We start from the raw sequence: 72,089 nt of genomic DNA, 5'->3' as shown, positions 1-72,089 counted from the left end.
TTGGCCTAATTTTCACCAATCTTCAAGGCGATGATGATGAGGTTTGCTTTTTCAGATCACACATCTGCATATGAAAAGCCTTGAGGGCGTAAAAATGATAGACAGCTTGAATTTAAGCAGCAACAACAAAAAAAGACAAAACATGGACAAAACATTTAAGTAGAAGCTGTCAGAAGTTAGTGACAAGAATTTTTGTGACAGAATACTTTGGCAGAACACTTATTTTCCAGATTTCCCAATAATGTATAGTCAGTGCATGCAATATCACTACTGGCCACTTTATTAGAAACACCTAGCTTGTCCTTTCACTCACTGGACACTTTATCAGAAACACATAGCTATTACTTTCACTCACTGGCCAGTTTATCAGAAACACAAAACTTCTTCTTCCACTTATTGGCAAATTTATCAGAAACACCTGAACACCTGGCTAAAGAAGCTAAGGTTCTTATTTGCTTTACTGCTGGATGTGCTTTCTGGGAATGCGGGTGTGGTTGGCTGAACATTAGTGGAACAAAGGGACATTGCATGCCATAGCAACTGCATAGTAGCAGTTTAGCAACCACCTGCAATTCCTAATCGTAGCCACCAAGCAACACCAAGCAACGTACCTAATACATGGTGCTAGCTACCTTGCAACACCTTAGCAACCACTTTGGATAAAATAGCAACCACCTGAATCACAACACCATTACCTTGGGTACCTTACAATACTCTATCAACAACTTAACAATACCATAGGAACCACCTAAAAGCCTAGAAATGCTCTAGAAACCAAACCAATTGGAATACCATTGCAACTGCACTACAAATCCATAGCAAATATCTGAAATATCATAGCAAAAGCCTAGCAACATCATTGCAATCACTTGAAATATATCAACTTCTTAGCAACACACTAGCAACCATCTTAGATGCAATAGCAACTGACTACCAATAACCTAGCAACCCTTGTCCACCTGGAACTCCATGTCTATCACCTAGCAACTGCTGGAGATACCACAGCAACAACCACCTAGCAACACCTTAGCAACCACTTTGGATAAAATAGTAACCACCTAAAACACTACAGCAATGACTTTGGGTGCCTTAGCAGCTGCTTAGCAACACCCTCATAACCACTGAAAATACCATATCAAAAACTTATCAATACCCTAGCAGCCACCTAATAGCCTAGCAACGCCCTAGCAATCAGTTGGAATTCCATAGAGTTGCATTGCAGCTCTACAGCAAATACCATAGCAGCAACCTAGCAACACAGTAGCAATCACCTGAAATCTCATATCAACTACTTAGCAACCCTCGCGACTGCCTAAGATACAATAGCAACTGACTACCAATACCTTAACAACCACCTGCAACACCATATCTATCACTTAGCAACTGCCTGAGATGCCGTAACAACAATCATGCCCTAGCAACTATCTGCAACACCATAGCAACTGCTTAGCAACAACTACCCATGAAAATTAACTAGCAACACCTGGATTACCATAGCAACTACTATCAACCATTCAGCTCCTCAGAAAAACGGAGCTGTCTACAGCTGCATTCATTTTAATGATGCGTTATGCATGAAGGAAAACACGAAACATCCAAACAGAAAACAGGAAAACATCCATTATGTTTTTTCATATTTTGTCATTTTCTGACATTGAAAAGAAATAACACAATGTCAGAGGTGTAGATTCACCTGTTAATACAGAATGTGTACAGAATGTGAATGCAATTCATTCCATAACCCACTAATTAAATATGTATATAAATAATATAAATAATAGCATAATTCCATTGTAGCAGAACCAAAGTAACTCTAAGGACTCCATGAGGAGCATCTCTACCTCAGCCTGCATCTCTGTGCTACTGTATATTTGGAACTGTACAGTAATGTTGTTTGTGATAATCCTGGAAGTCAATATAACCTGTTATTGACCCTGGCTGCCTTCTTCTAGCGGGCGAATTGTGTTGTGCTGCAGTCGAACATCATTGCTTTAGCACACAGTGAGAGGTCTCTGGGGAGGCAGCTGATTTGCTCCTGATCAATCAACCAACCATCTTCCACCTTCTCCGTACAGTGCAATCAATAGACAAATCGACCCAGGCACCTGGGACAGAAGTGCTCAGACACACATGTGCAGCGTGTGTGGCGCAGTAGACAGAGACAGGGGTTGGCTGGTCAAGCGTACCTGGCCGGTCTTCTTTGTGGACAAACAGTATAGATCCTGTCTGGTGCCAAAAACAGTGTTTCTCCATTGACTTCCTTTGAAAAAGACCTTTTTCTGGTGTGTCATGTTTTATTGGCTTTCTGGACAAAACCTTTCATCCCCTGGGGTTAAATGTGATCAACACAGCCACAACAACACAGCCACAACAACACAGCCACAACAACACAGCCACTTTCTTATACTGAAAAATCACATCTCTGTCCTTCATCAGTTTCACTGATTTGCTACTCACCTTGCATTAAAGGGGGATTCAAATGATGTTAGAAAATTTCTGCATCTCCATTATGGCAACGTTTTACTTTCCTTACCTTGTAATGGAGGTCTATGTAATACAACTTTACTCCACTAATTTTGAACCATTTCTATTGGTCAGTTCATTGTGAAATGTAAACACAATGCAAAGGGTAACGAGTTTTCCAATAATGCGAAAAAGAAAAAAATGCTGAAAGTGGAGATTCAAGGTCTTTGCGTGACAGCGACTATATGCAATATTGGTAAGAGTAAAATAGTGATAAATCTCTGCGTGACATTATGTGTTTATTAACATAAGCTATATTACAATATACTGTTCTAAGTATATCATGGCCATCATCAGTGATTCTACAACACTGAACGAGTACATGTATACCCTAGCAACGAGGGGTGAAAGAGGAGGGGTGAGAACTAAGGGCTAAGTGGTAGGGGCAAGGGGTGAAATGGGACTCGGCCTTAATCTGATAACAGAATTACAGGGAAAATGTTTTTATTTAGTTATTTTACTTAAACATTCGATTACACATTTGAGTCCATTTCCATTCTGCCAGCAGAGTGGCCACTAAGGGGCCTATGTATCATGATATTAGATTGCCATTGGCTCAAATTTGGGTGTTCCCACAAAGCAAATGCGGTGCAGGACACCTGCATGCACCGCTGAGCAAATCCCATTGAAATGAAAAGGTGCTAATGCTAATAACTCTTTAGGTCCTTTAATACCATCACGGCAGAGACCATCAAGGCAAATGTTCCTATAATTGTGCACTTGGACCAGGTTATTTTGCTCTTACATCTCCCACACCACACGTAAAAAGTGTTGGTAGAGCCATTTAGCAACCTCTCCAGTGAAGTCCAGTTAGGCCTTCTTTATAAAGTGCACATTTTACTCTCAATGTTTTGCCTTAATCTATAATGGTACTATTTTTCCACCCCCTTCAAATGGATCTGGATCATTTTGTCACCCCATGATGTTAACCTCAGTGCACACATGCCATTAGAAGGGCTCAGCACTGCACTTCTTTTTTTAATCTGTAATGACTCTTCTTGGCTTGTGGCTTTAGCTGCTCATTAGCGGAGGCCTCTTGAAGCCCAGGAGGAGTTCATCAGAACTGCGCTCATGGACAGATTTAGAATTTGGATAAATTGCCACACATGGATGGATTCAGAGTGCCTTTTAAGAAGTCGACCCATTAGAGTTTTGTCTATTTCAACAAAAGGAACCTATAATTAAATCATAATTAAAGCCTGATATTTGTGATAAATCTCCATTAGGTGAGTCAGGTGTGGTGTCATGAGTGGAGCTCAACCCATCAAACTCTATTAGAGAAAGAACAAAGTTACAGCTTTGAAACCCTTTCCATGGTACACAGTTTGAAAAAGCTTAATTGTTAACACTGAAAGTCCATTTATACCTGCATGAGTCTCATCTCATTTAGGAAAAGTCTGGCTGAACAATCAGCCGCTTCCATTATTCAAGTGTTTTCATGCGTTCCCACTCCTGGGCTGCTTCCATCGTCTGTGTTAACCTTACGGCATCCATTACCATCCACCCTGCAACCACAATTGCACATTAGTTCCCTTTGAATAATTGCCAGTTAATTGCAGTCTTTAGAGTGCCGTGCTGTTGGGATGATGGCGTCTGAAAAGATGGAGCCTCCGACTGGCCTCTTCATGCCTGGGCTGAATTTATGAGTGCAGGTTTCATTACAGCCCTTTCATCAAGCTCCTTGATGAGCTGCTAGTGGCAAGGGCATTGAGGCAGCCTTTGCGTGTGAACCGGCTCTCAAACATGATTGGAAAAGGCTCTCGGATGGCTTGCAGATGTGTATTGCAGGTTTGTAATCAGTTAGCATTGAGCTAGGAGTGTCGCTAACTGTAATGCAAAAGAAAGAGTGAAGTCAGAGTACATCTCAATCACCGGAACAAGGGATACAAATGCAAATCGGGAACTGGAGAAGGTGCAAAACTTAGAGGAGCAAGCAGCAAGCGAAGGTCTAGCTGAGTTCAATTCAATTCAATTAATTCATTGTGTATATGTATTGCTAATCAAAAGTTTGGGTGAAACTTGCCTTCTTTATGCATTTTTCAAGAAATGTTTCATTTTCACTGTTACCTTTTAACTGTACAAGGAAAGCGGTACCTACAAACAGCCATGTGCTAAGTGCATGGTATGAAGTGCATGGTCCTTGGTAGGAAGAAAAGGTTGTCCCCAAATATATGTACAAATGTAAATAAAACCAAATTCAATGATGTGCCAATTATTCAAACCCTATATTTCATTGAAAATAGTGCACAGACAAGGAATCAATTGTTGAAACTGAGAATTTTTTTGTTTTTTGAAAAAAATATGCCCATTTTGAATTTGATGCCAACAACATGTTCCAAAAAATTGTGACAGGGGTATGTGTACCACTGTGTTTCATCATCTCTTCTTTTAACAGCACTCTGTATGTGTTTGGGAACTGAGGAGAAGCTGTAGTTTTGAAAGTGAAATGGTTTCCCATTTTTGTTTAACACAGGATTTTAGCGGCTCAATATTTATGGCATTTGGCTGACGCTCTTAGAGCAACTTACAATTTAATCATTTTACACAGGTGGGTGAAGGTGGTGTTAGGAGTCTTGCCCAAGGCCTCTTATTGGTATAGTGCAGGGTGCTTGTCCAGGCAGGGGATTGAACCCCAGTCTACAGTGTAGAAGGCAGAGGTGTTACCCATTTCACTAACCAACCAGTCAACAGGCAGGCCAATTTAGCATCCAGACTCTTTTAATATAGAGTAATGCTCTTGTACTACATGCAGAATGTGGTTTGGCGTTGTCTTGCTGAAATAATCAAGGCCTTCCCTGAAAAAGACGTTATATGTTGCCAAAACCTGTTTATATACATGTTTATATAGGCCTTCAGCCCAGAGGACACAGTGTCCATGATTTCCAAAAAGAATTTCAAATGTTCACTCGTCAGACCACTTTTCCACTTCCCCTCAGTCCATTTTAAATGAGCTTGGGCCCAGAGAAGGTGGCAGCATTCTGAATCTGTTTATTTTGACATCATTGAATTTTGTTATTATTTACATTTTTCACAGCGTCCCAAGACTGTAGTCCATCTGTTTATATACATATTTTGTTAACCTCCTTGTACTCTATTTGAGGGGTGGATCATTCTCAGCACTGCAATGACACTGATGAGGAGGTAGTGTATTAGAGTGTGTTGGGCTGGAGTGGATCAGGCACCTCAGTGCTGCTGGAGGTTTTGAACACCTTAGAGCCACTGCTGGACTGAGAACAGTCCACCAACCAACAACATCTAGCCAACAGCGTCCTGCGGGCAGTGTCCTGTGATCATTGATGAAGGACTAGAAGATGACCAACACAAACTGTGCAGCAGCAGATGAGCTGTCGTCTCTGACTTTACATCTACAAAGTGGACCAACATGGCAGGTGTGTCTAATAGAGTGGACAGTGAGTGGACAGCGTGTTTTTAAAAAGTCCTGTACAATAGATTTGGTTGTTCAGCCATTTCATGTTTGCTTATTGTTAGATCCTAATGTCAGTGCATACTGATCAATGCACAACCCTGGGTTCATGACTATATCATGACCTATGGGGTTCAGCCCTATAGTACGCATAAGGCTTGCGTCATACAGAGGCCTCAACTTATGCTCGTGCGTTCATATGATTAGTTGTAACTCATAGTGACAACAATAGCCGATTAGCAATGTTCTAACACTATCTGTTGTTTAGGCTCCATGTACCCGGACATCATAAACGTCCTTGGGAGCCTTTCTCTCTTTATTATACTTTCTCTCTCTATTGTCTAATCGCATGATTACGTTATGCTTGTGCCATTTTTATGTATGCCTCGCCTTTTTTCTTAGTGTATACATGCTCTGCTGTTCTGATCAATAAACGGGAAAAACCTTCTGAGTACAGACCTGGTCTCGGTGGTCGTCTGAGTTCCCCCAGCTGGCTGGACTCTTAGTTTTACTGTCTGTTAATCTCGCTGTTGTATGACAGACTGTAATCTATAAAAACAGATAAAAGCACATCATAAACAAGATCCATTTATCTATAGAATAGTCTATCACACGGTGTCAAAAACCACATGAGCAAGTCTATTTGACACCACCTCAGTGTGGTTTGAGGCAAGTGTGGGGTGATTTAGCAAGCATTGTGCAAAATGCTAATGTGCACTTCTTAGCTGCATTAGCTTTGTAGCTCTAGTGTAAAAGTACAGAGGTAAACCTCTGAAACATGTCTTGGCTGATCGAATACATTCGAGGTGAAGAAAACTGGTGAACTGTGATGTTTTTTGGCATTTCTTTAGAACCTCCAGCCCTCACCACTGCTTTTCACACGGCTTTTGCATATTTAAGACTAACAAGCCGAGCACTATTTATGCACACAGAGCAGCAGGTAGCAGGCAGTTCAAAGGCAGTTAGAACCTGGGGATCCACCTCCGCTTACTCATTTTCACCCCCTGCTGGTTAGGAGTATCTGGCAAGCTCAGTGTATGAGTCATCAAAGGGCTCTGGGGTCAGTGCAGGCCTCTCAGCACGGCAGGTTTGTGAGGCTGCAGTGAGTGTGTGAGTGTTTGGAGTTTCTCTCCAGCTTCAGGATCTGACTGACGACAAGTCTGAGGTGCATTTGGAGATGCAATTCCCATTTTGCCTCATTATCTCCACAGCATGAATATTCTCTGTTTCATTATCTACGGTAGAGTAAGTGCGAAATTCCCCACCCTACACCAGAAGTCCCACTCCCCCAAAATGCAGCATTTGCTCTGTCTTCATTCCTTGACGTTTTGTTTGTTGGTTTGTTCGTTTGTTTACTGCAAGAACAAAATAAAAACAAGCAATGGTGAGCAATGTGTTTTACTTGTTTACATACTCAACATCCAATTAAGCACAACCAGCATGCAGCAATTACTTTATATGGATAGCCAGTGTAAATGCTTTGCAGATGCTTTGCTTGTCATAAAACAGGGGTGGGTAGTATATATTCACATTTACATTTATTTAAGCAAAATATTGAGGGATTTGTACTTTTATGAGTATTTTCAAGTTGTAATACTTTTCCTTCTACTCAAGTATATACGTGAGTAAAGGAATCTACTTTTTACTCTGTTACATTTTAGCTACTCTTATTTACATACCAGTTCTTTTTTTGTGTTTAATCTTATCTGTTTTGTTGTTGACAGCATCTGAACTGCTTTTTTGACCGGTCACATCTCTGACTTCGGAGCCTTAACCTGTCATTTTATATATAATAATCCAAAAGTAAGAAAAATAGAGCCATATGAACTTCAGTGCCTATGCTGACTCATGCTGGATTTACTACGAAGTTCCAACGCAGTTCAAATCAAATCAAATCAAATCCTGTTTATCGTCATGTTTATTATCACCTACAGGAAAACTGTCAGGTTTTTTCCCTTGTGGTATCTATGCAGATACAACCAAGCTATCCCATTGGTGAGGCCTTCAGGAGCTGGACAGAAGACAGCAGCATAAATGTGAAGTGATGATGGAGTCATTGTTTAGATTAAGGTGACACCAATTTTGTGAGTAAAAAGTCACTCTAGGCCTTCTGGAAGTAGAGAAAAACTGGTTGTCCTTTATATTACGTCAAATTTCATGATCCAATGAATGTTAAAAATGTTTTTCCTTCTCCTGTGAAGTTGTTTTTTTAACAATATGAGATTTTGCTCTGATAGCGATGCTACATGGAACAATACATTGTTAAATATGTGTATGTATGATCGTTTTGCCCAGTAAACTACCAAAGGCACAAGAAAACCCCTAAAACTTAAAACTGCAACTATGCAACTATGTAAACACGTCCTTGACTCCTGGTTTCCAAATCCGGCCCCCCTTAAATCCTCTTCCCTGCACAACGGCTTTCTTTCTAAATATTTTGGAGTGTAACCAATGATATAAATTCTTCTTCTGCACGTTGCATGCATTTACATATTTACGCCAGAGAGGTCTCCAAATCATTATATACTATTTTATTATATACAAGATATACTATTTTGATCAAAGAATGATGTGGAATGATGTATTAACTTCATGTTGCAAATTACAACAAAAAAACAAAACAGCTGTTAATGAGGAACACAAGCCAATATAATTATATAGCGTATTTGACCTCAGCAAAGCACTACAGAGAGCCTAATTAACTTTGGTGACTGTTAGATTTTAGAGTTGAATTTTTAAAATCAACCCAATGATTGAATGATCCAGAAATGAATTATACAGAATGTATAATGTACTATAAAGTAAACATAAATCTACAAGGAAACATAAATGTGTGATATTACAAATATGTTCTGTCATTAAATGAACAGACAGACAAAAAAAATTAAATTACAACATATCAGAAAGTTGGAAATGGTAGAGTTTATCAGTCTATTTGTTCTTGGATGCAAACACTGGCAGCTGATTATGTCTCTGCAGGACTCATCCAGTTCTTTCTGTCTTATGTAAAGCAGTAGGAGGAAACCAATTAAGCACTGAATATTAACATGAAACATCATGAATTATGTATTATGCTAACTGGGCACAAACAAAAGGCCTAACAAATAGCAACTGATCGATTGATTAGGGAAGCTGCATGTCAGCCTGTTATTGATAATCCTCTGAGATTGTCTGCATTCAGCTACAGCTCCAGTTCCACTCTCTCCCGACTGCACCCAGCAGACTCACTGGGTGCGTTAATGTCCTCTTCAGCACCGCACGCATACTATACTATATCTCTGTACTATATCTTTTAAACAAACCTCATCAAAATCTGACAAATTTAATTTTGTATTGAACAAATTTGACATTTCTCATCATATTTTAACATATTTTTTCATTTTTATGTTTTATGTTTTACTTTTTCCAAATACATTAATTTCAGCAAACAGTAATCAAGCATTAAAATGTGCAGGGTCTCTGTAGAGGGTGTGATCATTTATTTTCACTTAGAAAATCACCAGAACATGTCATTTTACCAGAGCACCTGAACTTTTCTATACGACTGTGTAATGCATTACTCTGAACATACTACAGTAAACTGTATTACCCCATTCATGACACCTTACGCTGCAGTAACAAGCATTCAGACCCTTTTTTGTTTTTGTCATTATCGATATGTTTCCACTGTCCAAAAATATCCACTTCAAATGTGCTGTCTCTGGATTTAGTGCTATAAATATGGACAGAAAAGTGTGTATTCATTGGCATAAACAAAGATATGTTCAAAAACAACATTGATCTGATTGGGAAACACCACAAATGAATATCATTAGTTCTTTGTTGCAAAGCTGTTTTGGGAATTACAGCTTAGAGATGCCTACAGTAAGAAGTAATTAGCTTTTTGCAGCATTATGATCATTTCCTCTTGGCAAACTGTGTTCAATTCCTCACAGTTATGAGGGTCCCTCCTGCAATTTCAAAATCCTCCTTAAATTTTTTAGGAGATTCGTGTCAGGAGATTGGCCGGGCCAGGCAAGCCTTGAGTTATTTTGGCTGTACGTCTGAGGTCTTTGTCTTGTTTCAAAATGCGTCTTCTCCCCAGATTCAGTTTCTTGGCCAATGAAATTAAATTCTCCCTTAATATGTCCTGGTACATCACTCCATCCATGTTTCCTTCATTGTTGTGTATTGCAGCATATCATGATGCTGCCACCTTCATGCTTCACTGGGCGTGTTCTTGGGGTCGTGGCACATACGGAACTATGCTTAAACAAATCAAAACCATCCAATAATTCTTTAAAGAAACAGTTTTATTCCAAGTATTTTGGGATATTTTTACTGGTACGTTTGTCATTTTCCAAAATTTCTGCATAATTCAGTCGCTGAGATGTAAATAAACACACATAAAACTGTTCACTAATGTTATATGGACAAATACTATGAAATAATGTTAGAGAAAACAACTAAACAGCAGGTAAAGTAGCTAACATTAGCTAGGTTGTGGGTTAGCAAACTATCGCTACAGTTGCTGCTGTGAATCTAACCAGTTGCCATCATAAACATTAGCAAACAGGACAAAACAATTCTGCCCAATTGGTTCTGTGAAACAGCAAGAATAAATGATTATTGTCCACCTGTCAAGCACAAACAGAAACAACCTCCTCATCCCTTTTCATGCCATTTAACTCTCTATGATGGTGAAGTCACCTTCTTTTACGCCAACTTCTTGTTCAAATTTTCCCATTTTCTTATCCTCAAGGTGGAACAGGATAATTTGAACAAAAAGCTGGCGAATAGGAAGCCACCTTCAGTCTTCTCAACTCTTGCAGGTCTCTTTACTGTTAAAACGCCTCACCAACGTTAGCACAGCTCTTTGCCCTTAGCTGATCTAAGAACTACTTTCTCAATCTTTGTTCTTCAGATGTTCTCCATTTCGGCTGTTTCTTGGCCATCTTTCCTTCTTGACGATGCATGAGTTCAGCACATAGCCTGTGCCAGATATACAGCCTCTATTAACACCTACTGTTGCTGATTGTCGAGAATAGTGTTGTGTTGTTTAGTCCTAACCACCAAACCGCTTTGTTTGATTTACATAGCTAGGGCTGTGTATGAGAGCAAACAGCTAGCGGATCGTGAATAAATATTAGCTGAATTTGACAAAGAATGTACTGGATTAACATCACTTACAGCCCCGTTAATCCCAAAACAACCAGATGGCATATTTATAACCATTTCATGTAACTTTCTGTGAGGGAGCTTTTTAGAAGCTTTTTAGACGTCTGGTTCCTATCACCACCACTATAAACAATTCTGACTCTAACAGCGCACTTCTCATAAAACCTCTCTGAGTAACTTTGCTTACATGTTAACTATTTAATTATGCAGAAATGTTTAAAAAGTAATGGAATTCTGCTGTAAGTATAAGCCTGTACATGAAAATGTCTTTAAGCTGATGAAAAGCATATGTTAAAATCAGGTGGTACAGTGTGTATCCTGTGACTGAAGCGCTCTTTGATTCCTCCGAGTGCTCAGAGCGCTGTATTATGCATGCAGCCGTGACGGGTGTGTGGAGATAGTGTGCATTATCGAGCCTGAGACTCTACACATCTCTAGGGCTTCTATTATGAAGGCCTCTTGGCTACTGCTGCACTGCTTTTCATGAAAAAAGATCCTTTCACTGAGCATCAGTGCCTGTCATGAAGTACTAAGATACGGCCAAATAGCGGACATTTGTGAGGCAAATGACGTTTTCCAAGAAAGTCTTTTCTGTCCTGTATCAGGGTAAAACCTGAGCGTTACCCACACACCATCAATCAGACCGTGAGTGGCGCTGTGTGAGTTCTGACTGATCCCTCTCTCTGCTCCCTCTATGACCGTTCTCCTGCAGCTCCTCTTTAAAGGCCTCCTCTGACAGTGATTTGAATGACGTGCTGCTGTTTGATGGATTGCTGATGTTGACTGGTCGCTTGTTGGGATTTGATATGCTTTATTGAATCGCCGTGTTTGAAAATGATGCCAACTGCTGTGTGTGCGTCCCAGCAAAGAGGAGCCAGCACACACTCCACCAACAGCACATACACACACACACACAAACTCACAAACACACAAATTCTACACACATACAGATACACACACAGCTACCATATGGAAAGAGATTCACACAAGTTCACACCCACACATACGTACAAACACACATACACACACACACACACACACACACACAGATACGTACAAATACAAACTCATACACACACATATGAACACAAACTTATACACATACATGTACAAACTTATATACACACACATAAGAACACAAACATATACACACACAAACACAGGCATATATATAAAAACACAAACTCACACACACGCACACACACACGTACACACACACAAACACACACACACGTACACACACACACACACACACACACACACACACTCTACCTGAAGAAGGCACACTAAGCATGTGCTCAGATCAAACACTTCCCCGCACCACCACACTCCCCAAGACCACAGTGCGAGGAGCCGCTGAGGGGCCGCAGCTGATTAGATCAGGGATCAGACTCTCATTCACTCTGGCAGCTTTCCCTCCACCACATGTGCAGGTGGTGCTAAAATGAAGTGTTGTGTTTTCAACCTTTTCAAACTGAAGTGCTGTGTTTTCTGTCAAATGATGACAGAGAGAGAAATGAGACGCATCAGTCTGAGCACCGTAGATGTGACTGATTGATGGTTTGTGTAATAGACCCTCCTCAGGTGAGTCTGAGTTTTTGTACCCTGACACACTAAAAGTGCCAGAAAGGCAACGAAGAATCTTAAAACCCTTTGAAATGAGTGGAGTCCATTCAGTAACGGGCTCTTATGGAAACAACAGGCCTATGTTGAGGCACCTAAACTTTCCGTCTCAAGGGGCTAAAGCGCATTGTTGGTGGTGAACTGAGGGTGGTGAACTGACGTGGTGGTGGTGTGTTAGTGTGTGTTGTGCTGGTCTGAGTGGATCAGACACAGCGGTGCTGCTGGAGTTTTTAAACACCTCAGTGTCACTGCTGGACTGAGAATAGTCCACCAACCAAAAATATCCACTCAACAGCGTCCTGTGACCACTGATGAAGGTCTAGAGGATGACCAACACAAACTGTGCAGCAGCAGATGAGCTGTCGCCTCTGACTTTACATCTACAAGGTGGACTGACAAGGTATGAGTGTCTAATGGAGTGGACAGTGAGTGGACACAGGGTTTAAAAACTCCAGCAGCACTGCTGTGTCTGATCCACTCAGACCAGCACAACACACACTAACACACCACCACCACGTCAGTGTTACTGCAGTGCTGAGAATGACCCACCACCCAAATAGTACCTGCTCTGTGAGGGTCCATGGGGGTCCTGACCACTGAAGAACAGGGTACCAGAGTATCAGAGAAACAGATGGACTACAGTCTGTAACTGTAGAACTACAGAGTGCAGCTATACGGTCAGTGGAGCTGATTAAGTGGACAGTGAGTGTAGAAACGAGGAGGTTGTCATGATGTTACACCTGATCCGTGTATACTGTATTCTATATACTGTGTATCGCCTGATTGGTGTGTAATACAATCCGTTTGAGCAGCATTGCTCCAATTTTTTGCTCTTAATTTGTAAGACTGAAGACAGAAAAAGCCTTTTTTTTGGAAAACCTCTTTTACCACCACATCAGTGACAAAGTCACTGCGAGGTCAAAGGTGCGAAAACTCCTGACCATAACCGAAAGCGCGTCACATGAGGTTTCTGAGCATGTCAGATGTTCAGTAAGCTCAACAGCCGGTGTGAGAAACACTCTATCGCTCCGGTTTAAGCTTTGAGTGGAGTTGAGTCATCATAAACCCCCGACCTAAAATCCTTTCTCCAATGGAAAGCTAAGAATAAACTTCAGAAAGGCAAGCGCAAAGATCTGGATGTGCTTCTGACTTTGTTGGGGGGTTCTGACTGGCAGCGAGGACGAGAGAAAGAGAACTATTCAGAGGGATCTGATTTCCTGCCTGCCTTTCAGCTCAGTGGAAGAGGTGTGCACTTTCTCAGTGAGGGTTCGCCTTGATTCACCGAATGAGCAGGAAACCAGCCGGCTTCTACGGCACTGAGGGAAGAAGAAAATCAATCGCAGTGGTGTCTAGTTCTCTCTTCCTCTCCTCCGCTGACTCTGGGTGCCTTTGGTCTTTGAATTTGTCTGGGACATGGGGCTGAAAATGCTGCCTAAGCAAAAAGCCCTGCTGCTCCTGTAGTGACCGTTCACTTCATTTGGCTAGTAAAACTACTGATGAAGACACATTGTTGTCAGAAGGAGTGAGCTGTCTATTTAAAAGCACTTGATTAATTGCTTTGTGTTACTTTACCTTACAAGAAAATGAAAATTTATAGGGGTTGTATGCACTCTATGGAGCCCGGCTGGTGACATCTGGTATAAATAAAAATAATGCATGGCCAGGACTTAGTAAGGTGTGGGAATGAGATGATTACGTCGTGGCCATGACTTAGTAAAGCGTGGGCATGAGATCCGAAAGCGTGGCCATGACTTAGTAAGGAGTGGGAAGGAGATTATGCCTTACTCAATTATTTCATTCCCACACCTTCGTGGCCATGCATTAGGATCTCATTCCCATGTGTTAATAAGGCATGGCCACACATTATTTTTATTTACGCAGGATGTCGCCAGCAGGACGCTGTAACATTCTCCATTTGGAGGGGAAACCATGTCACAAAGGTGGCAAAGGTAATAAGATGCTTAAAATATTAGGCACAGCTCCAAAAATCGCTACGTACATTTACACAGTTGGCCTAAGAAGAAACAACACCTGATTCTCAGATTTGACTTCTTATCCTGTTTCATATTCACTCTGCCTCCGTAAAACAGCTTGTCACATAACTGACTTTCAACATTTGAGAAACCATTTCTAATATAAAACAATATTTCTGAGAGGTGTAACTTGTAACAGAGTGATTACTTTTTATAGTGTTAATATATTAATATATAATATTTTGGTCACTGGTGTTATCAGGACTCTTACATTTTAACACAATATTTTCAGCTCTATTAAACTGCTTCTTTGGGTCGAGGCTCATCAGAGAGAAAGCATCTCAAGGCATGAGGAGGCGAGTCACACTCGCTCACTATACTTTATTCATTTATCAATAACTTTGTTCATCAGGCAGCACGTAACGTCTGTGTGTCACTGGTGTTTAGTGCTTTAATGGCTGGATAATTTTGTCAAAATAATGCCATAAATATCATTTATATTACTGGTTTTAAAGAGCTGCACAAGGTCACCTGATCAGCCAACGAGTCAACCAGTTTACAAAAGTCGTCTGTTGTCCTGGATGTCACTGGAGTCACAGTCACTGGTGTTACACCAGATTCATACAACACCAGTGACTGTAAAATATCTTTTGAATTAAGCTCTCCTTTTTGAATATATGACAGCAGGAGATGTTAATAGATTATTTAGTTCTGGGATGAAATGTATGGATCTATTCCCACTCTAAATGTAGAAATTATATTTCTGAAATGACAAACTAGAAAGAACATAGAAAAAGAATTCATTAGCATTGATTAGCAAGCCAACAAAAGGAGACCTTGTAAACAAGACTGCATTTTCCATTGTACCTCATTCACACCTTTATCTACCCACTTAAAAATGATGGTTCTTCTGGGGTTCTTTAGTAAAGACAATGGTTGTATATAGACCCATGAAACTCAAAGGACCATTGCCATAATTGAAGGGTTCTTTGTGTTATGAAAGGGTTCTTCAGATTGATGTAGGATGTGCGGTATGGTTCTATAGAGAATCTTTTTGAAAAGGGTTCTATCTAGCTCAGGGGTCGGCAACATACAGCTCTTTTACTGCCCTGCTGCGGCTCCACAGCAGAATTAGATTTGTTGGTACACATAAAATAATCCACCTCTACAGTAAAATAAAGCTCTGCTGATCCTTCAACACAGTTTAACAGTAAATGGTCTCAAACGCAGAACTGCTGATTCACCCTTTAACCCTGAAGGTTGGCGCACAGACTGTTGGTCACCGTAGCAACACAAACAACAGTCTCATCTAGCTGGTAGCGAACGAAACAACAAAGAGAAAGATTTGAGATTAACATTGATAATTTGGAGACGAATGGACTTATTTTCATTTAAATCACTCCAGCTGGTTTACTCATACATTTAATCCGCAACAAAGAAACTGTCAAACACCAAAACGTCACGATGTTTGAATTTCCCCGTTCTACCTTAAATGGTGTCGCAGTTACATTCTGGTGCCTTTATGGTGGAACAGGAAAGCAGAACAAAAAGCTGGAGAAGGAGAACAACTTCAGCCTCGTCCAGAGACGAACGTTAAGAGACATTTTACAAGAAACTCTTCTAGAAAAGTTTCCTGCCAGAGAAGCGAGAAAAGCGACTACAGCTGAGCAAAGTTGGTCTTTGTTTTAGTTTATACTACATTTTTAGCCTAAACTGGGACATCAGCACACGCTAAGACGTATTTACAGCCAAGATGGTAAAACAGACATAACATACTGTAGCTCCCAAAGTTGGTTTGATTTTTGTAGAAAGGACAAAATGGCTCGTATTAACATTTGGGTTGCCGACTCTTGCATGTAGCACTGTGCATGCTTGGAAGTGTGGATGTGGTCTTAGCAACTTTGGGTGGTCATTCGCATGTGGTGGACCCGATCATGATCAGCACTGATTGCCTGCTTACTGACCACTGGCTTATCGTATCATGTCTGTTTATATATTTACCATTCGTACATTGTGTGCCAGCTTCTTTTGTGTTCACATGGTATCAGCAAACGTTCTGGCTGTCAATGCACTCCCACAAACTCAGTTAACAGGACGTTTCCCACCTGTACTCATGACCTTCATAGCTGTTCGACTGCAATTTCTATGTGATAAATTTAGAAATCCACAAGTTTGCAGGGACCATTTTAACACACTGTAATGCATTACTTTCCAGCTCTGGTCTGGGACAGATCTCCAGACCGTGTCCGGACCCACGTGAAGCAGGAATGAGGTCAAGCCACACTGTTCCTGATCTGGCTTCATGCATGAAATTCCTAATACATTCTTGCTCTATGGGAAAGGCTAATAACTCACTCTCTATAGTTTAACCACCTAAATAGAGCAATAAGAGCGACGGCGCGACACCGTGTCTCATAGATAGGACAGAGGAAGAAATTAGCGCTCTCCATTAGAATGAAACAAGTCTTCTGAGAGCAGCGGGTGAACTCTTTCATAGAGGTCTCACTGCAGTCCTGGTACTGAGAGCACTAAGCCTGCTGAAATTCAGCGGGTACAAAAGAGGAGAGAGGGAACTGTTCATTCTAAAGCTTTTAAGATGGGCTTACTATGAATTAGAGGAGCCGAGTAAGAGCGCGTTAGCGGAGGCCGGTCATGCTCAAGCTCATTTGATGAGAATTAATTTTAGGTCACTCCTGAAAGAAAATAAAGTGAAATTAAGAAAGTAATATATTACAGCTTTGATTTACATCAAAGATTAGTTTGTTAGGCATTAATCATTTAAAAATTAATGAGTTTTAAAAGTGTAGTTTGAAACACAGTAAGACGTTTTTATTGAATCTTTACTTCATACTACAGGCCAAGAGTCTGGAAGTAACATTTTGCAAAAATAAACAATAAACATTTTTAAGACATAATGAGCCGTAAGATGTTTATTAACAAAGAGCAAAGTTTTATTGCAGTTCTAATCCACCTGGTTCTTCCATTCAGGTGATCCTGAATGCTTGGTGAACTGCATCAGGTTCTAAATTAGTTCTAAAACTAGAACTGCAATTATCAAAGACTTTACACTCACTACACTAAGGCCGCATTTACTCATGGTCACTTTATGCATCTTGAGTATCAGGATTAAATCTGATGAGGCCACATGAAAATGCAAGTGTAAAGACACCAATACACATTTAAGTTAGATAGAAATCTGATCACTCAGACCACTTCAGGAGGTGGTCTGAGACGCATCTGAACCACATTATAGCAGCGTAAACACACCCATCTCCCCCAAACTGGTCACGGGCTGGAGATTAGGGAACCAGCCCTGTGAAGGTCGCCGGTTTGATTCCCTGAGCTGACAGTATGTGACTGAAGTGCCCTTGAGCGAGACACATAACCCCCAACGCACTTGTGTTTTTAACTGCTTTAAATTGATGTCGGACTCACATGAGAAAAAAAACATGCTTCACATGTAATTACAGAGGAAGTGAGAGGAAGACGTCGTGTTCTGAGACACATAAGCTGGACATCCGTCCCACCGTCAGAACATAAACTTTGTCTCCTCTGCAGACCAGTTTCTGCTCCCACCATGTTGAACGTTATAAACCTCTGGCTATGACGCGACACGCATGTGCAGAACGTATTTACACGTTCCGATTGGAGTGTAATGGGATTCAGGCGTTTACACGGTTATTATTCTTCTATTTAACGGATTATTTAGAGGTTTACCCAGCTCGTTCAATCGGATAGACCTTAGCGATTGAGCTGTATACATGGATGTATTCTATTCCGATTGAGCTATTAGTCAGATTACTAACGGATTATTAGGCTGTTGGCATGCGCCCGCCCCCTGGGCCTCGACGATGACGGTCGCAAGAGCCGGCAGGAAGGCGGAACCTGACAACCCAGCGGCTGTGAACCTCGGCAAGGATGGCAGGGAGAGAGCCGCGAGTGTGTAGGGGGCAAAGCCTGAGCTCCCCCGACAGAAGCGAGTCACAAGAGTGACGGCGGGAGAAGGAGGACGAGGATGCTGGCGCCAGCCATGAGAGGCACCAGAGCAAGGAACGAGTCCCGAGCTACCAGCTGGGGGCGGTAACGAGGAGGTGGAGCGGCAAGCTCCGGCTGATGCTGGTCTGGCTGGCAACGTGAGCACCTTTAAAAAGAACAGAGAGAACAGCGCGAAAGAGCGGGGGACGAACAGCAGCAGCAAGAGACAGTGAAGAGCTGAAAAGCTCCAGTGAAGAAAGGACTGAAAAGTGTAGGTAGAATCCACTGGAAACTGTGCAGCATAGCTTTGGTTTTCATTGTCGTGTGTATTTTGTGTGAAATAAAGAAACGTGGCTGTTGTGGCCCTGAACCCTGCCTCCAGCGTCCTCCTTGAGCCCAGGGTAGCACATGCAGTGCTACAGTCAACCAGTCCTTTTTTTTTTTACGAGAATGTTAAACGAAGATTTATAGAATGGTTTGCATCTCTATGAGACGTACAGTGTCTTATTTTATTTATGTATTTATTTATTTGTTCATTTATTTTTCTTTCTATTTATTCCTTCTATATTATATGGTGTTATGTATAAGTGTGTATTGTAAATACTCAGTTATTCAGGTTTTGCTTTCTGTAAAACTGCAAAATGTGTGTGAAATAAATAAATAGCTGTTGTCAGAAGAAAACCTCCATCTGGATCTTTTTCAAGTTTTTGACATTATTTTGAAAATACCTATTGTCCTTTACATTGTATGCAAATTTCATGATAAATGGTCTACAATAAATGACCCAGAATCCAGAGCCCACTGGGATTAACAGAGATGCAGGTAGCGTTATAGTTTTATTTGAATGATTGAAATTTCATTTGAAAGACAGTTTGAAATGATTTTCTAGTTGTTGTAGTTGGATCTGTTTTACTGGGCTCTACCACACACTAGGACTGACCCAGCTATTGATAATTGAGCAATTTCAACGATCAATCAAGCTTTTTTTTCTGACATATATTTTTGAATTTTAAGTACAAAAAAGCATTATTCATCAACAAATTTCTTTTCATTTGTTGTAAAAGCCAGTGTGGCTTCTTACCCTTGTCACAAGTGCACACTCACTGTTTAATGAGTCTGTACTGACATAAGATATGAAAATGTAATGAACACTAAACATATTCCAGAGACTGAGGCCTGTGCTTTAGTATGATGTGTGTAACATTCCAATCTACTGCTTAAGATGATCACTGCAAGCCAATCACTGCAAGCCAATGGAATGTGTTGACAAAGGTGTTGTGCTGCTGTGTTGGTGTCTTGCAAGTTCACTTAATCAGTTGAACCAGGTGTGTTTTATGAGACTGTGTGCTGAAGTCTGCCGTTGGCCTGCGAGGACTGGAGCCTGTCACATGGACCAAACTTATTTTTTTGTTATTTACCATGGAAAAATAAAACTGGGAAAATAAAATTGCCCTAAAATGTGCAGATGTGTGTTTTCCATAGAGGATTTGTTACTTGGAAAATCAACAAAACGTCATTTGACCAGGGGCACCAAAATTTTTCACATAACCATAGCAGTTGTAAAGTCATTTCAATTCTAGTGAACTATGATTGTTTTTGGCACTTAAAGCTACATATATTTTGTATGTTCCCTCTTCAAGAAAAAAATAAAAGACAAAGCGTAGTTTTGTGATGTTAGGAGATACATGACACAAAGGTGACAAAATGAAGACAGAGCACTACTGAGCAAAATACTGAAACATAAAGGAAACCAAAGACAGAGGCACATGAAAAAAACTGGAAAACAAATGTGAAACAAGCAAAACAGGGCCTGAGAGAGCAAAACACCAAGCATGGACAAAGCACACAACAAGGGGTATAAACATACATGAAACAAACCAGAAACACCTGGGACTAATGAGAGGGCAGAACTACAGACAACAGACAGGTGGGACAGATGACAAGAAGGCAGCACCGGGGAGGAGACACAGGCCAGAACAACAGAAGCACATGACAAGACAAACAAGGGAGGACAAACCAAGACAGACACAGACAGAAACAAGGCAGGACAAGACAGAGTATGGATGTGAGACATGGAACACAGCTTGCTTACACACAAGCTTGGCCTGTGGTGTACATATAGTGAGAAACAGGACATTACAGCATCAGAGATCATGTATATCCACGACTGCTGTAAGTAACTACCTAACTGACTGTTGTAACTAATTAACTCTCTCAGTGAGTTGTACTAAACATCTGTTAGAGCTCCAGTGCTGATAACTCACTGCCTCATACAGGTTCACCTGTTTCCTACACCTGATCCAGCTCATGAAGCGCTTGGTAATTAGTGGGATCAGGTGTGTTGGGACAGGGAATACCTGAAATTGTGTGGGCCAGTGCCTCCCTAGGACTGGCATTGAGAACTCCTGCCCCAAACAGATGGTTACTACCATCTGTTGTGAGAGAGATGTTAGTTATTGCTGTCTGTTTGTGCTGTGAGGGCCTATAGGAGTCTGGGTAGCACCTGAACCTTCTATGTCTGAAAGTCTGTAGACACCTGCTCATTCAGCATTTTCTTCTGAAATTAAGGATATTAATAGGGAGTTTGTCTCTCTTTGCTGCAGTAACAGCCTCTACTTTGCTTTACCCTAGAGGTTGGAACTTTGCTGTGAGGATATGATTGACAGTCACAAGAGCATTAGGGAGAGCAGGCTTAGTTCATTTACTTTAGTTAGTTAATGACTGAAATTACTATTTAGAAATGTATCAATTGTGTACCAATGTATACACACACACACACACACACACACACACACACACACACACACATATATATATATATATATATGTATGTATATATATATATATATATATATATATATATATAATGCTGCTTTCGTAATAAAACCTTATATCTTCAAAATGGTAACTTTACAAGAGAAGGAAAAAAAATAGTTTACCTTTGATGTAAGTCAATAGAACCAGTTTTTTTCCAGCAATTTTCAGACATTTCTTTTGTTTCAAGATGTAAAATAGACAATTGCTGATTCATCAACTATTATAAATATAACTATTATTATGCAGACTTGTATGGGCTCCAAAAACAAAACTGAACACAGTGTCATTGGTAAGATTTGGCCAACGAAGATAATGTCCCTCTTGATGATGTCAACAAGGGTCACTCTGTGTCAGGCCCAAGGCCTTGAAGGTACCAGAATGGTCACCTTTCATCCAGTTATGCGATGGACAGATTGGAGACGGGCATAAACAAGTCCTTATCTCATGTCACAGTGTGCTTCTCACGGAAAAGCAATGGGCCTCATTCACCATCCATTCTTAAGAGGAAAACCCCCTTACACAGTTTTCACAAAGATTCTGATGATTTTTTCATATTTGGGATTTATTCTTAGGTAAGAACAGCACCTACGCACAGTGTCTATGAGCACAAAGGTGCAAACTGCTCTGCGTTATGAGAACAAGATCTAATTTAAGAAAAACTTAGGAAGGTATTGTGATGTTCCTCTGTGTAAAAATAACATGTTCTGAGATAAAAGAATAACTGAAATTAAGAAAAATAATCTACATTAAAAGATATAAATCTGATTAAGGGAGATGGTCTAAATCCCTTCATCAGGTACTAATATTGGATGATCAGTTCTAGACCACAAAGGCCACTCCAACTCCTCTCAATGGAACTCCATCACTCCAGAGAGCACTTTAGTGGAATTTCCGGTGTTACTGTCTGCCACACAACCCTAAAGCATTATAGATCCAGCCCCATGTTTAACAGTTGGCAAGGTGTTCTTTTCAACAAATGCTCCTGTTTCCTCCAAACACACCTTGCATTTGGTAGGTTTACAATTACAGACTGTAAACCTGTATTTACACAAATGATCAATTACACTCACCATAGGACCACCATAGGACCACCATAGGACCACTTTGAATGATGAACTCTCCTTGTAGCAGCCAGACTGCAGTGATCCCACCTCTGTGAGATAAATCTCTTATGTTGACACACTTCTCTAATCTCGCACGATTTTTTTTCAGAGGATGAAAACATAATTATTGGTGTATATTAGAAAGCAGAATTGAAAATGAAAGAGTACAATTAATAAGAAGTCGATGAGAGGGTTGAAAATGAGATCTTGAAGTGATGAATATTTTCGTTTTAAAGGTCACGAGGCATGTGTACCCTCTGGATGAGCACTTCAGTTCCTCTAATAGCTGGCCTCCAGCAGGCCGGACTATAGCCCATCAGACAAAAGTGTGTGTGTGGAGAGAATTTAATTTAACATTTCATTGAACCGAGAGAAAGACAACGGCCTGCAACCAATCTCAAGCTGATTTCAGATTCATTAGCCCTAAACTTCATTTGTCACTGATTACATGCTTTACAAATGCACCCTGCAGCATCAAAAACAAGGAAATTTGAGTTTTATTTTGCCTCTATTACAAAAGAATGTCTAGGTATTATAAACATTGCATTTCTAGATGTACATACAAGCCTATATATAGAGGCCAGCCTCAGCTTCAGATTCTTGAATGTGTCTCATTTGCTTTATCTAATGTTTAACACTTGGCAAGGTGTTCTTTACATCATATGCTGCTCTTGTTTTCTCAAAACGTACCTTCGAGTTCCATTATTACTTTCTCAGCCCACAGCACTAATTTCCAAAATGTCTGGATTATCTAAATGTTGTTTTGCATATTTCAGGTCTTGACGTTTGTGAAGAGGCCCCAGATAAAGCTCCCCTTTAGATGAGGTTTCTGCAAGCAGTGCTGCACACTAGAATGGTGCATCACCACCCCACTGTCAGCTAAACCCTCCTCCAGGTCTTTTACTGTCATATGGGGGTTTTGCTTTGCATTTCTGGCCAGCATCAAGCAGTTCTCTCTGAAAGTTTTCTTGGTCTTCCAGGTCATGCCTTGACTTTGACTGTTTCCCTTAACTGACATTTCTCAAAGGCATTGGAAATTGCAAGAAAGAAGTGCTTTGCTATCTTTTTATAGCCTTCCCCTGCTCTGTAGGCATCGTTTAGGTTCATTTTTAGATCCACAGCCAGCTGCTTAGAAGAGCCCATGATTATTGAGTGTTAGCAGAATTTTGAAGAAGTTTGAAGAGTCAGACAATACGTTATGCTCTAGAATTGCCAACAGCTGACAATTCTTAATGGCTATTCTTGACCTGCCTAACCGGTGCTATTGAGTCAAATATGGTCTGAGTTGATTAAGTTCTAAATTTACAACTGGAAGGGTGTACAAACTTTTCCACACACCCCTACAATATAAGCTTATCAAATATAAAGCAACTCTGCGTTCTATCAACTTTCAAATAGTTCACTGCAAAGGTTGTGTTTACCTCTTTTCACTTCAAAATCCAGCAAATAACGCAACTTGGCCAGGGGTGCACCAAACGTTTTGGATCACCTAGAATGTAAAGTCAGATTGTAGAGTAGCTGAGTTTGGTTGCTTTGAGACCTGTATGCTGTGGCCATATGGCCTGGTCTGCTCTTGAGCTTTGAAAGCAGTGCATGTTTGTCTCCATCTAGTGACAAATCAGACCACACAGGGAATGGCCCTGCAGCTGGAGTTCACCCACAGTCATAAAGCACAGATAATCACCCTCCTGCCACACACTCGGCAATCTCCTCTCACACGCCCAGAACACAAGTGGGCTTCCACTCAATAACCTCCAGCCCAATCAGCTACTGCTCTGATTATACTCTGCCACTCGTTCCAGTGTTGGCTAATAATAACGACACGCATGGACGTGTTTTGCATATTCTCTCTTTGGCTGAGAGAGGCAGGCAGGTGTCGGGGGTTCCAGCTGCAGGGATGATTGATAGGCTCTGGATAAGCTTTTTAATGAGCTGTGTTGTGTATAATCCCACTTTCCCAGGAGAGAAGGAGGGAGAATGAACAGATTCGGTGCTGCTCATGTCCTCCACACCTCCAAGGACACTGCTCTCACATCTCGCCTTTTAATTAGTGTAATTGGCGTGAGAGGATGAATAATACAAACTCTGTACTGTTCAATACACACTGCACAAAACAACCTGCCTTTAAGTGCCTCAGGTCAGAAATTCAGAAAAGGCTCATTATACAAGATCTCTCATAGACAGCTGTGGATCACTCATGTGAGGCTGTATTCTTTTTGTGGGTTTCTGATTTTGACTCAATGACTACTTTTTGAGTATGGTACTATTTAGAATAGAATTTAACAGGATAGAATAGAATGTAATAGAATAAAAGGGAATTTAATAGCATAGAACAGAACGGAATTTAATAGAATAGAATTTAGAGTAGAATAGCACAGTATAGCATTTAACAGAATAGAAGGGAAATTAATAGAACAGAATAACGTAATAGAAAGAAATTTAATAGATCAGAACAGAATGAATTTAATACAGTAGAATAGAACAGTATAGAATTTAATGTAACAGAAGGAAATTTAATAGAATAGATTAGAATAGAAATGTGCTTTTTAACAGGGTTGGACGTGTGTCTTTGTCTCCATCATAAAACTACAGATAAAAGCATTTTTGAGAAACATACAAACGTTACAACACCTTCAAATCATCTGATAACCCTAAGCCCCTCACAGACACATAATATCAATATCACATCATTTTCCTCAGTAAATAAACAACCAAGTCTGATATTTTTGATTCATTTCTTTAATTTATTCTTGGACATGGTTTAGGTCAAAATTCTGCAGAAATATAGAAAATTCTAAAAGGTTCAAACTTTCAAGCACCCCTGAAGAGATACACAGTGGGGAAAAAGTATTTAGTCAGTCACCAATTGAGCAAGTTCTCCCACTTAAAAAGATGAGAGAGGCCTGTAATTGACATCATAGGTAGACCTCAACTCTGAGAGACAAGATGAGGAAAACAAATTCAGAAAATCACATCGTCTGATTTTTAAAGAATTTATTTGCAAATAATGGTGGAAAATAAGTATTTGGTCAATAACAAAAGTTCATCTCAATACTTTGTTATATATTCTTTGTTGGCAATGATGGAGGTCAAACGTTTTCTGTAAGTCTTTACAAGGTTGCCACACACCGCTGCTGGTATGTTGGCCCATTCCTCCTGCAGAGCAGTGATGTTTTGGGGCTGTTGCTGGGCAACACGGACTTTCCACTCCCTCCAAAGGTTTTCTATGGGGTTGAGATCTGGAGACTGGCTAGGCCACTCCAGGTCCTTGAAATGCTTCTTACGACGCCACTCCTTCGTTGCCCTGGCAGTGTGCTTGGGATCATGGTCATGCTGAAAGACCCAGCCACGTTTCATCTTCAATGCCCTGCTGATGGAAGGAGGTTTGCACTCAAAATCTCAATTCATGGCCCCATTCATTCTTTCATGTACACAGACCAGTCGTCCTGGTCCCTTTGCAGAGAAACAGCCCCAAAGCCTGATGTTGCCACCCCCAGGCTTCACAGTTGGTCTGGTGTTCTTTGGATGCAACTCAGCATTCACTCTCCTCCAAACACCACGAGCTGTGTTTGTACCAAACAGTTCTACTTTGGTTTCATCTGATCATATGACATTCTCCCAATCCTCTTCCAGAACATCCAAATGCTCTCTAGCAAACTTCAGACACGCCCGGACACGTACTGGCTTAAGCAGGGGGACACGTCTGGCACTGCAGGATCTGAGTCCCGGGCGGTGTCGTGTGTTACTGACAGCAGCCTTTGTAACGTTGGTCCCATCTCCCTGCAGGTCATTCATCAGGTCCCTCTGCGTGGTTCTGGGATTTCTGCTCACCGTTCTTGTGATCATTTTGACCCAACAGGCTGAGATCTTGCCTGGAGCCCCTGACCGAGGCAGATTAGCAGTGGTCTTGTAGGTCTTCCATTTTCTGATTTTTGCTCCCACAGTAGATTTCTTCACACCAAGCTGCTTGCCTACTGCAGATTCAGTCTTCCCAGCCTGGTGCAGGTCTACAATCTTGTTTCTGGTGTCCTTCGGCTCTTTGGTCTTCACCATAGTGGAGTTTGGAGTCTGACTGTTTGAGGCTGTGGACAGGTGTCTTTTATACAGATAACGAGGTCAAACAGGTGCCATTAATACAGGTAACGAGTGGAGGACAGAGGAGCCTCTTAAAGAAGAAGTTACAGGTCCGTGACAGCCAGAAATCTTGCTTGTTTGTAGGTGACCAAATACTTATTTTCCACCATTGTTTGCAAATAAATTCTTTAAAAATCAGACGATGTGATTTTCTGAATTTGTTTTCCTCATCTTGTCTCTCAGAGTTGAGGTCTACCTATGATGTCAATTACAGGCCTCTCTCATCTTTTTAAGTGGGAGAACTTGCTCAATTGGTGACTGACTAAATACTTTTTCCCCACTGTATGTATATATATATATATACACAACAGTATTAAATACTATTCAGTAGTGTTGTAAGCATAAATCTAAACACCTTCAGTGCGATGCTTTGGGAAACTCTGGCTGAGCTCTGCTCTGTAATCTAATACGTCTTTTAATAACATGTATTGATTTTCAACCCTGATCAAACAAGTTCCAAGTGTTTGTCCTGCAGTCTGTGTGAGACACATTTCAGGTAAATTGTGCAGTTATGCCGCACACTGGGGACCAAACAGGAGCGCTCAGGGCAGCTGACTGTGTTAATGCTGCAGAATATGAATACAACACGTCCTGTATTGATCACAGTGGTGTGATGAAGTACTGATTGAAGACAGTGACTGCTTTGAAAGCAGGTGATCCTTCAGAGCCTGAAAGCTGGAACTTACACTGCTTTACAGTCAGAGGAGTTTACTATGCAACAAATTGTGTTTTCCCTGTAAGGTAAATGGCATTAAAGCTCTCACTTGTTTGAGAAAATTGCTTTCTCGAATAGCGCTGGCAGACCATGAAATACACTTCCACACACTAGATTGTACATTTAGACTTTATTTCAGACCTCAATTATTTTTCAGTGACCTAGGCTTTGTGGGTAATTTGAAATATTGAAAACTTTTAATGAACTCAGCGCTGCTCCAACAAGCCTATCAGAGAATTTTCAAGAAATTAGAAAAAGCGAACAAAGAATGTACTGGGAGTAAATGGCTTTGAATATGTTTAATATGATTATTTTCCGTCTTTTCATTTGTTCCATCAAGTTAATAAGATTGTTTCTTGTGTTGTCAAACAAATAAGTCACATTGGCTTATTGGCATTTTGAAAAGCGGAGAAAACAAAGCAATATTTAATATTATAGTGTAGCACATTTGCAACTGCATGTGCCTCAGTATGAATAAACAGAAATGATCTGAATCCGCTGTGAAATCGTGTGACCGCTAGAGGGCGACACTGGAATGAATTCGTTTGAAAAGATCTCATGGACCTGCTTTGAGGAGCTGGATGATGATCACATGCAGCCTATTGAAGCTGTTTGTTTCAGAAATGCATTGTGTCCAATTTATTGGTAAATTGGTTCTTCAGATGGTTGAAGAATGTGCATGTACATGGTTCTATATAGAACCTTTTTGAAAATGTTCTAGCAACAAAAAGTGTCCTTCTGTTACACAATAGCAGAACACTTTTTGGCACTGTATAGAACCACACGTTCTCCATCATTCTGAATCATTTATGCATGATATGATTCCATATAGAACTCATGGTTCTAATAGGACTATTGCTTTTACTAAACAACCCTTGAAAAATCATCTTTATTCAAGAACAATCTGAGTATAAATGAACAGGTTATCAGGTGGAAGAACGAGCTTTTGGTCCGAAACAAAACGCCTTGAAAGTGAGAAGCGTGAGCAGACCAGTCCACTCAGCAACCAACAGGAGAGACTGAAGGACAGAGAAGGACTTACGGACTCAATGTGAAGCGCTTAAACAGAACTGAGGGAAAAGTAGATTCCTTCCTTCACAAATATGCAGAACGCCTGAAGCCCTAAAGGTGATGCGATTATTATTTTATAATAAGATGTGGCCACAAATTAATATATAAAATTTGTGGCCACCAGAAACTTGTGGCCTCAGTATATTGATTTGGGCCACACACCTAACGAACAGCAGCAGGGCATGCGCAGACTGTAGGTAAGCAACTTTACAGAAGACTAAAATCTCCCAGAGCCCTCAGGAATCAGCGGACAGTGACCGGACGCTTCACAACTGTGTGAATCCCTTTAGACGCCCATGCCTTCCATTATACGTCGAGCTGTTACCCGAACACGCTCACCCCAGGAATGATCTAGAATATTCCACAGGTCATATGTCCAGCAGGAAGCTGCATTACCCACATTTCCTGAAAATCATGGAAAAAATCTTTTTTTTAATCACGAATGAAATAAAACAGGAATACAGGAACACAAGCAAGAGAAGAAAATGAAGTAACAGCACCACAATCTGTTCAACAGGAAAAAAGGCCTTTGTTACAGAGAACATCAGGAAGAGGATCACACAGTGATAATTCAGCGGAGGGAACGCTGCCCCCCCGCACCCCCCCCCCCCCCCAGACGTTTCTCTTCTTTTTCAACAATATTGTGATTAATGACTGATGAGGTCACTTTGAAAGCTGGAGAGTGGCTCAAATTACAGATACAAAGTAAACTATTAAAGTAAAACACATGGCATTTTTAACGCTCGCTGCTCTCGTGCCATTAGCATCAATATTGATAAATTTGCTGATTTGCTGATTCTGAGCGAAATAAAATCAATTTAATCCACTTTTCAGCCAAGAAACCTTGAAGAAAATGAGATATAGCTCTTAAGATGGGTTCATGGATTGTTTGACTGGCCTCATTAAGTTCTAATTCATATTATTAATGTTATAAAATATGAATATTATAACCCCTAATCGTGGGATCACTGAAGCAGTTAGAAAATTCAAAAACATGCACATGAGGGAACAAAGGCTCGAGCGCCGCTGATTAACATATTTACACCATTTCTTTTTCTTTTTCGTTTGTTTTTCTTTCTGCCCCTGCACTGTTTTTTTTCACGGAGCCCCGCTGGGGGACATCCTGCGGAAATAAAAACAATGCGTAGCCGCGCCTTATTAACGCGTGGGAACGAGATCCTAATGGGTGGCCACGACTTAGTAAGGCGCGGCCACGCATTAGGATCTCGTTCCTCCGCTTTACTGAGTCGTGGCCACGACTTAGTCATCTCATTCCCACGCCTTACTAAGTCGGGGCCACGCATTATTTTTTATTTCTACAGGATGTCACATCGTGATTTTGAGGACTAAAAAAAATGCGCGCGAGGACACGTGAGTTACTAAAGCTACTTAACACCTCTACCTCTTAGCCAATCACAGCGGAGTGGGCGGGGCTTCGCCTGAATACGGGCGGGGAACAAGCCAGCGCGTGAGAGCTGCAGGTTTGCACGCGTTACTTTGTGCGCTGAGTTTTCGGAGCGCGCGCGGCGGCGGAGTGACTCTGAGGCTTGTGCGCTGACGCGGCTCCTCACGCTGACGGGTTTATGAAGAGGACACCGTCGTCCTGAGACAAGAACCTTCTGTTTAGCTGGAACGTAAGTTCATTACGCTTTACTTCGTCCTGGGGTCTTGCTGTCATCCAGCGGGCTGTGTGAGGTGTAAAGGGGGTCGAAACGGAGCGGAGATTCAGAAGCAGGGGGCACTGATGACGCTGATAAGCGACTCACAGTAAATGTGTGACCCTGACAAATAACTGAGAGCAAGTCCTGTAAAAAGACCTTTTAATGTGGTCCCTGACTGAGCGGAGAGCCTGAGGCTGTGCTCACTGACGGCTCAGGACGGCACGCTGTTCTTTTCTTCTCTCTTCTGGTCTGTTCTTCTTCACTTGTTGACTTTAAATTAAAGTTCCCCCAGTTTTAGGAAGTTTAGAGTGAAGTTACGAAATAGAGGCAAACACGGTCCCCACACAACAGGAGCGCTGGCTTCAAACCCTGAACCCCATGCTTTGGACACTTGCACAACATTGGACGTTCAGAGTCTATTGTATTTGAGGCTTGGGAGCTTGTGAGACGGGACTGAGGCTGTATTGTTATACTGAGAGTCTGTTCTCAATCTAACACTCCACTGTGGGGTAGAGAGAGTAGTGATGGCTAAATGTAATCAGTAACGTGTTGCATTACAATACATCAGAAGTTATGATCATATAGAATACATTTAGAATACATGTTGCTAAGGCACATGGCAAAAACATTCCTAATTCCCACTGTTCCTCACTGTAAGCCTTCTGTTAACACACTTTGGTGAAAAATTCGCTTCAATGTTTTTTCTCTCTCTTTGCCTGCTCCCACAACCCCCCCCCCACCTCGCCAACACCCCAACCCCCGGAGTCAAGACCACTGGTGGTAACCTTATCTCTCACTGAGATGTCCACTACTGAGGAGACTGTTAGTTTGATCATCCCTCAGAAGAGCTCAGTAACACTGAGATTAATATGCAATCATCACATTGATTTATCAGTCTACTCAGGCTTTAGCAGAGCTCAGTAACACTGAGATTAATAACTGATCACATTGATTTATCAGTCTACTCAGGCTTTAGCAGAGCTCAGTAACACTGAGATTAATAACTGATCACATTGATTTATCAGTCTACTCAGGCTTTAGCAGAGCTCAGTAACGCTGAGATTAATAACCGATCACATTGATTTATCAGTCTACTCAGGCTTTAGCAGAGCTCAGTAACACTGAGATTAATAACTGATCACATTGATTTATCAGTCTACTCAGGCTTTAGCAGAGCTCAGTAACACTGAGATTAATAACTGATCACATTGATTTATCAGTCTACTCAGGCTTTAGCAGAGCTCAGTAATGCTGAGATTAATAACCGATCACATTGATTTATCAGTCTACTCAGGCTTTAGCAGAGCTCAGTAACGCTGAGATTAATAACCGATCACATTGATTTATCAGTCTACTCAGGCTTTAGCAGAGCTCAGTAACACTGAGATTAATAACCGATCACATTGATTTATCAGTCTACTCAGGCTTTAGCAGAGCTCAGTAACACTGAGATTAATAACCGATCACATTGATTTATCAGTCTACTCAGGCTTTAGCAGAGCTCAGTAACACTGAGATTAATAACCGATCACATTGATTTATCAGTCTACTCAGGCTTTAGCAGAGCTCAGTAACACTGAGATTAATAACCGATCACATTGATTTATCAGTCTACTCAGGCTTTAGCAGAGCTCAGTAACACTGAGATTAATAACTGATCACATTGATTTATCAGTCTACTCAGGCTTTAGCAGAGCTCAGTAACGCTGAGATTAATAACCGATCACATTGATTTATCAGTCTACTCAGGCTTTAGCAGAGCTCAGTAACACTGAGATTAATAACTGATCACATTGATTTATCAGTCTACTCAGGCTTTAGCAGAGCTCAGTAACGCTGAGATTAATAACCGATCACATTGATTTATCAGTCTACTCAGGCTTTAGCAGAGCTCGGTAACACTGAGATTAATAACTGATCACATTGATTTATCAGTCTACTCAGACTTTAGCAGAGCTCAGTAACACTGAGATTAATAACTGATCACATTGATTTATCAGTCTACTCAGGCTTTAGCAGAGCTCAGTAACGCTGAGATTAATAACCGATCACATTGATTTATCAGTCTACTCAGGCTTTAGCAGAGCTCAGTAACACTGAGATTAATAACTGATCACATTGATTTATCAGTCTACTCAGGCTTTAGCAGAGCTCAGTAACGCTGAGATTAATAACCGATCACATTGATTTATCAGTCTACTCAGACTTTAGCAGAGCTCAGTAACGCTGAGATTAATAACCGATCACATTGATTTATCAGTCTACTCAGGCTTTAGCAGAGCTCAGTAACACTGAGATTAAAAACCGATCACATTGATTTATCAGTCTACTCAGACTTTAGCAGAGCTCAGTAACACTGAGATTAAAAACCGATCACATTGATTTATCAGTCTACTCAGGCTTTAGCAGAGCTCAGTAACGCTGAGATTAATAACCGATCACATTGATTTATCAGTCTACTCAGACTTTAGCAGAGCTCAGTAACGCTGAGATTAATAACTGATCACATTGATTTATCAGTCTACTCAGGCTTTAGCAGAGCTCAGTAACGCTGAGATTAATAACTGATCACATTGATTTATCAGTCTACTCAGACTTTAGCAGAGCTCAGTAACGCTGAGATTAATAACCGATCACATTGATTTATCAGTCTACTCAGGCTTTAGCAGAGCTCAGTAACGCTGAGATTAATAACCGATCACATTGATTCATCAGTCTACTCAGACTTTAGCAGAGCTCAGTAACACTGAGATTAATAACCGATCACATTGATTTATCAGTCTACTCAGGCTTTAGCAGAGCTCAGTAACGCTGAGATTAATAACTGATCACATTGATTTATCAGTCTACTCAGGCTTTAGCAGAGCTCAGTAACACTGAGATTAATAACCGATCACATTGATTTATCAGTCTACTCAGACTTTAGCAGAGCTCAGTAACGCTGAGATTAATAACCGATCACATTGATTCATCAGTCTACTCAGACTTTAGCAGAGCTCAGTAACACTGAGATTAATAACCGATCACATTGATTTATCAGTCTACTCAGGCTTTAGCAGAGCTCAGTAACACTGAGATTAATAACTGATCACATTGATTTATCAGTCTACTCAGGCTTTAGCAGAGCTCAGTAACACTGAGATTAATAACCGATCACATTGATTTATCAGTCTACTCAGGCTTTAGCAGAGCTCAGTAACACTGAGATTAATAACCGATCACATTGATTTATCAGTCTACTCAGGCTTTAGCAGAGCTCAGTAACACTGAGATTAATAACTGATCACATTGATTTATCAGTCTACTCAGGCTTTAGCAGAGCTCAGTAACACTGAGATTAATAACCGATCACATTGATTTATCAGTCTACTCAGGCTTTAGCAGAGCTCAGTAACACTGAGATTAATAACTGATCACATTGATTTATCAGTCTACTCAGACTTTAGCAGAGCTCAGTAACACTGAGATTAATAACCGATCACATTGATTTATCAGTCTACTCAGGCTTTAGCAGAGCTCAGTAACACTGAGATTAATAACTGATCACATTGATTTATCAGTCTACTCAGACTTTAGCAGAGCTCAGTAACACTGAGATTAATAACCGATCACATTGATTTATCAGTCTACTCAGGCTTTAGCAGAGCTCAGTAACACTGAGATTAATAACCGATCACATTGATTTATCAGTCTACTCAGACTTTAGCAGATCTCAGTAACACTGAGATTAATAACTGATCACATTGATTTATCAGTCTACTCAGACTTTAGCAGAGCTCAGTAACGCTGAGATTAATAACCGATCACATTGATTTATCAGTCTACTCAGGCTTTAGCAGAGCTCAGTAACGCTGAGATTAATAACCGATCACATTGATTTATCAGTCTACTCAGGCTTTAGCAGAGCTCAGTAACACTGAGATTAATAACCGATCACATTGATTTATCAGTCTACTCAGACTTCAGCAGAGCTCAGTAACACTGAGATTAATAACTGATCACATTGATTTATCAGTCTACTCAGACTTTAGCAGAGCTCAGTAACGCTGAGATTAATAACCGATCACATTGATTTATCAGTCTACTCAGGCTTTAGCAGAGCTCAGGAACACTGAGATTAATAACTGATCACATTGATTTATCAGTCTACTCAGGCTTTAGCAGAGCTCAGTAACGCTGAGATTAATAACTGATCACATTGATTTATCAGTCTACTCAGACTTTAGCAGAGCTCAGTAACACTGATCACATTGATTTATCAGTCTACTCAGGCTTTAGCAGAGCTCAGTAACACTGAGATTAACAACCGATCACATTGATTTATCAGTCTACTCAGGCTTTAGCAGAGCTCAGTAATGCTGAGATTAATAACCGATCACATTGATTTATCAGTCTACTCAGGCTTTAGCAGAGCTCAGTAACGCTGAGATTAATAACTGATCACATTGATTTATCAGTCTACTCAGACTTTAGCAGAGCTCAGTAACACTGAGATTAATAACCGATCACATTGATTTATCAGTTTACTCAGGCTTTAGCAGAGCTCAGTAACGCTGAGATTAATAACTGATCACATTGATTTATCAGTCTACTCAGGCTTTAGCAGAGCTCAGTAACACTGAGATTAATAACCGATCACATTGATTTATCAGTCTACTCAGGCTTTAGCAGAGCTCAGTAACACTGAGATTAATAACTGATCACATTGATTTATCAGTCTACTCAGGCTTTAGCAGAGCTCAGTAACACTGAGATTAATAACTGATCACATTGATTTATCAGTCTACTCAGGCTTTAGCAGAGCTCAGTAACGCTGAGATTAATAACCGATCACATTGATTTATCAGGCTACTCAGACTTTAGCAGAGCTCAGTAACGCTGAGATTAATAACCGATCACATTGATTTATCAGTCTACTCAGGCTTTAGCAGAGCTCAGTAACACTGAGATTAATAACTGATCATCACATTGATTTATCAGTTTACTCAGACTTTAGCAGAGCTCAGTAACGCTGAGATTAATAACTGATCACATTGATTTATCAGTCTACTCAGGCTTTAGCAGAGCTCAGTAACACTGAGATTAATAACCGATCACATTGATTTATCAGTCTACTCAGGCTTTAGCAGAGCTCAGTAACACTGAGATTAATAACTGATCACATTGATTTATCAGTCTACTCAGGCTTTAGCAGAGCTCAGTAACACTGAGATTAATAACTGATCACATTGATTTATCAGTCTACTCAGGCTTTAGCAGAGCTCAGTAACGCTGAGATTAATAACCGATCACATTGATTTATCAGGCTACTCAGACTTTAGCAGAGCTCAGTAACGCTGAGATTAATAACCGATCACATTGATTTATCAGTTTACTCAGGCTTTAGCAGAGCTCAGTAACGCTGAGATTAATAACTGATCACATTGATTTATCAGTCTACTCAGGCTTTAGCAGAGCTCAGTAACACTGAGATTAATAACCGATCACATTGATTTATCAGTCTACTCAGGCTTTAGCAGAGCTCAGTAACACTGAGATTAATAACTGATCACATTGATTTATCAGTCTACTCAGGCTTTAGCAGAGCTCAGTAACACTGAGATTAATAACTGTTCACATTGATTTATCAGTCTACTCAGGCTTTAGCAGAGCTCAGTAACACTGAGATTAATAACCGATCACATTGATTTATCAGTCTACTCAGGCTTTAGCAGAGCTCAGTAACACTGAGATTAATAACTGATCACATTGATTTATCAGTCTACTCAGGCTTTAGCAGAGCTCAGTAACGCTGAGATTAATAACCGATCACATTGATTTATCAGGCTACTCAGACTTTAGCAGAGCTCAGTAACGCTGAGATTAATAACCGATCACATTGATTTATCAGTCTACTCAGGCTTTAGCAGAGCTCAGTAACACTGAGATTAATAACTGATCACATTGATTTATCAGTCTACTCAGACTTTAGCAGAGCTCAGTAACGCTGAGATTAATAACCGATCACATTGATTTATCAGTCTATTCAGGCTTTAGCAGAGCTCAGTAACGCTGAGATTAATAACTGATCACATTGATTTATCAGTCTACTCAGGCTTTAGCAGAGCTCAGTAACGCTGAGATTAATAACCGATCACATTGATTTATCAGTCTACTCAGGCTTTAGCAGAGCTCAGTAACACTGAGATTAATAACTGATCACATTGATTTATCAGTCTACTCAGACTTTAGCAGAGCTCAGTAACACTGAGATTAATAACTGATCACATTGATTTATCAGTCTACTCAAGCTTTAGCAGAGCTCAGTAACGCTGAGATTAATAACCGATCACATTGATTAATCAGTCTACTCAGGCTTTAGCAGAGCTCAGTAACACTGAGATTAATAACCGATCACATTGATTTATCAGTCTACTCAGGCTTTAGCAGAGCTCAGTAACACTGAGATTAATAACCGATCACATTGATTTATCAGTCTACTCAGACTTTAGCAGAGCTCAGTAACACTGAGATTAATAACTGATCACATTGATTTATCAGTCTACTCAAGCTTTAGCAGAGCTCAGTAACGCTGAGATTAATAACCGATCACATTGATTAATCAGTCTACTCAGGCTTTAGCAGAGCTCAGTAACACTGAGATTAATAACCGATCACATTGATTAATCAGTCTACTCAGGCTTTAGCAGAGCTCAGTAACACTGAGATTAATAACCGATCACATTGATTTATCAGTCTACTCAGGCTTTAGCAGAGCTCAGTAACACTGAGATTAATAACTGATCACATTGATTTATCAGTCTACTCAGGCTTTAGCAGAGCTCAGTAACACTGAGATTAATAACTGATCACATTGATTTATCAGTCTACTCAGGCTTTAGCAGAGCTCAGTAACACTGAGATTAATAACTGATCACATTGATTTATCAGTCTACTCAGGCTTTAGCAGAGCTCAGTAACACTGAGATTAATAACTGATCACATTGATTTATCAGTCTACTCAGACTTTAGCAGAGCTCAGTAACGCTGAGATTAATAACCGATCACATTGATTTATCAGTCTACTCAGGCTTTAGCAGAGCTCAGTAACACTGAGATTAATAACTGATCACATTGATTTATCAGTCTACTCAGGCTTTAGCAGAGCTCAGTAACGCTGAGATTAATAACTGATCACATTGATTTATCAGTCTACTCAGGCTTTAGCAGAGCTCAGTAACACTGAGATTAATAACTGATCACATTGATTTATCAGTCTACTCAGACTTTAGCAGAGCTCAGTAACGCTGAGATTAATAACCGATCACATTGATTTATCAGTCTACTCAGGCTTTAGCAGAGCTCAGTAACACTGATCACATTGATTTATCAGTCTACTCAGGCTTTAGCAGAGCCCAGTAACACTGAGATTAATAACTGATCACATTGATTTATCAGTCTACTCAGGCTTTAGCACAGCCCAGTAACACTGAGATTAATAACTGATCACATTGATTTATCAGTCTACTCAGACTTTAGCAGAGCTCAGTAACACTGAGATTAATAACCGATCACATTGATTTATCAGTCTACTCAGGCTTTAGCAGAGCTCAGTAACACTGAGATTAATAACTGATCACATTGATTTATCAGTCTACTCAGGCTTTAGCAGAGCTCAGTAACACTGAGATTAATAACTGATCACATTGATTTATCAGTCTACTCAGGCTTTAGCAGAGCTCAGTAACACTGAGATTAATAACTGATCATCACGTTGGTTTATCAGTCTACTCAGGCTCTAGGGGGAATATTAGTGTTTGTAAAGATGCCGTTAATTAAATTCGTCTTCAGAGTTTGTCTAGCAGGACTATTCACTGCATGCTGTGTGCTGATTTTACAACAGGTAATTTTTTTATTTTAAAAGTCTATTTTTTTTGTTGGTAAAAATATGATATTCTTGCAATGCCATAAAAAGTAGCTGCATTCTGAATATTGCATGTACAAAGTGTAACTTTGACTGAATACAGAATCCTCTGTACTCTGAATACATCAGATATTTGTATTCTGTTACATCCCAACCCTGATGCTGTATAGAAGACATACTTTGGTCATCCTAAAACTTTCTTGTCTTTTTGTCATGTAGCCTAAAAGTGAATATCCATACATTCCTTGGCATCCAAAAGCTTTTATTATAGTGCCATAGGGATTGACTTGTAGTGAATGACTTTGATCACCGTTCCATTGCATCTTGATAAGAATTAAACTCCTACCAGTAGCACCTTCTAGCTTTGGTTTTGTTGCACTGTTCAACTGAATTTCACTGACACTACTGAGATGGACTGATGTGACGCTGCTGACGTGTTAAAGATAGCCTAATGATGTATATTTAAAGAGTAGAATGGCTCAGTCTTAATCTAGATTATAGACACTGTGCGGTAATCCCAGTACGGTATTTCTGTCACTTTCTTTGAAACTTTGTCCATCTCGAATTATCACCAGAATGCATTTTGACTCCAGTTAAACACGTTGAACTGATATTGCTTGACTGCATAGATCAGCACCCTTTATGTGTGTGTTTAAGAAGCAAAATGGCTCAGTCTACATTAATACATAATCTAGAATAAGACTGATATTTGTAATCTAGATTACGAGTGACAGTACACTCGATAGAAGCATTCACAAATGTGTCCACTACTGAGAAGACCAATAACACTCACATTGACGTTTTCTTTGTAAATAGTACAATGCAAAAGTCAGAGACTACCCATAGTTGATTTCATTTCTAGTCAAAATGGCCATTAAGTATTCATCTGTTCGAGGAAATTAGATATGAAATAATCCATATAAATAAGGAATGGGCAAGTCAAATGAAAAATTTCCAAAACAAGTTACAAAATAATGGAAGTCTTAACACATGTGTAGGACCTGGTAGACCACCAAAACTGTCCCCATCAGATGAAGAGGAGAAAATCAAGCTCCACGTTTGCTTCGGACCTGAATAAATGCATCCTTCCACTGTATGTTTAGCTGTCAAGAAGCCGTTACTGAGAAAAGGAAACAGACAAAAAAGGTTTGCCTATCAAACAAAGAAGCTGCTGCTGTTCTCAGAACAATGGAATGACCACCCCAGAGTCCAGACCTCGACATCACTGTTGAGGGTTATTTGGATTGTGAGAAGCAGAAAATGCTACCAACTTCTAAGACTGAACTTTGGAGCTGTGGATATCTTCAAAAACGAATCTCTGCAAGGAATAAAAGCTTTAATAAAGGCAGAAGGTGGATTTTTCCGTGATGCTGAAAAAGAAGGACGTTTTGACTGGAAATAAATGATGGTCTTTGACTTTTGCACATGCTTTATTTGTATGGGTGTTTTGTCTGGACCATGTATTTACATTGATCAAGTCATATTCCTACATTAATATAGTACAGTGACAGAATATCTGCCTCTAGTTTACATCTCGGAGGGTGCGAAGTGGAAAATATTGGTTTGATATCCATGGGTGTTTCCCAAGCGGATATAAGTTAAGTAAACTGTCAGTGCAGCTGACAGGAGTTTCCTGATTTAAGGGCTGGACAGTGACCAGCCAGGGGCCAGAGCCCAGAGATAGACAGATACAGAGAGAGAAAGGGAGAGAGAGAGTTATTTGGAATGTAACATCCCATAAACCCCTCCTTAGGCTCTTCAGGAAGGTCAAGAAGTTATCATGTTTCAGCCTTTTGTTTTCCTACCAAGTGCTGCAGTCCATCCAGCCAGCCAGTGCCCAGTTGTTCAATCTGACGAGACGTGTTTCAGTCCAGTCTTTTTTCATCCTTATCACTAATCTGGCTAATGCTTTGGCACAAAGTTGCAGATCCATTTCATGGGCATTGCTTCTTAGATGGAGACACGCTGGTTTCGGTAGCACTTTCCTGTGTAAGGGCATCGCCACCAGGCCATGAGTGAGTGGAGTATACTCCTATACCCATTAACACTGTTTTGTTAGGAGAAGCTGGAGTGTTGAAAGAAAAACAAATAAGTCACTGCCTTTTGAGCTTCCTGGTGTGACCCCGAGCACACCCAAGGAAATCCCAATATAGATATGGAAAGGCTTCCATATCACAGCGCGCCGACTGCTGCATAAAAACAATAACAGTACAATAGCAGAATGGAATAATTACCTGAAAACCTTCCCTCGTTTGTTACTCCCCCACCTTTTATGATTCTAGACCAGGGGCCAGCTGGTCAGCTCCTGGCCAGCTCCTGTCTTGGAGGGCTAGAGTCCAGCACGGCTTGGTGATTTCCCTGCTGAATCACACATGATTCAAATCTCCAGACTGTGCTGGACTCCAGCCCCCCAGGAACAGAATTGGAACCCCGTGTTCTAGACTAAAGGAGATTATATTTAAATGATGAAGAGGATTTAGAAATAGTTTTTTGCCATTTGAATTACATCATAATTACGTTGCATTACATGAGGAATGTAGAACAACAGCAGTGGATTTTATAGAACATATAAGTTATGTAGTTAAGCAATATGTGAACATCGTAACTCCAACCTTTTTGTAATGAAGCTAAATTAAGATAACTGCATAGGAGTTGTTCTAACATAGCGTCACTGTCCAAAGAAAACCATGCATCTGCCTGTTTGTCAATTATTTTTCTACATCATTTCAACACAGCAGTTGTCTTTTATGTTGTGTGAGAATTTCATAACGAACGGGCCAGTAGAAACGCTCTAAAATCACTTGGAATAAAACTTCTTTACATTAACTTACGCTGCAAAATCTAATGAGTTCAGTGAACTTAAATGGTTTACGGAACCCGTTTGCCTTAAACCATTTAAGTTTAGGTTACTCAAAACATTTGACCATTAGTAATTCCCTGAACTGAGTATGAACAGCACATTTATTGTTGTATACACTTAACTAAATTGAGTAAATCACTCCTTTGAGTATTTTGGACTTATATAATAACAGTACTAACTCAATTCAAGTCATCCTAACATATATGTACTGCTTTTACACAATTCTGGCCACTCAAGTTCAGCTGACTCAATTTCTTCCATTAAAAGCTAAACTGAGCTTTAATTTGAACAAATTTATACTGAATAGCAGAATATTTTTGAGAAGAATGCCTTAAACCGCACTTAATACTCTTCTGGACCATCTTGCCCAATACTGGCAGTAGAGCCCAGAAATCAGGAGTGGTCTGAAATATTCAGAACCACACTCAGCAGGTGGGGTCATGGCAACTCAGCTTACTCAGCACTGATCTACAGCCAGTACTGACTGAGATTAGATGAGCTCCCAAAATTTTAAGTTTTAAATTTAAATTAAAGAAAAAAAAAACAAGGGAAGGTAGGCAGGGGACAATGACGATGGTAGGTCAAACAAGGTGGAAAGACTAAGTAAGTAACTAAGGAGTATACAAGAAATAGTATGTGTTACTAGATTTATGTAATTAGTTGTAATAATAAGTAATAAACAATAACAATAAGTCATGATTTGCATTAGTAAGTTTAACAGATAAGTAAAGTAAACCACAAAAAATATAAGTTAGCTACTCGCCCACCTTCATAAAAATAAAAGCTTTGGAAAGGATTTTTTTTGGAGAAATCACATTTGGTCCCCTAAAGAACCTTTTAATCAGTGGTGATTTTAAGATATTTTAGGTGGGGCTATAAAGGGGGCCACAGTTTCTGATTTTGCTCTGAAATATGCAGATTATGTCATATTTAAGTGTGTTCCCTGTGGAGGAGGTGTTAAATTATTTTTATTTCCAAATGAACAATACATGTAATTTGAGTCTTATCATTACACCACAACCATTAATCATTACTTGGCATGCTTAGAGGTGGTGAATGACAAAAGAAGGGCATTTAAATCAGATTTTCACCTGGGCCAGTGTCGGTCCTGGATACTCCCCTGCTTTAAATTGTATGATTTCAATTGAGTTTTTTAAAGAGCCACACTTTGAACGATTCTTTAGAAACCAGAAGTGGCTCTTCTATAGCATCACTCCAAAAACGCGTGCGGGTTACCTCAGGTTAGCCGTTCCCATGCTACTTCATGGTGGACTGCATGAATAGTGATAAATCTAGCATTTTTGTGCTGAAGATGTTCTTGGGTGAAACAAAGCAGGCACCTGAAGCCTCATGATGGCATAACAGCAGTCATATTAAAGGCAACATTCACCCCATATCTAGGTTGTTACATCATCTTTCATTGACCCGGTACAGTCACAGGAAAGGAATTAGGAGGATTGTGAAGTTACATGAGGACTGTAGCGCAATGACAGTGTATTAGGCCAAACTGCAGCCTAAAGCTTGGTCTCATTCATTCTTACTGTAAAACTGTATCTACAGTGGAAAAGCCCAAAATGAATCCCCTCATCAATCTCAATTGTCATATTCAGCAGATATTATGTTCTTATCCAATGCAAAGTAGAACTCATGTGTATGACAGCTCTTATTGGCCAGTTGAGTCTGTGACTCCAAGTTCTGCTTCTCAAAGAGTGAGCTAATGGTAATTACACTGCTTGGGCCAGTTTCCTGGACATGGATTAAGCTTAATTTAGGACCAAACCACACTGACCATGGCAAATAACCATTTCAAATTCTTTTTAGTCTAGACATAGTCCAGATCATAGAAGCTGGCCTGCAGTGATGCCGATAAGGGGATGGCTCTTTAAGAGCTATTTGTATAAATGAGATGTGCATGTGTGAAGAAGTGAAGCTGTTCTAAAAACAGCACATCCCAGCCAAGAACCACTTCTTAATTCACTTTTAATTAGGTGCCTTATTTCTAGTCCCAGGTGAGAAACTGTGTGCTGTTTGGATCTCGGTTTGGTTTTTAAAAGAATGACAAATGAGGTAAAAGCAAAAGTTCTTTATAAATGGCTCCTGTCCTTTCACAACTGGGTCTGTGATGTTTTATATGTGGGCTGAAGAAAGACTTTTTCAAAGACTTCAGTCCAGAAGGTTTCCATCTGAGACGTTTAACAATGGTGCATTATGACAAAAGGCCCACAGCAGGCCAATAAAGCCTCTCTGGTTAGATCATATGCCCTTTTGTAAGTACGGATGCACCTCTCCGGCTCTGCACTGTCAGCGAGAGATGCTGAGAAAGGAATGAGGGAAGGAAGGCAGGAAGGAAGGTTTAAAAGGATGGACGCTGCACATGGTTTTCAGCACCATTTATTATTAACCCCTGCAAAATCAAATGCCACAGTTTATGCAAGAGGATTTGCTGGATTATAAACTGGAACTACTGGAAAGCCAACAATAGAGCAAGTGAATTCCAACAAAGTTAAATCAAACTCGGAGCTCAACTAAATCCAGATATCTCTGTAAAGCCCTTTTAACACAGGTTATTCTTCTTTGCAAGGTGATCTTGTGCTCTTACCATGATGAAAGTCTCCACAGTGAGTGGCATTTCCTGGTGGAACGTGTTTTCCACTCAAATAGAGAGTTTAAAAAAGGCTCTTATTAATTCAGCATGTCTGTCTGGACTTCTCGGAAGCGTGTCCTTTACTGTTCCATAAAGGAAAAAGGCCGATGGATAATTTTCCACATGAGCCCAGTCATCTGGTTTCGCCCCCCCATCCGCGCAGGAAATGTTTGGAGGCCGAACAAAAGAATCGCATGGCGTCTCATCCCCCTGACACCAGCCAGACCGACAGGTCCCATGTTAAAAAGGAAAACAACAACAAATCCACCAACATGTCTGAGGTGCTCTAGAGAGCTGTAGTGGGTAACATATGAAGGGTCACTGAGAAAAGTCTGTCTGGATTGAGTTTCTTAAGGCCTCGAAGGAACACGATAACAATACTATACTGTTTTCAGTGTATTACAATATGTTATTGTATTTTGCTATGAATTATGGGAGCTGATGTCCATTCTTAATAGTAATGAACAAATTACAGTAGAGTTTTGTAAAAAAAAAAAAAAAAGGTATCTCAGGATTCCCTGAAGTCACTACGAAAGTAAAGTTAAAACTTAGGACATTGTCATGTATGTCATGAACGAGATGACTTGGGGCAGTCGTGGGCTGGAGGTTAGAGAACCAGCCTCGTGACTGGAAGGTTGCTGGTTCGATCCCCAGAGCCGACAGCACATGATTGAGGTGTCCTTGAGCAAGACACCTAACCCTCAACTGCTCCCTGGGTCGTGTGGATTGGGCTGCCCACCGCTCCGGGCAAGTGTGCTCACTGCCCCTTAGTGTGTGTGTGTGTGTGTGTGTGTGTGTGTGTGTGTGTGTGTGTGTGTGTGTGTGTGTGTGTGCTCACTAGAGTGTGTGTGGTGTTTCACTTCACAGATGGGTTAAATGCGGAGGTGAAATTTCCCCGTTGTGGGACTAATAAGGGTCACTTAATCTTAATGAACAGACTGTACAGTGAAGTGTAAATGCATTAGAAAAGTTATAAAAGTAGATTAGTTTTTGTGGTGTGTATATATTAGGGCTGTAGAAGTTAACGCGATAATAAGGCATTAATAACGCGATTAAAAAATAGTGCCGTTAACGCAAATCCTATTTGGCTCTGCAAGTCATCTGTAATTCATGTTGAGGCTTGACCGTGCGCGGCATCTCATTAAGAGTAGAGGAGTGAGTTTCTGTGTTTTGCCAGTCCGATTGAAAACAATCGGATTACAGATCCAGACTGAGGTGTTTCTTCTCACTCAGTTCAATAGTCTGATGAAAATCTTCGTTTATATGCTCGCTACCTAACAAAGTTTATTAACAGTTTACAATAATTTAGTAGTTAAAGAATCCAAGTGCTTTTGGTTCATACCAGTGAGTTAACATTAGTTGTACTTGTGTGCAGTAATTGACTTTCGTTACAATTTCAATTATTCTCATTTGTTGTATTTTCAGTTCCTTCTTCAATATAGTTTTATACTTTATGTACTCTCTAGCTGTAAGTATTACTGTAGATATGCAATAACATACTGTGTTCACAATAGTTTTTAATAGATTTTAATGTTATGGAATTACAGTAAAATTACGTGTTTTATATTAATAATCAATGGCCATTAGTGGTAGTCTAGGTCCTGTTGGATTCCTTGAGTAATTCCTCAAAACATACAACAATGGTTACTCATAGGAGGCATTGAGGTTTCCTAGAGACACCATAGCCTTTCACCTTCATGGTAAACTAGAGGTCATTCTAAGTAAAAGCCATCATAACACAAATACAATGTGTTTTCTCTTTTTTTAAATCTTGGCCCTGGCCTGGTCCTCCACAGCCAATACAGGCACAGCGAGTTTTGCAGTGCGTGTCTCAGGATATTCTTGCTTCCCTTGTGTTGTGGTTGGAGGTCCCTCGGCAGACTGAACTGTTATGTCAAACAGGCCTGGATTCTTTCCACTTGGCTTCTGTTGACTCCATTGCCACAGTCCTGGCTTGAAGAACCCGTTGATAGATCCCCAGCTATTTGCTCGGGGAAACTTGGAGTTTACTGTTACTTACTATAACAAATCATCAGAAACATGCTGTTCTTGTCCATCCGTCCATTCTTTTGAAGTGCAGTGCAGTTAGAATTTAGATCACTTCTATATAAAGGTGGGGCAGTATGGAAGAAGTCATTTTCATGATATATATCTTACAAGAAGTTGGAAGGGGTATAATGCACCAGCAAAACAGTAACAAACAGCACCACATTTAAAAGACCCATGAAAATTTATGAGTACCATCCAGTGTTTGTAACAATGAACTCTTTAAGTAGGAAAAATCAGTTGTTAAAAACAAAGCAATGGGCTGACAGATACACTTTATTCAGTTACTCTGGCTGTTGTTGTTTACAGGCTAAAATTGGTTGACGTTTTATAATGTGGAGGTGCTTCAGTGTTGTAGAAGTAGTTATACTCACTCGGAAAAGCATATTGTGACATAAATAATCATGATTACAAATAATACAAATATATTGTCACCTTTAATAGTATGAAGAGCAGAGAGAGTTACATGCTGCTCATTAACTTTTCAAATTTACAAGTAGTCGCTTTCTGCAGGTCCTCTAGTGACCATTCCACCATCCATCCATCCATTTTCCAAGCCGCTTCTCCGTCAGGGTCGCGGGGGGGATGCTGGAGCCTATCCCAGCAGTCATCGGGCGGAAGGCTGTATACACCCTGGACAGGACCATTCCACCAGTGAAAATCAATTAAGATATTTACAATTAACATTAATAAAATATTTTCCCTGTTGTTATCAGATTAACTAGCTATTATTGACTGCCTCACTGTTTGTGACTGTTGAGCTGCTAGTGAGTAATGAGAGGGTGGGGGGGGCGCAGGGTGAGAACCAACACTCACATTTCCTAAGCTGCTTGTGCTTCTGGGTTGGCGGGGAGCTGGAGCCTATCCCAGTGGTCAATGGCGGAAGGAAGGAAACACCCTGGACAGGAGGCCAGTCTATCGCAGGGCAGACACACAGACATATACATTCACACACATGCCTAGGGGCAGTTTAGCATATCCAGTTGGTTGACTGCATGTATTTGGACTGTACTGGAGCACATGAAGGAAACCCACACAGACATGGGGAGAACATGCAAACCCCACACAGAAGGAATTGAACCCAGGCCCTTCTGTATGCCACCCAGGGTGAGAACCCCCTCCAGTGAAAACAGTTCACACCTCTCCTCAAAGGTGGCTGTGTTGAAATGCAGCTTTCTTCATTTCAAAAATCACATGCAACTGCCACAATAAAAAAATAGCAATTAAACACAATAAAACACTTTTTATACAAGCTGACCTGCTCACTGATCTACAAAGACAAAAATCCAGTTCACATTTATAAATCATGCACATTCCCATCGAATGGTCTTAGAGCAGAAACTGCATAGATCTGAGGGACCTCCTTCAAAACAGGGAGACACTGCATTTCATGGCTCATTTGTGCCTCTTCAGTTATGGGTTGTTGTTGACCACATCACAGTGCACTAATTCAGTGATTTCATTCAATTCTCTTCTCTTTGTTTCAGGACTTAGACAGACACCATTGTCCGGCCATAGAACAGACAAACCATGTCTGGATATTGGTTGACCTCATTTCTGTTACTGTCCACAACCTGTGAGGTACAGTATGCCTAGTTATAATCATTACTGCAGTGTACAAAAATAAAAATAACATTTTTATTAACATTTTATTGACTAATCCTTTACAGCTCTTCATAGTGGCTCTTGCAGTGGAGAATGACACACAAGAGAAGTCTAAGAATGACGGTCACAAAATGGACATCAGCCAAAGCAAGATTGTAATGGCACAGTTTGAATGCTACCAGAAGATTGCAAAAGACCACTCTGATCACAGTCAAGCAGGTGAGAAATCCAGAAATCTTATTGCTGCCTAATTAAGAGTCTTCTGGGTAGAACAGCTGCACAGCCAGTCATATTGTGCTAAAAGTGTTTTTTGTCAATCTGAAATATAATTTTGTTTAAGATTAAATAACTTCATACTTCAAGTTTACCACAAGTCTCCAAGTACTTGTTGTAGTTGCTTCAAGTGAACTGGATGTAACATAGTAGTTCATACCAATGAGTAAACAACACCTGTAGCTGTGTATAGTAAAGTGCTGGCACCTGAACTGACCTTCATAACAATTAATAATTGCACTTCCATGCCTGCTTTACTATAATTTTGCATTTTCTGTACTATTAAGCTGTAAACACAGGTATAGTATTCCTGTAGATATACGGGAACATACTGTGTGTTCACAATATTTACTGTGATTTTAATGTTATGGAATTACAGCAAGATTACTGTAAATTATATAGCATTTTTACAGTATTTTACCTAATTCTTTTATGCCTGTATTCTTTAGCTGTAAACACATGTCTGGTATTCCTGTAGATATACGGGAACATACTGTGTTCACAATATTTACTGTGATTTTAGTGTTATGGAATTACGGCAAGATTACTGAGAATTTTATAGCATTTTTACTGTATGTATGATAGTCATAGTAAATAGCCATTAAGAGTTTTAGTGAGTTAAATGTTTAGATATATGGGAACATACTGTATGTTCACAATAGTTACTGTGATTTTAATGTTATGGAATTATGGCAAGATTACTGTAAATTTGATATAACTTGTACAGTATATATGATGGTCATAGTAAATGCTTTTATAGCTGTATTCTTTGGCTGTAAACACTGTTGATATAGCCGAACATACTGTGTGTTTACAATAGATACTGTGATTTTAATGTTTAATGGGAATTACAGTAAGATAACTGTAAATGTAATAGCATTTTTATGCTGTGTTACACTATGATAGTCATAGTAAAGGAAGATTAAGAGTTTTTAGTGAGTTATATGTCGTTGGCTGAACAAATTAAATTAAATACATGGTTAGTTTAGGGCACGATTTAGGAGACTTGGCCCTCTCTATTTTAGAGACTTTTTTAATTTTGTCTGATGATTCTTTGCTTTTATGTGTAAACGGCTACTGACTCACTGGAATGTCATTGTATGTTGTGTTGGGTGTGTCCATAGGCATACATTGTTCTTCTGCAAACACTCGGCCATATATTCCTGACACATGGCCTGGCTCCAACCGCTTCCAGGCAGAGATTTGTTTGACATCAGTTGTGAAGATTGTCAGTGCTTGTCTAGATTGAGCTTTGAGGCTTTCTGTCACCAGTGAGCATAAATCAGGTTAATGTCTCCCATAAGCAGCACTTCAAGAAGACACAGCCAAGATGTGTATTTCAGTGAGAGAACGCTCTTAAATATAAAGGTTCCTAAATTGTTCTTGGCTCGGACACACAGTTCTATGAACTTCAGTTTCTTTTTTACAGTCAGTGTAGTGTCGTATTATTGTTTATTACTAGCAAACATGAATGAAATGGAGAATGTGTTGTATATGGTTCTATATAGAGAATAAATAGAGAGAAATCTATAGAGAAATATAGAGAGAAATCTATAGAGAGAATAAATCTCTAGAATAAATCTCTATAGAGAGAAATCTATGGAGAAAAGAGTTCTCTATAGGACCAACGTGTTCTTCTAATGTTAGAAGCTTGACATCAACAAGCAACAAAGTAACAGTACCAACCCTTTTCAATGCTCCACAGAACCACATACAACACATTCTCCAATCTGAAGAAACTTTTCACCATGCGAAGAACTTTTTATGCATGCAAATGGATCTGAGTGTTCATGGTTCTGTATAGAATGACTGTTTTTGCTAAAGAACCATCTTTTTAAGAACCTTGAAGAACTGTATTTTTTAAGATTGTGGGCTATAATTAAAGAAAATTGCAGCTCTTGTGATTTGAAAATGGCATCGTCATAAATTGCGATTTCGATATAAAAATGATTCATTTTTCAGCCCTAGATTCAGCTCCTCAGCTAATCAGCAAGGCCTTGAACTGAATTCAGGGTGTTAGATGAGAGTAAATGCTAACATCTGCAGCGCCTTGGCCTGGAAGGTCTCCAGTTTGACATGTCTGATTTAGACTGGTGAGCCCCAGTTGGTATAGAACTTCACATTGTGGGTGCATTTTAAACTTTAAAGATGCTTCACACCCACAAGTTCATTTACAAACACACTTTAGTGTTTTCCTGCTCTTACACATGCCTTAACTGGATAGGCTGGTTAATGAGCTGAATAATTGTTTCAGGTGTGCTACACTAGAAGAACCACCATAATATGCAGGGCAGGGAGTTCAACACCAAGAGGGGGAACCAGGGTCCACAGGCATTAAAACACCCACCAAAACACCCTCTTTGGCACCTTTATTAAGCGTGTAGTTGGACTCTATTGTAAAAATGTTGTCTTCTGTCTATTTATATCTATTTAGAGCACTTTAAGTTAAGAGGTGTAAGAGGTTCTTTTAGGTGTCAACTTGGGAAAAGTTACTTGTTCATTTGTAACGCATTCTGTAACACTATATTTTGAGGGTCCACTGTAGATGCTTTGTAGATACTCACCTCATTTCTAAGTAATATTAAACCAAAGATCTGTTAGATGCAACTAAACATTTGATCGTAATGAATTCTACTGAATATATATCCCTAAACCTAAGCCTAACCTTTATCCTAATGTTGTAGAAGAGATCATTTGTGAAGAAGTTGAGCACCTGTAGATACTCTATAAGATCTATAAGGGACTATCAGAGTAAAGTGTGCTAATGAAATCCTGCAATGTTTGTTTCATATCCATAACGAGCAGTGAATCCAATATGGTAACTCTTGTGCTGTGTGTAGCCACAGGGGTGCTGTCGTGTAACCGTACGTGGGATGGGTGGCTGTGCTGGGATTACGTAGAGACTGGAGTCACCGCTACTCAACACTGCCCAGACTACTACCATGACTTTGACACAACAGGTATGTTTTGACTCCCACTTCAAATGCAAGTTGCACTGCAGTCTCACAGTTAAATACATAAATAAATATATTAAATGTACTGTAGATACAGTATTTACATGTATTATGCATTATTTGAGTTGGCAATGAGCCAATATAAACAAATAAAAATAAATATAAACATAAAATATAAAAGTCATCATTTATAGGATATTTTCTATTCTGAAAACCCTTAACCTTTATTTTTTTATTAATTTGTTTAGTTTTTTTTTTTTTTCAATTTCTTTTTTTAAAGATTTTTTACATTTCTTTTAAAATGAAGTAAATAATATTTAAATTCCACAAAGAAATGTGTCCCAAAGTCACTTATGGAAACATTTGAGATACTAAACCCTGAGCAGGGCCGAATGCCGAAACATGTCTTTGAGCTTAATAAATGTTCAGTGAATTACATGTGCTGTCCAAACTTTTTCTTCATCTTAGAAAAAATTCTACAATGTAGCTCATTCAAAGGTAATGATGTATGAACTATATCATATTTCATTTTTTTTCCAATAAGTTAAAATCAGCAAATAAAGTGTTCACTGCAGTAAAAAAAGCCATAAATAAATGTATGTCACTTACACTACAGACACGCTGATGTCCTGGGTTTGCATGCAACTATAAGCCAAGCTTATAATCCACGCAACTGTGCAAAATTTCCAACTCGAGCTCCAAATATTTTTCACTTAGCTTTTATAGTCAGCACCTGTAACTAGTTTGCAATGGAATTACAGAGGACATTTCTGGTCACGTTAGATGTTTTGTTGATTGTCTGAAGTGAAAATAAGTGAACGCATCCTTAACACACTTAAGTGTGGCATTTTATCTGCAAATTTTAATGCACAATTTCCATTTATTCCATGAATGTAACATATTAGAAAAATATAAAGCAAAAAATATGAAATGTTCCATAACTTTTGCACAGGCCTTATTTGTTCTCCAAATGGGTTAAATAAACAGGAACTGTGCAGTAAAATGTGTTTTGCAAAACAGCTGCTACAGAGCAGCAAACTACATGTTTATCCACTAAAATATGTAATTTAATCCATTTGTGTTCTGTTTTTTCACAATTATCTAAGAATAAAGTCGGTCACACCAGTGATGTCAACTCAAAGCTTCATATGAAATCATGAGTTAATGAGAAATGTTCTGATAACCGAAAGACTCAGTGGACTCACCATGTGCTTTTCTTCACAGATCCTCGAGTGATGTCATCTGTGTGATTATTTTTTCAAAATAAGAGATTTTTTGTTACGCCATAACACGAGTTACATGACTCCTAGGGACCACGACTTCCATTAAATATTTTATATTATTTATTTGGCTTTTGTTTTCATGTCATGTAATCATATATTTCATAGTCATGTAAAGATTATTGCAGCCCCACCCTTTACACATGACTGTGAGGATGAGCACTTCTATAAAATTGATTTAAAAACCAATATTTGTCATTTGTAATCATAACATATGTTTTATTTTACAATATAAATAAATTGTAGCCCTAGCATGTTTTTGAGTGCAATATACTGGTGAACACTAGGGACACAAAAATGGACGTTTCCATGGAGTGACTTATCTGTTTGATGATGTTTTTAAACAGTTATGTGCCAATTCATGCTTGCCTATTACAGAGCATTAAAGCCTTGATCAGGGATTGCTCTTCATTGTTTTCTAAGATATAAACTTTTTTTTAGCAATGGCTACGAAGATCTGCACAATGGATGGCCACTGGTTCGTCCACCCTGAGAGCAACAGAACATGGACCAATTACACAAGCTGTTCAACAGAGCTCAACACCGAACACGGCAAGGTGAGCTGGAATCTGAAATGTTCTAAAACTGCTGTGAGGTCGTCACGAGAAAGACAAAGATAAGCAGCACGCATCAGCTTCATATGAGCCTTCAGATTTAAGGACACATGCTACACGTCTGACTGCATTGTTTGTTTCCTTTAGACGGCGCTGAACCTCTACTATTTGATCCTCATTGGTCATGGATTATCTCTGATATTTTTGTCTGCTTCTCTGGCAATATTCTTCCATTTCAAGTAAGTCAACTGTGACACCACTACATTTTAATTGTGTACTGCTTGTACCAATAACTAGCAGTGGTGGACAGTAACTATAATGAGACAGTAAATGTATTTAGTTTCTGTACTTTAGTATTTTTGGTGTATCTGTACTGAAGTTTCTCCGTTCTGGGCGTCTTTTTCCTTTCACTCCACTACATTTCAGAGTCTAATATCCGACTTTTTCCTCCTACATTTTGAGAAATCTGTCGTTCCTTTTGGTTTCTGTGTGTATAAAAACGTAACATGTCAAAACGAAAGAAGCACAAAGCCAGAGCACCAATCAGGGCCCAGCGGTCACTTTGTTTAGAGCTGGTTTTGACCTGTTGGTCATACCGAGCCAGTGCAGCACGCGGTTCAACGTCAGCGCAGCAGCGTAAAACTTTGGGAGAGTCTGTTCAACATAAATGATGAACTAACCTAACTTTGTGTAAATAGAGCTCAATATAGAAATATGTCCACATATGCAGTCGAGACTGACGCGGCTTTTTTCTGAATTTCTACAAACACCATTTCATTTTATAGTAAATGAGTTTGGGCTGGTTTATGTTTATGAACAGACGCCTACAGATCAACATAGTAAAGGAGCTCATCTGTGATCCTGAGTTTAAAGCCAGTTTTTATTCAACTTAAACTTGGAACTAAGTTGTAAATAAATCTGAAACTGAAACTTTGCTTGTGTGTAAAAAGTGATTTCAGAGCCACTCGGTTCTCCCTGATGGAAACTGTTTACCTTCAGTGTTTTGTGCTTCTGATCATTTTAATAGACGTCAGCGTCACTAATTAATGACGTTCTATTAAAAGACTGGTTTACCAAGAGAGACGCTGGAGGACTTTCACCTGAAATGAGTTCATGAAGCCAGTCTGGTTATAAAAATGATAACAGGACATCAGAGCCAGAATTACTCTTTTAGTACTTTTACTTTATACTTAAGTACATTTGAAGGCAAATACTTTAGTACTTTTACTCAAGTGGAGGTCTAAAGGGAGGAACTTCTACTTTTACTGGAGGAATATTTTACCCTGGGTGTCTCTACTTCAACTCAAGTACATGGTTTGTGCACTTCATCCACCACTGATAACTAGTGATGTTGCTTCATGTGTACTGATTTATTTTCTCTACCCACAGGAGCTTAAGTTGCCAGAGGATTACACTCCACAAGAACCTTTTCTCCTCTTTCATCTTGTACTCTATTGTAACCATCATTTGGTTCACCGCTGTTGTCAACAATGACAAGTTAATAGAAACAAACCCAGTGAGTAGTCTACTCTTTGTGTTGGGCACTCAAAGGCACTTTTTAAGGGGGATTGTTATTATACTGTTAGTAGTCTGGAACAAGGGCCTACAACGTAGAATCTGTACTCTGGTCCACTACCTCTGTCTGTCTCCCATCACATAGTAGCCACATTTATATGCAGCCTAATAATCCATTAATAATCCGACTATTAGCTCAATCAGAATAGGATACATCCATGTAAACACTTCACTGGGAATAGCCATTCGGAATACACTTTCTATCCAATTGAACGAGGTAGGTAATCCTGTAAATAATCTGTAAATAGATTTGCCCGGACTCACATGATGCTTGTTGTCATGGTAATATCTACACTAAGATTAGATTAGATTAAGTGACCCTTATTAGTCCCACAATGGAGAAATTTCACTTCCGCAATCTGACCCATCTGTGCAGTGAAACACCACATACACACTAGTGAAGACACACACTAGGGGGCAGTGAGCACACTTACCCGGAGTGGTGGGCAGCCCTATCTGCAGTGCCCCGAGAGCAGTTGGGGGTTAGGTGCTTAAGGGCACCTCGGTCATGTCCTGTCGGCTCAGGAGATCGAACCAGGCTGGTTCCTTAACCTCCAGCCCACAACTGCCCCTAAGTGATTCTGTATGCATGTGCATAATGTTGGATCAGAAAACCTCTAGTGTGCATGTAAACAGAGATGTTCCATCAGGCCATTGAGTAGAGTGCATATTAAACACCTCAGTGTTAATCTATAATCAGAATATATTTAGTCGTAGTGGCAGACGTCTTTGCATGTCAGCACAGCCAATGGAACAGTGAATTAAGGCAGGGGTTCTCTAGAGGTTGTTAAATGATTTCCCCAATCCTTTGACTTGAGTGACGATCCCAGTGCACATTTGGCCAACAGAGTCAGCTTAAAGAAATAGTTTTTTAGCTAGAAGTATTGAAAAATCTCCAAAGTTAAGTCATTTCTGATATATATGTATATATAAAACATAGTGTGCCACAACTTTCACACAGGCCACCTTTTATGTTTTATATTTTCTCCTATATGTTAAATTCAGCAAATGAACAGCAATTCACTTAGACAATTAACAAATTATCATCTCATTTAACCAGGGGTGCCCAAACTTTTGCATCCGACTGTTGCTTATACTCGCCTGTTTTCTCTTTCAGGTGAGCTGTAAGGTGGCCTCATTCATCCATCTCTATATTCAGGGCTGTATGTACTTCTGGATGCTGTGTGAGGGGATCTACCTACACACGCTCATTGTGGTGGCTGTGTTTGCTGAGAAGCAGCACCTGATGTGGTACTACCTGCTGGGCTGGGGTGCGTTCATCATGTCCCACTGCGTTGTTCACTGTGTGGTTACGACACAAATTGATGACGATGTGACTTAGCATTTGTTTCTGTCGAACGTTTTCCAGGATTTCCTCTCATTCCGACTTTGATACATGCCGCAGCCAGAAGTTATTACTACAACGACAAGTAAGTTTATGCGCTTTTGAAACTCACTGAAACCGCAAAAGAAGCTGTTGATGTCATTAATACACAGTCGCCCTGTGTTATTGCTCTGAGAGAGGAGTGTAATAATGTGAAAATCTGCATCTTGTTTTCTCCTCGCTGCAGTTGTTGGATCAGTTCAGACACGTCTCTGCTTTATATTATCCATGGGCCCATTTGTGCTGCTCTACTGGTGAGTGCTCTCTCTCTCTCCCTCCTTTCACCAGCATGCGCTTTTTTTGCCTCTGTGTTTGGACTGGAAATCTAATTTGAATCGTTTAGTTAGCCGTTCTCTGTAGAATTAAAAGAGAACGCCTTGATTTTATGGAACTGTTCCACCAGCAAGTTCACTGATTACATCTGTTTCCCACGTTCTCTGATCTTGAGTTTTCCTGATGCTGGTGTTGCCGTTTGCATTGTAATCAGTGCTAAAGCAGCTTTCTTTCCTTGCCCCCTCCAATAATAGATTGTAGCTTGTAGTTATTATGATTTAAAATGCATGGCTCCTAGAAATAGAACAATTTAGAACATTTAGAATTTGGTTTTTACATCTTTCAATACAGTGCAAATGAGAATTTATGCTTCCATTTCCAGTTAATTACAGCATGGAACATTACAAACCTACAATGTTTGAAGCAAAGGTTATGCTTTATAGTGTCCAGTCGAATGCTGCAGCTCAGGGGGTCGGCAACATGCGGCTCTTTTACTGCCTTGTTGCGGCTCCACAACAGAATTTTTAGGTAAAAATAAAATAATTCTCCATTGCAGTAAAATAAAGCTCTGCTGATCGTCCAACACAGTTTTAACAACAAATGGACTCAAACGCTGGACTTAATGCATAACTGCTAATTCACCCTTTAACTCTGAAGATTGGCGCACTGGCAGCTGGTCACCATAGCAACACAGACATCTTGCCTGTTAGCTAGTAGCTAATGAAAAGACAAAGAGAAAGATTTGAGACGAACATTGATAATTTGGAGACAAATGGACTTATTTGCATTTATAATCACTCCAGCTGGTTTCCTAATATTTTTGTTTTATATATATATATAACCCTACATTTTGTACAGTGTCCTTGAGTGTCAAGAAAGGCGCTTTTAAATTTAATCTATTATTATTATTATTATTAATATGTTTCATCTGCAATGAGAAACTGCCAGAAAAGTGGCTAAAGCTGAGCTAAATTTAAAGCAAAGTAAGTCTGCGTTTTTCCATTTACGTTAAATTGGTCAGCCTATACTAGGACATCAGCACATACTGAGACATATTTACAGCCAAGATGGTAAAATGGGCATAAACTGTTGTGGCTGCCAAGGTGGTTTGAATTTTGCTGGACAAAATGTCTCTTCTTAACATTGGGGTTGCGACCCCTGCACTAGCTATAGGTCAATGTTGTGACATTGGCAGAGAGTAAGACGCAGTGGTAGCCATGCTTGTGCTGAGAGAAGCGCTCTTTGTTGAGCAAACTGGCAGAAAGGCACATGCAGGACACCAAACTCACAGGGGAGGTCAGCTTTGGCTACACACTTCTCCATGACGACGAGCCCCCTGCTGGTACACATACCTACACATAAACAAACAGACCACAACATTACCACAAATAGGAGGAAGGGTGTATACCATGATCCTTTGCGTGCGGCCATGTGCATAGCCACACTTCCATAGTCTCCTAGTAGCAGGTCACTACTATGTTAATCCCAAGCTAAAACCATGATACAAAGCTACAGCATGTGATTCAGTATGTTGTACTGATGATTCAGTATGCATTATTTCCTTTATAAATAATATGCCTTAATTCACTGTTCCATTGGCTGTGCTGACATGCAAAGACTTCTGCCACTACGACTAATTTTTAACTGAGAAAATACTCACATTTGTGGGTTTCTTTGGTTGCTTGCGCACCCAACCTGTGGGTTCCTCATAACACTCTTTTTGGATTGTGCCTCTGAAAAACCTCCGTTTGGAGGGCCACATAGCCCTAACACTTCGCCCTCCCCCTCTACGTCAACAAAAAATTGGGGACACCTTACCCCTAGACGTGCAAGCACAAAACAGAGGGGTGAGGAGTGACATGGGATTGGACCTTGATGTTGGACTGTGTAGTGTAATGTGGCCCCTTACCTGAAACCCCTGAACTACGCCACACTGTTAGCATTGTTATTTATTATTTACATTCACTATACATGCCCAGTCCAGTGTTTCACACAGTATTAAAACAGTGCAAAAAGGGTAACTAGCTAATGACATGCCTTGGGTTCAAGGAAAACTGTGCAGTGCAAATGAGCCTTCAGGACTGTAGCTGGAAAACAGCCTGCTTGGCACTGCTTTAAATGTTCAAAGCCGGTCTTTCTCTAATTCTCTCTTTCTTTATCTCTGGTCTTCTCAGGTGAATCTGTTCTTCCTCCTGAACATCGTCAGAGTATTAATAACCAAGCTGAAGGTGACCCACCAGGCGGAGTCCAGCCTCTACATGAAGGCTATGAGGGCCACCCTGATCCTGGTGCCTCTCCTGGGCATCCAGTTCGTCCTATTGTCCTACAAACCAGAAGGACGATTCTCCTTTGAAATCTACTCGTATGTGATGCAAATCCTGTTGCATTACCAGGTGAGAACTGCTGAAAAGCAGCAGGAGAGCGCCGATAGCCTTGTCGGAAAAGTTGTTTGCTTTCCTGTGTTATGTTTTACACCAGAGAGAACAATAAAGTATTGTCGTTGCGTTGTGTAGAGGACATTCGCTTCTCAGAAAGAGGTCCAGATGAAGCACTATGCACTGTGGAGCAGGGCATCCGAGTGCTAAAGGGGTGTTGATTTCAGTGTAGTGTCAACACACTGAAAAAATGAACATTCAAAACGGTGTATCAACAGGAAACTGTATCGACAGGATGCCCCTCAGTCTCTCCTGATGGTCTCTCATTTGCTGTCTTTCATGGAAACCACTGTCGACGATGAAAACTAGGCAAATTTCCAGTCACTAATAAATTCTTGAGTCAAGACATTTTAATAAATATTTAAAATGGAATCAATTCTTGAACCAGATACCTTGAGTTTTGCAAGGCTCTCATTGTTTGTTCATGAGCAGAATCTTCACAGCTGTCTCTATAACCCTTCCCTCATATAAGCCTCATATTACACCTCTTACAGACAGTAAAGGATACATTTATGAACATATGTTGGAGTCAGTCCATCAACTCAATAAAAGGGATTCAGAACTTTGGGTTACGTTTGCTGATTTACAAAACACGGAAAAGGCTTGATCTCTCATTAATGTCCTCTACTGCTTATTTATTTTTATTTTAATTTATCCTTTAATTTAATCAGGCAATCCATTGAGAACATATTGCTGCTGTCAGAACAAAACCTCGTATCTCCATTTTTGACATAATTTGAAAATGTCTGTTGTACTATACATTGCGGGGGGGGTGGGGGTGGGGGTAGAAGATTGTAGATCCTTTGTTAATTATCTTGGATGTTTTATTTTAAGTTTAATTGAAGTACTTCACTGCTTAACTATTGAGTTGTTGGACAGGGATTGTTTGATGCTGATGCTCTTAAGTTTAAGTAGCATTTTGATTATACCAGTAACTTCCGGATGGTGGATTTGTGAAAGGCCTGGGAAAAGAAATGATAGATAACACTGAATACATGGACTACATTGGATCTACATTGGATGAACATTGGGGTTACATCCCTGGGACCAAATTGGTAAAAGTCAATTTCAAGACCTTAGCTGTGGAACTTAGAGCAGCACAGCTTAAGCTAAATATGATACTGTTTTTTAACAGTTGGTAAACCTGATTGATTTTTTTTTCTTGACTGTTTGGATGTATGCAATATGGATTGGATGCTGCTTGCTGGCATTATAGATTGCAGCATCTTTGCTGTTAAATATCAAGGACCACAATGGAAATAAGTCCTAGACTTTATTGTGTTGTCCATGACAAAGAAGTTGAGATGTTTCCCCAGAATTTAAGGCTAATCAACAGTCCATGCTTTGATCTGTAGATGATCTACATTATCTTATCTCTGTACTGTTTTCTCCCACACTTTAGGGTCTCCTGGTGGCAACAATCTTCTGCTTCTTCAATGGGGAGGTGAGTCATTGTGCTTGTGCACTTCAGCAAATTTGAGGCAAAGTTGAACTGAGTTTTCATGGATTTTAAGTCATGCAAACATATATCATCATTTTCTCTGCTGAGGTGTCATTTTCTTTTTTAAGACATCATCACATGGGCATAAACAGCTGACTGGACCAAACCTTGTCTCTCTCTCTGGCCTCTAGGTCCAAGGTGTGTTACGGCGGCATTGGAACCAGTACCGCATGCAGTTTGGCGGCACCTTCTCCAACCAGGAAGCCCTGCGCTCTGCATCCTACACCACCTCCTCCATGACAGAGGTGCACCGTTGCTACAGCATCGACGGACACATGGAGACACTGAACGGCAAGAGCTTCCACACCATGGAGGCCACCATCCTTCGATCAGATAACCTGTACATGTGAAAAGGCCACTGATGTGAGCATTTAACTCAGAGGACCTGACTACAAGACTTAAAGTTCATTGGGATCTATTTTGACTGATCCTTTCATCACCAAGAAAAGGCCATTGAAAAAGCCTTTTAAACAGCAACACTGTCCTTGATTTCTTAAGGAGGACAGGATTCTTATTGTGGACTAGGAAATCATGCGGAGTACAGAGGATAGCTAGCACTGCATCCTTCAAACAGTTAACTCTGAAAGCACCATCCATTGGTTGTATTTTCCAGCCTTAAACAGGACAGTATTTGGGATTAGCAACCAGCAAGAGTCTTTACAAGAATTAATGTGGATTAATGTGGATCGCTCTGGCATTGAAAAGAAAGTTCTAAGAGATTCTGAAAAACAAACTGTACTGAGGGTGTGCTGATTGTGAAACCCCATCTGTTCTTTGTTGTTTCCACACGTGTTGGTTTGAAATGCAGTGTTTCTGAAAAGTGGACTTTATAATCTAAATTGAGACAAAGGCAAACCACAGCAAGGAAAAAAATGTATTTATGGAATGTCCCGATGCAAAGCTGATATGTCTTAAGCTCTGTACGCTAGGCGCAGGGAAAACCCACTGTATCCGAACGGTAATGAAAAGGAATGTCCAAGGCTCAAATTCAAAAGAATTCCAAGCGTTATTGAATAACTGCGTAGTGTACACCACATGGAGTTGTGTCTTTAGCAATGACTAGAGTCTTGAAAATGGGTAATACTTACAACATAGAAACCAAATATTCATTATTTCCTGAGGTTTGTTGGACCGTCATAGACCAAAAATGACTCCACCAGAGTTGGACATTCCGCGTAATCTTGTCCTCAATACAATTCCGAGTCTGGCTGTACCCTAAAGGGAACAGTTAGTTCTCTCACTTCTCTGATTTTTACAGTCAGCATACACGAGTTTACAGTAAAGTCTGTAGAAGACAGGTTCTAAATGGAGATCTCATTCAGTGTGTCCTTATGTCTGGAACATACAGACGCTTTTGATGGTTTCTCATGTTTCTCTTTTAGGGCATTTCAGTCTAATGTTCATATGCTGGAAAGGAAACTACTCACACTTGGAAAATGTAAATATATTTCTCGTTCTAGGTGTGTAATGGATGTCGGATGTCTGTATGAGTACAACGTTTGTATATTTATAAAGGCATAATATGCTTACGGTCAATATTTGTCAACATATTTTATGTGTAGGCACTATTAATAGGAAAGGAATCATAATACATTTTGATCAGCTGGTTTACTCTTTACTGATGTCAGAAAGTGCAGGTCGTGGTGGGATAGTGCATTGAAATTTTCTCCTCGCTCATGTTCAGTTGCATGCTGAAAACATTGTGGCAATGTTGCCGTTTCTTTTGTGCGAAATTGTACTTTGGTATAACCTTTTAAGTTATTGTACTTAAAGACAAATATATCACCAGGTCTTGAACAAGTCGCAGTCCTTGTGAGTATTTTTGGGTGAACATGTTTTTAAGAGCTTGAAAACAGACATGTAAAAATATGTTTAGAGAACCTGCCAGTGGGTGCGTTTCAGTGACAGGAACCAAAACAGCTCACATGTCATGTGTTTCGTGGAAATCCACCTGCTTAGCTGCATTTGACACCTCCCAGAGCTACTTCAGGCTCCAGCTTTTAAGAAAAAAGGTTAGAAATTAAATCAAATATTTGAAGTAAGGTGGTATGGAAGGAGGTATGTGCTGCCTTTGCTTTTTGCTATGATGTTTGGGATTAGCATCTCTGAGGAGAAGTAACAGAGCTGGTCTAGGAGGGACCAGTGGTCGAACGAGGCTTTGCTATTTGACCCTGATTAGATTTGAAGAAATCTTCATGGCTGCAAAATCACAAACATGCAACATTACATAATAATTGGTATGGATGTGAGACAAATGAAAGGAAGATGAACAGTAAAAAATCGTACTAATGTGTTGAGTCACGCTGAGCCACCAGAAAGGCTTCACTGCGCCTGGGCATGGTTTCTTCAAGCCACTGAAGGGATGGAACACCATACTTCCACAAGATTCCCACAGCTGATGTTTTGAACACGTCCAAAATCCCTCCTAGGTGTTAAACTGTGTTTAGATCTGGCGACTGCAATGGCCATCACGCATGATTTACGTCATGTTATACTCATCATCAGTCAGTGACCCCTCGTGTCCTCTGGACGGAAGCATTGTCCTGGGATAGGCCCCTCAAATCAGGATAGATATGTTACATCATACAATAAAGATGAATACATATATATATATATATATATATATATATATATATATATATATATATATATACAAATATAATAACTATTGACAATGCATTCACTTGTAGCAATCTTCTGGTGCCAGTAAGATGTTAGTCTTGTGGGGCCAGACATGGTCTTATAATGAGAAGACACGTCTGAAGGCAACTTGTTAAAGTATTGTTAACAAGTCCACTTCTCTAAAACCAGCCAAACTCTTCTAACATCCAGAATACAATCGATAACACAAGTAAAACAAGCTAGCTAGAGAAATACTCAAATACTATTGTTTGAGTCTTCATTCTTCCAAATGAACGTTTTGGAAATGCCCTCCTATTTAGTTTTGTCACAAGTGTGCATGAAACACAACATCTGTTCTTTGCCTTTGTGGTGGCCCCCAGTTATGGAAAGTGAGATACTCAGCCATCCTCAATACAACTATTATGCTTTTTGGTGAAAATCTGCCATCAGTGCAGTTACCAGTCAGAGTCTGATGATGCTCTATTTAATAATCTAATTTAATGGGCACTGGGTCCCTGACGTTGGCTATTTGATGGGAAGACGAGTTAAATACCCTGATGACAAGAGAATAGTGGACCACTGTCAGCCCACTTATGGCAAATCTGATGGTCCACTGGCGTTTAGCTCAGCGTTTTCTGGCGGTCCACCAGTGTTTAGGCAGAGTATTAGACAAAATTCCTCTTATGTTCACTCATTTTCCACTCACAGCTCAATTTACTGATTTCTCCGTCCTTCTTTTCTTTACTTGTGCTTTGTAAATGAGTTAAGTAGATCATTTTGATCTAGTACACAGTCAGCAACAACACTTTCTATAAAAATCATGTTATATGAGGCGTAGTCATGTTTTTTTCCTCACATTTGTTTGTAATATTTGTCCAAGTTTGTTTTCCAAAATAAAAGTCTCTGTGCATTTAAAATCTGTTTGGAGAGATTAAAAACTAGTTAAAACTTGAATGCAGGACAGTAATCTGGGTGCTCCGTGGGTGGACCAGCAGTGGCAAGCAGTCAGTGGGGTGCCGACTTTATCAAGCCAGCGGACCGATATATGCGCGCTATCAGGGTATTATCACTGATCATGCTAGAAAATGTCCTTTTACAGTTGAATACACATGCTAGCTTATACAGTGCTGTCTGGCTAGCTTTCTTATCATTAGGCTCATACACTTCTTCATAAACTTCTATGGCCTATCTATATGTCTATAGACCCGTTTATGAACATTTTAAAAAACAGTGATACATTTACTTGACTTAAAGGCAGTTTCCTCATGAATTACTCAAATGTGTTACATCAATACAGTTTTATTGTTCAGTTTACATTCAGCAATAGTTGTATGATATAATGTTTGATAGAGAAAAAGCAACATATTAATTTATATTAAACTGCAGTAACACTATTTTTTAAAATCAATGTTTTTTAATTGATTTATTCATTTTCTTAACAGTGTGTCACCCCAATAAAATCTCTGGGTCTTACCTGGCCACCGCATCAAAGTTCTAGCTACACCCCTGCTTGTTTGAAGACATTAACTCAGCAGCAGCGAGATGCCTCGGCCCGTTTGCCAAGAGGGTATTGTTAACGTTTAGTCTATCGTGCCTGGCCATCTTTTCACAACTTGATGTTTAAAACACAAAACTTGGTCTTGTTGTATAATGTTTATGTCCATTACTTTCCATAATGGAAGAACAAGTTTGTTTTTTAAATGCTAAGGGGACGCCAGCACAGAAATGGATGATAAAATAGCTTCAAGCGGTTTCAACCATAAACAATCTTCAGCCAAGACAGATGGAGACACACACTTCAGACCAGCTTGTTCTGTCAGCAGCTGATTGGAGTGGCAAAGCCAACCCTGCTGCTCAGTGGTATTTATACGTGCAGTTCTGGGTTTTTTTTAGCATTATTGTTGTTTGTTTGCATTTGCATGCTGCATATATGAATTCCAAGTGTTTGTATTTTTTACAAACTTCTACTTTCATTGCGACTGTGAACAACAGAGGCCACAAACAGCTGTTGGTAATCCATTATCAATGTTTATTAGTTGCCCAGTGATTTCATTGAAAGCCATTGTATAATCTATTTTTTCTACTGTCTATTTTTACCACATCATGTGTTCTCCACACACACAATACACATTTTTTTGTGTATGTGTGTGGGGGGCAGAGTTCAGCTACGCTAACTTACATTACAGAGATGGGCTAACGGAAAAGCTTGTTGTCCATCAGACGATGTAAATGAGCGTACAATCGCCCCCCCCCCCCCTACTTTTAGGTGTTGGATGGGTTTAGAAATTTCACTCTCAGTTTGTCTATGCTAATGAGTATCCGTTCCCACCCACATTTAGCCTGGACTTTCTCACAGTTTTCCCCAGACGTTCTTCGTACCTGTCTAGTTTGACGAGACTGGTGAGACATTAGGAATGTTGCTCATTTTGAATCACTTCAGAACGCATGGCTTGCTTTATTGTACCTTTTTGGGAAACAAATGTCGCTGATGGTGCTTCGTTCATCTTGCCAGGTTGCTAAAGATACCGTGAAGGTCATGCTGTTAAGTGATATGTGACTGCCGGTGGTAGCTTTAGTCCAACAGGATGTGTCACTTCCTCACACACACATAGACACACACACACACACACATACAAGAACACACACGATGGAAAATGGAGATGCAGAAGTAAACAGCCCACAGCTGACATGTGCTTCTGCCTGCGGGAACAGCACAGGAAGAAGCCTCAGATTTGGTGCTGCCACACACTCTTGCTGACACCAGAATTCATGCGTGTGTGTGTGTGTGTGTGCGCATGTAGGTACGAGCTTGTGTGCACCCGCCCGAGTGCGTTTGAAAATATTTTTTGTGTGAAATTACAATCAATTTCAGAGTTCGCTACAAGCCGAGCATCTGGTTGTTGTGATCCCTCTGCATTGGTTCCATATGCGGTAATGAAAATGCCAAAAGGGAAGGAGGCTCCCTCCCCTTTCACCAGCTTTAAGATGAATTACACACAGGAGGGCCTGAGAAATGACAAAACTGGGGCGCCATGGGCTTCAGATCTCGTTTAGACTGCACAAATTGTGCTCTTTCATCGTTTTTATGCCAGCATCTTACTTTTGAAATGAACAGTTTAGGTCAAAAGCAATGAATTTCTCCAATAGTGGTGGAAAAAGGACAAGAAAATGTGGAGATGACGTTTAAAAGGCTTTGAAACAGACTCTTCGGCTTAACCCATCACAGCAACAACAAAGAGGCCTTCAGGCCAGGAACTGAATGTTGTTTGTGGTCTGCTTAGCATCAACACAACAGAACACAGCTCCATTCCCTTCTTTAATCAAATCTGCTGGCACGAGACCGAGCCATTTCCCACTTCTACAATTATATCACTTGAACTGTTGCCCTGTCTAGTGCTGTTCGCTGTGTTTTCAGCTCTTTCAAAGCCTAGCAAGTGAGTCCAGTAACGCATTACTGTAAAACTAACATTATCTAGGCAGAAGATAATACTTTGGCTCATATTTCCCCCGATGTTCACCATCCTGCGGATGCCATTGAGCTGGATCCTGAATGCTGGACAGGACGACACTCGCGCATTCCAGAGCTAAGCTTCATATTGTACTTGGAAATGATGAGTTTAAAAGGACAATAGGGATATTTTAGTTGTATTGGAGGTTTCATGATTTCCAGGACACCGATGCGACCACTGAAGCTGGAAGTCCTTTGGGAAAGACTTACGGGAACACAGTCGCACAATAATCCCACAACAGCTACACAGAGATAATACTAGTCAACTTTCACTAGTCAAAATGTACATTGGCTGAATGTATGTTGTTCACCATCCTAAAGTCATTTGGGTCTAAAGACATTAGTAACCCTTGTGTTGTGTTCAGAAACAATTATCTGAATTATTATTATTTATTATTATTATTTATTATTATTATCAGATTCTTCGGCCTTTGCTCAGTTTCTGTCAAGAACATATAAAATAACCCATTTTCAGAGCTTCACTCTGTTCACCCCCCATACATTTATACTACACATGTGGTGTTGGGCTGAACCCGCGGGGAGTAAAAGTGTGGAGGTGCTGTGTCCTTCACTCTGTTCTCCTCCTACATGGCCTGCTGTTAATGTGTGTGTGTGTGTGTGTGTGTGTGTGTGTGTGTGTGTGTGTGTGTGTGTGTGTGTGTGTGTGTGTGTGTGTGTGTGTGTGTGTGTGTGTTTGTGTGAAGGTGGACAACATGGACAGGCTACTGAATTTAAATGGCTGTATTGATTTAAAAAACAATAATGCAGTGGGTCCAGATCACTGAGTACCAAACATGTCAACACCGCACAAGGGTGTAAGATATCAAAGGCATTTTTGAGACTAAGTTGGCAAGGTGTGTGTCTATGTAAACATATATAAATATTTAATGATAATTGCCTAATAATAACCTTTTATCATGGTGTACATTATTATTACAAAATTTTACTTTAAAAAATCTATACTGCATGTATAATGTGTAAGATAATACATACACATACTTTACTGTGCACAAATCAGAGACCGCCTTTCATTTAATTTCTAGTCAAAATAGCCAGTAAATTCAAGTTTTCAGGGAGATTTTTTTTTTCAGGAGATATTTCTGAGCAGATTAGATATAAGATAATCTCTGAAAAAAACAGGATTTTACCAAATTTGAGTTCATAATATTATTAATAGATATAGAGAAAATACTGAATGTGTTTAACTTTGCTTAAATTGTAGAGGACACTTCATAGGACACAGGACATAGGACTCTGTTCTATTTATTATTCATTTGTTCTCGAGAGTGCAGTCTGTCTTCTTTCTGTGCAATAATTCTTAGATGTGCAATATTATATAACGCTATAAGCTGCCCACGGAATGTGCAACTACAGCTGCTACCTCTCTTGTCTATTGTCTATCGACTGTTTTAGAGTATATAGTTTTATAGTCCTTTTTCTTCATATTTAAGATTTTTGATACTGTTTTTTTCCCTTAAATCTGCACTTTATGTATTTTAGCCTTATGTTTAGATATTTTAGCCTCATGTTTAATTGTTTTGTATGTAGGAAGTATTGCTGCTCGATTTCGTTGTACACTGTGCAATGACAATAAACGCATCTTATCTTATCTAGAGGCAGCAAATGCAACCAACTTCTAAGACTGACCTTTGGAGGTGTGGAAAAATATCCCTGCAAGTTTCATTGAAAAACTGAGAGCACATCTCCTGAAAAGAATGAAGGTTATAATAAAACCAAAGAGTGGACACAATAAAGACAAATGTTGTTATATTTACTTGTTGAGGCTTCTGGTGTAAGCATTTTTTTTGTTCTGATGCTGAAAAACTTCAGTATACTTTCATTATCGGAATCTTGTTTTTTGACAGTATTAATAGGCTTTATGCTTTTGGTTTCCCCTAAATTAATGTCCTATACAAGTACATTAGCACTAACTGAGACATATTTACAGCTGAGATGGTAATACGTTACTTCAATAAAATGAATATAAAACATTGTGGCTCCCAAGGTGGTTTGATTTTTATTGAAAGAACAAAATGGGTCTTCTTAACATTTGGGTGGCCGACCTCGCCATCAGCTGTGAAGATGCTTAGACAAATAACACAATACAAGGTGTCAAATAAAGCATGAAAACAGGATGTGGAATTGTAGTGGGAGCTTGTGAAATCAGAGCTATTCTGTGTATCTAAAAATCTCTACAACTTGTTTGACTAAAATGTAGTGATGGTACGTGTCAGTGATAGCAATACTGTATGTGTTGAATATTGCAATACACCTTATTATTGAATATCGGCACATGTCTATGTGTAAACTCTAAAGAAATGTGAATGGAAAGAGTAAGAAAGTATTTTACAGCAGCCAAAAAGGTCTCCGCCTGTGTGTGTCTTCTTCAGGCCTGTTGGAAAAGCCTCCCAGGATCCTCATGAAGCTGCTTGAGAGAATGCCTGCTTGAGAGCTGAGTCAGGGCAAAGGCTCGCAACTTTGAAGAATCTGAAACAGAGGACTGTTTTGACCTGTTTTGGTCACATCTTCCGTTTTTACATTGTGTTGAAATTCCAATATTATTCTAAAATAAAGAAAATAAGAAACCCAGTAAGAAAAGGCTTTCTTAACGAGAACTTCAGACCGGTACTGTAGATGGCAATGAAAGAATATAAAAAAACTTACAAGCAAACAAAGCTAAACAGTGCAAAATGTTTCCCTTATAAAGCCATTATATTGTGTTCTTTGGGAGTTTTATTGTTCTGCAAAATTCTTGTGGCTTATTATTCCACAGCATTTTGCCCATTATGTGACTGTGAATCCATGTTATATATTAGCCCCATTTAGGCCTATTAGTTCTGGTCCTAATTACCAGACTCACACTTTGATTTCTTGCAAGTGCCGTATCGCACATACCAGGAAGTCCCACAGTTCAACCACAAGCTTTTTATATGGAAGCTGGAAAACACAGTCTTGCGTCGTTTTGGAGTACATTACCCAACAGCATCATGACGCACACTTATTGGCTTGAACTGTGAGTCAACATCGACAGGAGGCGTTCCTCTCAGCTCTGATGTCATTGGAACGAACATATGGTCATTGACATGAGTGACCTGGGTGGCCTTGTTTGCGTTTCAAGGTTTTAAAAAATTGTTGGATTTCCTGCAAACATGTCAGCTTAACTGTGTCATTTCAAATATCAGGTAAATACAAAACAACTGATATCTATCCATTAAATATTAAATGAGCGCTGAGTTAAGTATTCATTGTAATGTATTGTTCTGCACTTTTGTATTGTATTTTATTGTTTTGTATTATATTGTATTGTATTTTATTGTACTGTATTGTACTGTATTGTATTGTATTGTATTGTATTGTATTGTACTGTATTGTATTGTATTGTATTGTATTGTATTGTATTGTATTGTACTGTATTGTATTGTATTGTATTGTACTGTATTGTATTGTATTATATTGTATTGTGTTGTATTGTATTGTACTGTATTGTATTGTATTGTATTATATTGTATTGTGTTGTATTGTATTGTCTTCTTCTTCTTTCAGCTGCTCCCTTTAGGGGTCGCCACGATCATCTGCCTCCATCTTGCCCTATCCACTGCCTCCTCTACTTTCACACCAACCATCTCCATGTCCACCTTCACTACATCCATAAACCTTCTCTGAGGTCTACCTCTTCTCCTTCTACCCGGCAGCTCCATCTCCAACATTCTTTGCCCAATATCTCCACTATTCCTCCACAACACATGCCCAAACCATCTCAACCTGGCCTCTCTGGCTTTATCTCCAAACTGCTCCACCTTCACCGTCCCTCTGATCTGCTCATTTCTAATCTTGTCCAGCCTCGTCACTCCCAACGAAAATCTCAGCATCTTCATCTCCGCCACCTCCAGCTCAGCCTCCTGTCTTTTAGACAGAGCCACAGTCTCCAAACCAAACATCATAGCAGGACGCACTGCTGTCTTGTAGACCTTCCCTTTCACTCTTGCTGCTATCCTTCTGTCACACATCAGCCCTGACACCCGTCTCCACCCACTCCATCCTGCCTGCACCCTCTTCTTCACCTCTTTTCTACACTGTCCATTGCTCTGGATGGTTGACCCAAGATATTTGAAGTCATCCACCTTTACAACCTCTACTCCTTGCATCTTCACCTTTCCACCTGCCTCCCTCTCGTCTCTACTGACCTTCATTCCTCTCCTCTCCAGTGCAAACCTCCACCTCTCCAGATTCTCTTCCACCTGCTCTCTACTCTCACCACAGATTACAATGTCATCTGCAAACATCATGGTCCATGGAGCCTCCTGCCTGATCTGTCAACCTGTCCATCACCATTGCAAACAAGAAGGGGCTCAAAGCTGATCCCTGATGTAACCCCACCTTCACCTTGAAACCATTTGTCACTCCAACTGCACACCTCACCACTGTCTCACTATCCTCATACATGTCCTGCACCACCCTAACATACTTTTCAGCTACACCTGACTTCCTCATACAGTACCACAGTTCCTCTCTTGGCACCCTATCATCTGCCTTCTCTAGATCCACAAAGACACAATGCAGCTCCTTCTGACCTTCTCTGTACTTCTCTAGCAACACTCTCAATGCAAAAATTGCATCTGTGGTGCTCTTTCTGGGCAGGAAACCAAACTGCTGCTCACTGATCTGAACCTCTCGCCTTTGCCTTGCTTCAACAACTCTTTCCCATACCTTCATGGTGTGGCTCATCAACTTTATACCTCTGTAGTTACTGCAGCTCTGCACATCACCCTTGTTCTTAAAAATGGGGACCAGTACACTGCTTATATTGTATTGTACTGTATTGTAATGTATTGTATTGTATTGTATTGTATTGTATTGTATTGTATTGTAATGTATTGTATTGTATTGTATTGTATTGTATTGTATTGTATTGTACTGTATTGTAATGTATTGTATTGTATTGTATTGTATTGTACTGTATTGTAATGTATTGTATTGTATTGTAATGTATTGTATTGTATTGTACTGCATTGTATTGTATTGTACTGTATTGTACTGTATTGTAATGTATTGTAATGTATTGTATTGTATTGTACTGTATTGTATTGTGCTGTATTGTACTGTATTGTACTGCATTGTAGTGTATTGTACTGTATTGTATTGTATTGTATTGTACGTACTGCATTGTATTGTATTGTACTGTATTGTAATGTATTGTATTGTATTGTATTGTATTGTACTGTATTGTAGTGTATTGTATTGTATTGTATTGTATTGTACTAGCAAAGATGCATTCTATAGATAGATAGACAGACAGACAGACAGATACTTTATTGATCCCGAAGGACATTTAGCAGCCAGTAGCAGACACACAACACAGGACAGTAATAGTAATAAGGGTGTTAACAGATTAAAGAATAAATATAAAAAGAATAAATATAAAAAGATCCTGTCTCCAGGCATTTATACAAATAGAAAAAATACAATAATCTGGAACAATATCTATAACCTGAGATGAAACACGCAGTGCAATAATGACTGTACAAGGAGGCACAGGTGACAGCATATAACGACAGTACTGAATAAATAAAAATCTGCAGATATTGGTACCAAAATAAAGTGTCTAGTGTGGAGTGTCCAGATGTGCAAGATGCGCAATAAGGTATGCAGAAAGTGCAGTATGTGCAGCAGGTTCTCCTTATGAGAGTTTTATTAGCTCTCAGTGACGGTGGTGCATTCATTTATATGAGATATCCAGATCACGTTTTAACAGAAAAATGATCTTTGAGATGTTCCATATGACCTGCCTATGCTAGTGTTGCACATGATGTCTTTGCTTTTTGTGCCCTCAAAGAGTCAGAAGTGCATTTTCTACCATCACTCCACAGCCCTGCACTGTTAAAAAGACAGCTTGAGTGGTTCATACTTAAATTCTTCACATGGTGAAATGATTCTTCAAATTGATGGAGAATTTGTTGTGTATGGTTCTATGTAGAACCTTTTGAAACTGGTCCAATATAGCACCAAAAAGGGTTGTTTTATTATTTTTATGTCAAGCTTGAAAAACCAACCCTTTTGGTGCCATAGATCTATTTTCTATTAAAAAAAAACATACAACACATTCTCCATGAATCTGAAGAACCATTTAATCATGAAATGAATTTCAGCATTAAATGGATCTATATAGAACTCATGGTTCCCTATGCTAAAGAACTCTTGAAGAACCATCTTTTTTAAGCTGGTACACTGTATTCGCTCTAACCCACTGCATGGACATGATTAGTACATTTCTGATGCTTTACAATTTGTTTCTACCACCCTTATTACAGGGTTCTTCAGACTGATGGAAGATGTGCTGCTGACGGTTGTTAAACTCTTTGCTGTATAATAATAAACATAAAATAGCACTGTTTACTTTTCATAAGTACTTTTTGGCCACTAATTTACAATTTCCAGCTCAGAGAAGACCAATGCATTGCACATAAACTTGCTAATATGCACATGCACTAAATGTAAA

The 72,089-nt window shown here is 39.8% G+C and overlaps 1 protein-coding gene across 1 annotated transcript; it reads left to right on the top strand.

Annotated features, from left to right (window-relative positions):
* The first annotated feature begins 30,010 nt into the window (after positions 1–30,010).
* calcrlb (calcitonin receptor-like b) lies at positions 30,011–61,263 on the top strand. Its single transcript, XM_017722239.1, has 13 exons — positions 30,011–30,149; positions 47,117–47,210; positions 47,300–47,453; positions 50,348–50,467; positions 52,183–52,298; positions 52,443–52,534; positions 53,685–53,811; positions 54,988–55,141; positions 55,240–55,300; positions 55,442–55,508; positions 57,702–57,920; positions 59,365–59,406; positions 59,595–61,263. The coding sequence occupies exons 2-13, from the start codon at positions 47,160–47,162 to the stop codon at positions 59,811–59,813; spliced, it is 1,422 nt and encodes a 473-aa protein (XP_017577728.1). The 5' UTR covers positions 30,011–30,149; positions 47,117–47,159; the 3' UTR covers positions 59,814–61,263.
* The last annotated feature ends 10,826 nt before the right edge of the window (positions 61,264–72,089 follow it).

Source organism: Pygocentrus nattereri, chromosome 30, assembly GCF_015220715.1.
Source record: "Pygocentrus nattereri isolate fPygNat1 chromosome 30, fPygNat1.pri, whole genome shotgun sequence".
NCBI lineage: Eukaryota > Metazoa > Chordata > Actinopteri > Characiformes > Serrasalmidae > Pygocentrus > Pygocentrus nattereri.
Note: the sequence above shows the minus strand (reverse complement) of the source record. Positions and strands in the feature narration are given on the sequence as shown.

What these genes read in the sequence shown, in the direction of transcription:
- calcrlb (XM_017722239.1), top strand. Translation starts at nt 47,160, where the DNA reads ATGTCTGGATATTGGTTGACCTCATTTCTGTTACTGTCCACAACCTGT. An exon ending in CCATGACTTTGACACAACAG is followed by an intron (nt 50,468 to 52,182) that starts GTATGTTTTGAC and finishes ACTTTTTTTTAG; the next exon opens with CAATGGCTACGAAGATCTGC. An exon ending in GTACTACCTGCTGGGCTGGG is followed by an intron (nt 55,142 to 55,239) that starts GTGCGTTCATCA and finishes AACGTTTTCCAG; the next exon opens with GATTTCCTCTCATTCCGACT.